The sequence below is a fragment of the Eschscholzia californica genome, unplaced genomic scaffold (assembly GCF_041429995.1).
Source record: "Eschscholzia californica isolate CP2 unplaced genomic scaffold, dmEscCali1.0.p SCAF_6, whole genome shotgun sequence".
In the NCBI taxonomy this organism is placed as follows: domain Eukaryota; kingdom Viridiplantae; phylum Streptophyta; class Magnoliopsida; order Ranunculales; family Papaveraceae; genus Eschscholzia; species Eschscholzia californica.
Window position 1 is genome coordinate 29,577,164 of NW_028238483.1, and position 70,363 is coordinate 29,647,526.

At 35.5% G+C, this 70,363-nt stretch overlaps 8 protein-coding genes across 13 annotated transcripts; 4 read left to right on the top strand and 4 right to left on the bottom strand.

Moving 5' to 3' along the window:
- The first annotated feature begins 561 nt into the window (after positions 1–561).
- Positions 562–2,019, top strand: LOC147533329 (small ribosomal subunit protein uS14z/uS14y/uS14x). The gene is made up of 3 exons (XM_086648487.1): positions 562–719; positions 1,510–1,609; positions 1,825–2,019. Exons 1-3 carry the CDS (start codon positions 658–660, stop codon positions 1,831–1,833), a joined length of 171 nt encoding a protein of 56 aa, XP_086504613.1. The 5' UTR covers positions 562–657; the 3' UTR covers positions 1,834–2,019.
- A 2,162-nt stretch (positions 2,020–4,181) lies between these two features.
- Positions 4,182–6,270, bottom strand: LOC147533330 (scarecrow-like protein 32). The gene is made up of 2 exons (XM_086650553.1): positions 6,108–6,270; positions 4,182–5,758 (listed from the first exon to the last, which is right to left on the bottom strand). The coding sequence occupies exon 2, from the start codon at positions 5,691–5,693 to the stop codon at positions 4,338–4,340; it is 1,356 nt and encodes a 451-aa protein (XP_086506679.1). The 5' UTR covers positions 5,694–5,758; positions 6,108–6,270; the 3' UTR covers positions 4,182–4,337.
- A 12,293-nt stretch (positions 6,271–18,563) lies between these two features.
- Positions 18,564–27,108, bottom strand: LOC147533331 (subtilisin-like protease SBT2.5). 6 transcript variants are annotated; one of them, XM_086646789.1, is made up of 13 exons: positions 26,757–27,108; positions 26,376–26,544; positions 26,137–26,268; positions 25,550–25,782; positions 25,233–25,377; positions 24,746–25,140; positions 24,113–24,208; positions 23,955–24,027; positions 23,106–23,391; positions 21,191–21,516; positions 20,027–20,294; positions 19,604–19,885; positions 18,564–19,164 (listed from the first exon to the last, which is right to left on the bottom strand). In XM_086646789.1, the coding sequence occupies exons 4-13, from the start codon at positions 25,729–25,731 to the stop codon at positions 18,761–18,763; spliced, it is 2,457 nt and encodes an 818-aa protein (XP_086502915.1). In that variant the 5' UTR covers positions 25,732–25,782; positions 26,137–26,268; positions 26,376–26,544; positions 26,757–27,108; the 3' UTR covers positions 18,564–18,760. The 6 variants fall into 6 exon arrangements, with proteins under 6 accessions (XP_086502915.1, XP_086502914.1, XP_086502918.1 ...); XM_086646788.1 differs by having other exon boundaries at positions 26,837–27,083; XM_086646792.1 differs by having other exon boundaries at positions 26,162–26,268; positions 26,837–27,075.
- Positions 27,109–40,565: 13,457 nt separating this feature from the next.
- On the top strand, positions 40,566–43,752 carry LOC147533332 (mitochondrial ribosomal protein L51/S25/CI-B8 family protein). Its single transcript, XM_086648545.1, has 4 exons — positions 40,566–40,750; positions 41,288–41,379; positions 42,602–42,708; positions 43,225–43,752. The coding sequence occupies exons 2-4, from the start codon at positions 41,300–41,302 to the stop codon at positions 43,398–43,400; spliced, it is 363 nt and encodes a 120-aa protein (XP_086504671.1). The 5' UTR covers positions 40,566–40,750; positions 41,288–41,299; the 3' UTR covers positions 43,401–43,752.
- Positions 43,753–47,249: 3,497 nt separating this feature from the next.
- On the top strand, positions 47,250–50,768 carry LOC147533333 (QWRF motif-containing protein 2-like). Its single transcript, XM_086648641.1, has 6 exons — positions 47,250–48,898; positions 49,381–49,500; positions 49,625–49,741; positions 49,824–49,913; positions 50,331–50,438; positions 50,519–50,768. The coding sequence occupies exons 1-6, from the start codon at positions 47,618–47,620 to the stop codon at positions 50,594–50,596; spliced, it is 1,794 nt and encodes a 597-aa protein (XP_086504767.1). The 5' UTR covers positions 47,250–47,617; the 3' UTR covers positions 50,597–50,768.
- A 2,273-nt stretch (positions 50,769–53,041) lies between these two features.
- On the top strand, positions 53,042–56,808 carry LOC147533334 (protein CORTICAL MICROTUBULE DISORDERING 2-like). Its single transcript, XM_086648642.1, has 4 exons — positions 53,042–54,468; positions 54,629–54,886; positions 54,971–55,062; positions 55,311–56,808. The coding sequence occupies exons 1-4, from the start codon at positions 53,683–53,685 to the stop codon at positions 56,095–56,097; spliced, it is 1,923 nt and encodes a 640-aa protein (XP_086504768.1). The 5' UTR covers positions 53,042–53,682; the 3' UTR covers positions 56,098–56,808.
- Positions 56,681–58,538, bottom strand: LOC147533335 (uncharacterized). Its single transcript, XM_086648643.1, has 5 exons — positions 57,815–58,538; positions 57,472–57,717; positions 57,302–57,367; positions 57,143–57,208; positions 56,681–57,034 (listed from the first exon to the last, which is right to left on the bottom strand). Exons 1-5 carry the CDS (start codon positions 58,469–58,471, stop codon positions 56,942–56,944), a joined length of 1,128 nt encoding a protein of 375 aa, XP_086504769.1. The 5' UTR covers positions 58,472–58,538; the 3' UTR covers positions 56,681–56,941.
- Positions 58,539–63,363: 4,825 nt separating this feature from the next.
- On the bottom strand, positions 63,364–69,432 carry LOC147533336 (uncharacterized). Its single transcript, XM_086648380.1, has 9 exons — positions 69,215–69,432; positions 68,568–68,648; positions 67,516–67,636; positions 67,349–67,443; positions 66,551–66,622; positions 65,269–65,559; positions 64,935–65,040; positions 64,611–64,797; positions 63,364–63,729 (listed from the first exon to the last, which is right to left on the bottom strand). The coding sequence occupies exons 1-9, from the start codon at positions 69,236–69,238 to the stop codon at positions 63,642–63,644; spliced, it is 1,065 nt and encodes a 354-aa protein (XP_086504506.1). The 5' UTR covers positions 69,239–69,432; the 3' UTR covers positions 63,364–63,641.
- Positions 69,433–70,363: the final 931 nt, after the last annotated feature.

Here is a 70,363-nt window from a genome sequence, read left to right on the forward strand (position 1 = left end):
AGTCTTTCTGGAAAACAAACTAATGAGCGTCCACATCAGAATGATCTTGTCAACACTTGCTTGCCGAAGTGGTTGAAAGTGTTAACATAAACTCCAAAATTTTGGAGGTCTCAGGTTCGATTCCCAAAGAGGGTGGAATTCATAGTTTATTGAACTTGAGTTATTAAATGTGCAAATAATGTAATAAATTTATCGGACTATAAACCTCTTTCATGTTGTTGGGCTTTAAGTCTCTTTCATTAACAGTTGAACTTAAACACTTATCGTGTTTATCACATCTTCATGATGTATCAATGTCTTGTAACGACTAACGTAGATAGCAGTCGATTTCTCAAAAAACACATCACAATGTTTTTTAATTTTAAGTGTGTATATTTGAGGGTCAACGTCAAATTATCCTTTAAATAAAATGATCAAAGCCAAACTTGAAACCTTAATGGTGGGCGCCTATAGAGCATCCCACTTCGTAATGAACGAACAAATTAGTGGCGCCGTTGACAAAAATAAAAGAGAGTAGACAAATGAACCAAAATTAGGGTTTCCATATGAGCTGGCTATAAAACCCTATTACCTCATTTTCTTCTTACTTCTGAATTTTTCTCTCTCTGCCGATTAGGGTTTTATTGCTTTCATCTTCTAGCAGTCGGCGAACAAATCATGGGGCACGCAAATGTCTGGAACTCTCACCCAAAGACCTACGGGCCTGGCTCCCGTACCTGGTATGATTTTTGTTTTCTAGATTTTCAATTTCATCTCATTTCTTTTCCGATTTTTCGATCTTGAAATTGTCTGATTTGATTCTGCAACTAGCTATTAGCGATTTTTTGTTATGTTAAATCTTGCTTCTTAGTATAGAAGTGATGATATAATTGAATGTTATTGTTGATAATTAGTTTAAAACAGAATTCGAACTTATAATCATGTAGCTTAGAAGCCTCATCGTATTAGATTGCTGTATATTTTCTTGACCTGATTGATCCATAAGGTTTTAAGTTAGAAGCAGAATGATGTTCATGTACATCTAAGTTGGTGTTTGTTTTTATCTGATTGTTTGAGTCAAAATCTATACCTAAGCTATTTAGGTCTGTTGGTGGCACAGTCAATTTTTTCAGATGATGGACTCCTAATTTGAACTTATTGACCATAACTCAGTCCCAGACAAACATGCAGATGAGTTAGATACATGAGTGGGACAAACACCAACAATCTGAAATTTGATTTGAGTGATCTTCGATATTGAGTCAGTTTTCAGATATAAAGTTGAATAAGAAAATGAACACCTCTAAAGTTATCGACATCTATATGGTGTTTTTAATCCGTAATCTTATATTAGCTCGTTAAGGCTAGATTGGTTACTTTAAGTAGGCGTTAATGTGGTACATGTGCTTGTGTTCTGGAATCTAAACCCTCTAATGTGTAGGCATTAGTACGGGTTAATTTGCTTTTATGTTCTCAATCCCCTCATAAGTTACTTAATCTAAATATGTAATTTTGGTTAATTTTCCACAGCCGTGTGTGCGGAAACCCACACGCCATCATCCGTAAGTACGGCCTAATGTGCTGCAGACAATGCTTCCGTAGCAACGCCAAGGAGATTGGTTTCATTAAGGTCAGTTATTGAATTGTCAAGACCCTTCCTTTTCTCAGTTTTTCTTCATTCATTTCACTATTTTCTTGTATAGATTTGCTATGCCTAATAACTTCAGAACGATTTATTATGTTTAAGTTTACTTTGCTCTGACATAGTTTGTCGTGAAAATTTTGGTTTGTTTATTGTTTATACACAAACAATCTCGGTCTAACAATTACTACTCTCCTTTTCAGTACCGTTAAATGGCGAAAGACGTGTGGCTGGTATTGTTTAGCCGGCGAAAATGTTTTGGGTTATAGTTGCTAAGTTTTTAATTTTTGTCACTTAGGTTTGAACTGAAACTGAGACAGTCCTAGTTGTTGCTTTGATATTAAATGTGACTGAAAGACAACAAGCTTGTGTTCAATGCAGTAGTTTGTTTTTAGTTATCCTCTTTCTATTATTTCTTGCTTCTTAACTATTTGTCTTTGGAAATCTGACCGTTTCTCTCACTTGTTGAGTGAGCGTAAAATCTCATGCTAATGTTTGTGGCGGCATTGATGAGTGAGCATAAAATCTAACACGCCATTATTTGTGTCATTTATATCGTGGTTGTTTGTTTATTTTGATCCTGCATCATGTGTATACATATATAGACACATCCCATATGTACCCACGGGCAGGGAACCTAGAATTGGAGCTCCCAAAGTTACCAGCCCAAGTTCAATGGAGCTTTCCATTAAAAGTTGGAGAGATTTTTGAAAGTAACTGGGAAAATGGTGTTACCATTGAATCATAATTGAAGAAACAAGACAAAGTTAAAGATAAAGAGAGGCGACTGCTTGTTCTTCTTTTCTCATATGGGGAATACAGAAGTTCTGTTTGGCTGATTTGTTCTTCTTTTCTCATATGGGGAATACAGAAGTTCTGTTTGGCTGATTGTATATAGTTTTTCTACGTTGGCGTGACCACACTAACTCTCCTATAGTTTTTCTACGTTGGCGTGACCACACTAACTCTCCGCTCCAATGATCTGTAGCATTTGTCCACCACCCTTTGGTGTAACGGTTGGATACCCCTCTTAAGACCATGAAGTCGTGGGATCATCAAGATTTATCCTATGTAATTTAGGCTATGAATAATGTAATAATTTGTCGGACATTAGGCCTCTTCGTTGTCGGGCTTTAGGCTTCTTTCATTCTCAGTTTAAATTAGGCGGTTATCGTGCTCATTGCATCTCCATGATGCATCAATGCCTTGTAACGACTAACGTAGACCGTAGTCGAATTCTCAAAAAAAAAAAAAAAATGATCGGTAGCATTTCCTAGTAAGATAAAGATATGTTTTCTGGGAGTTTCTAGCCACCACGGAAATCATAATTGGTCCCAAGTGGCGTGTTAAAATCTTCAGCAAGAAAGTTAAAATTGTCAACAAGAAAGTAGGGGCCTTCAACAAAAAAAAAAAAAAAAAAACAAGAAAGTTGGGGAAGTAACATTCCAACCTCATAATATTTGACTATGTGAGATGAATCTTTCAAAAGTTTATGATATCAAAAAAAAAAAAAAAAAAAGTTTATGATATGAACTTCTATGTATCCTTACCAGAAGTGCTGTTAGAACGGGATGACTTTAGGTGAGTTTGGTTTTCACGCCCATAAGAAAAAGAGAAAGGATAAGTGATGCAATGTTTGTTGCTATCTAGTTACCTATAGAGGAACAAAATCCACCACCTAACCCGTCTTTGGGTCCATAGTTTAGTGTCTACTAATCACAAACTACAAATTAAGGCGAAAATTTGGTTACTATATCATCAAGATTACTCCATCTCGGGCAACTAATTTTGTCAACATTTCGTTGCTGAAGTGGTCGGTAGTGTTTACATAAACTCTAAATTTCTGGAGGTCCCCGGTTCGATTCCTGGAGGTGAAATTCATGGGTATCGAACTTAGATTAGTAAAGATATATATATTAATAATAAGTTTGTCGGACTTTAGGCTCTATATTATTGGGCTTGGCTTTAGGTACATTTGATTATTGGTTTGACTTGGGTGGTTATCGTGTTTATCACATTTTGATGATGTATCAATGCCTTGTATTTTGTAATGACTAATCTAGATCCTGGTGGATTTCTCAAATATAAAAAAATAAATCAGTTTTCATACCCTTTGGTTACTCAAGGACAACTCACTTGCTAGTTCAGAGTGCTGGCATGAACTCATTAAGTGAAATACTATTTGACCCGAAATTGAATGTAGATCACATGCCGAATGCTGATGTAGTCGATTCTCATTGGTTGAGTAATGTGGAGAGACATTTGGCCAACCAATACGAGCCGGTCACATCAACCTTTCGTCTGTGGTCGACTTCCAATTCCGGACCCAATAGCATTTCTCACTCATTAAACTGTAACGCGTGAGAAATGCAATGGTGTTTTTTTTAGCTTGACCGTCGATTTATGTCTTGGATATTCAGGTCCTTTGGATTATCTTTTTAGATGTTCTCATCGAAAGGTGGAGATACAACCGCGTATGTTATTTCGATTTCTCTCATAAACCCTGTAACTTCTTGAAACTACCGTTGGACTTTTATACACTCGTATCTCTCTGATGCAGTTTTCTCAGTAAAAGAACTTGCCTTAGGTAAATACAAATCAAACATGAGTAATTAGAAATGTAAACTCTCATGAAGATTCAACAATATCTCATCCAAGTTTTGAGAACACTTGAAAAAAAAGCATCTGAAGAAGATGAAGAAGAAGAAAAAATAATCTAGTAAGCAGGTACCCAAGCAGTGGCAAAAACAACATTATGTCCTTTCCATGTTAGAACAAGATCTTCTTCATCTTCCTTCTTTAATCCCCACCCAGCTGCATGTTCATCAAGCATATTCCTAATCTCCATAACTGCATCTTCACTAAATGGAATTCCTCTAAAATTTGCATTTCTCATCCTTTCTACCCATTTGCTTTTGGGTTCTAATCTTTCAACCCTTTGAACATCTTCTTGTGCTATAACATTCTCAATCTTCCAACATATATCTGCTTCATACCATTCCATTTGCTCGCTTCCTCGTCGAATACATGTGTCTACTGCATCATAAGGTATCCATAAAAAATTAAACGCCGATCTCAATCTACTAACAAGGTCATTGGATGTAAAATCCGCATCTTCATCTACTAAAACAACTATATTAGGGTTTAAACTTCGAATCTCCTTAAGAAATGAACTACGAAGAGATGAAGAATCTAGTGATGAACAATGAGGACTAGTTGATGATCTTATATTTTGTTGAATTTCACTGTCTAGGGTTTCTTCTGGTGTGTAATGAAGCATCATATGACAATTTATAACTAGAGCTTCAACTTCATTTTGATGATGATCGGCCGATACTAATTGTTGTACCTTAAGATGTTCAACTAATGACGAAAACCCGTCTGCATAACTTGAAGGAATGAATCTAAATTCCATTCCTACATTTCGAGACCTTGCGAAATTCACTAACTTGGATCCTAACTCTTCATACGAAATATCAAGCATGGGTGGGATTTCGGTGGAGCTCCTAGTTACAGTAAGCTTGATGAAAGGAGGACCTTCGAGACGATTCGAAACTGCATCAATTAATGTAGGGATTTGCATGCAATGAGTTAAACTAAAGTCGACTATATGAACGACCGAATATCCTTCGATAGCTTCTAGTATAGCCGTATTTGCAGCTGAAAAACCAAACCTATGCCAAGGTGTGAGATCAATGAAGCTAGCTAGTTCAATAACTGAAAATCTATGAGTGTTTATGGTGAGATTGGGATAACTATTAGCCATGGCAGCTGTAAGCATCTTACAACTTCCAGTCATGGCGGCACGAGCAATAAGAGCACGAAGAAAACCACAAGTAAGTCGTTGATTCGAGTCACCGTCTGGTGGTGCTGTATTGTTTAAAACCCATAGAATTTGTTGAGCAGGAGTAGCATCATTGCTTTCAATTGCATTAGCACAATGAACAAGTAATTGTTCCATACAATTTGCATCTCTAAAGTTTCCAATTGATGACTTACTATTTGGTGGAGTAGTAGTAGGAAAACCAGGCCATGGTTGATGAGTTGTATGAAGTTGTTGGTTTTTATTCATGATAGATAAATTTGATGATGAACATGGGTTGATTGTATATTGGTGTAAAGGAAGTAGTGGGGTTTCTGTGAATTGCATCAGTGAGAGAAGGTTAGAAAGAGAAAAACAAATCTATAGATAGAGAGAATGAATAATATGAATGAATCAGAATAGATAACACAGAAGAGAGGATAGAGACTAGACTATAAATGAAGACATATCATTGGGAAGTGATCCAATATTATTAGGAATTTTTTTGGGTAGAAAGTAGAAATTTTGAGAAGTGAATCAAGAGTACAGTTAAGCTTTAAAGGGTGTAATTTTAGTTTATCCCATGAAAATGGACTGAACAATAGAAAGGTGAGAAATCCCTAAATTGCACATCCCAAAAAAAAACTAATAAGTTTTCATAGATGAAAAAGAAAGAAGGTATACCAAATAAAGGAATATGATCAGCTTTTTTTTTCTTAGTTGGCAGAGAGATGAGATAGATAGTGTTGGGTGCAATATATGGCCATACAGAAACAGACTATGTAGATACTTTTAATGGCTACAAAAGGTTGTTAATAATACTTCTTCTTCTCCTTCTCTTGGGTTCTTCTCAGATATCTGGGTGTCTCTCTGTATTAATGAGAGAGACTGATGAGAGACTGGTTATAGAGAGAGGATGGATTGATGGAGATTGAGTTTTAGGTTATTGGCTTAAGAGGCATGTGAGGTGGCCGGCCTTGGAGTTGTTTGTATATGGAAGTTGTGAATATTTTGTCATGTAATGGTGGTGGTGGTGGTGGTGGGGAGAATGGCAAAGGCCAAAGGGTGTGTTTGATTTGTCTCACTCACCAATTCACTCACGGGTCATATCATGAACAAATCATTTCTTCAGTTTTCTTCACAGTTTTTCTTTCAGGATTTTATTGTGGAGCCACCACGATTTTGTGTGGCATAATAAGCCTCCTTAGGCCACCAGTAGATATAGGGAAGTGGGAAATTTTTCGGCCGACCCCAACAGTAAAACAAGATGTAAGGTCGAGATTAACAACTTTTCTATAGAGAAAATGGAGGCTAGAGAGAAAGAGAGAGTTTACTCTTCACTATTGTTGATTTCGTTTCTTGCTGGAGTCGACATCGACTTTTTGGCTCCTTCGTCGTTTTAGCTGGGCCATAGTGGCGAAATTGGGATTTTCTACCGTTCTTTTTAAAGAATTCATTCATTTACTATATTTAACTCTTATATAAGGAGAAAATGTATCAACTCATTTGGTAGAGAAGGATTCGGGAATGTAGAGAGACAGGACTTGTGACTACCCAAGTTGTCCAATTATTTATCCCTCCCCGAATAACTCAATGATACAGGATTTTGTTCGAGACAAAAGTTCGACAAGCCCACTAGAAAGCTTCAACACTTACTAAGTTTAAGCTCATATGTATAGTTCAGTCTAAGAACGGTCACCCAAGCGATGTGAGACTACAGGATTAGCCTATGTAAAATCTTAAATTTCTGGCGGAAAATAATCAATAAATGAAAAGGAGATTATTTCGTAACCAAGTCTGATTAACTTAGGGATTAAATTTGTAAAAACGGTGCAGTTTTCAGGGCGAAATAAGACGAAAAGAGATAGGTGAAGCCGATGAGAGAAAAGTGATGATAAGGCCTTTCATGTTTTCAATTTTTTTAGGAATGAACTATTTTGGTCTTCTTTGGTATTTTTGAAAAAATTTAAATTTTTCAGACTTTAAATGCCAAACGAATCACCATATACTTATGAAGACCAAAACACTGAATTGGTCACAAGTTCGGACTAAAATGGAATTAACCGTTATATTTTGGGAGAGATTGTGGGGGCAAGTTTGGGGTTTTGGTTTAATATTGTTTAAAGACAAAATTTAACTAAAATGATTAATAAGTAGTAAAATATTGTACAAATGTTCTTCATTTGAGCTATTTTATATAATTTTTGAATCTACACCCTAAACACACATTTAGTCCACCCTAATATTAATATAGGATTTTAAGTCAAAATAATAATTATAATGGATATTTAGTCTAAATTACTTAAAGTATGTCTAGACGTCAAAGTTACAGTGTTTTTCTGTTTATTGATTCTTGTTTTGTTTCATAAATTACCTGTTAGTTATTGTTAAAGTTTCATACTTTATTTCATTTTTTTATATGTGTCATACATAATACATTATGTATCAACAATGTATCTTGCAAAACGGAAAAGGAATAAGAACTCATTTTCTGGGAAGATCGGACCTTAAACCCTTTTTGAACTTTATTTTAGACTTAAAACCCATGAACTGTATTTTATATCGGAAATTTCATAATTGGCATGGATAGAAAGTGATAAAATATGAATTAAATCAGAGAAAACCATCAAGGAAAGGATAAGCAAAACAGTTGTACAAATTTCTAGGTTAATTTGAGTTTTCCGTTTGTCCTTTTTAGTACTGAGCATTTCTTTGGCCTGATTTAGTAATACAATATCTGTTTTTCGTGAAAATATAAAGAACGAAAGTGGCTTTGAAGTTTGACCAATTTAAGTAACACTTTGTGCCCCAATGTGGACAAATAAAATCTTTTAATAAAAAAATTCATGTCCTAATGGAGTTATGAGTGACTCACCCTTCCTTTTTTCTTCAAAATAGTTATCTCCTTTTTTTTTGTTGAGAAAAATAGTTATCTCCTTGATAGAGTTAAAACACCATTTGTAGGAGACCCCTTCATGTCTCATACTGTGTTATTATTCTTTTTATTAACAAATATCATTGTAAAGGTCTCATCTTGGTGTATGAGAATTTTGAAGAACAAGTTTTATTCTTTCTCTCTTTTTTGGAGAAAAAATTGAGTTAACTTGTTAATCATTTTCTGGTGTAACAGTTCAACACCCATTTTGAATCAGAAAGTCCCATATTCAATTACGAGTAGGAGAAGAAATCATGATTCATTGAATTTGGATTATTAATATAAAAATCATGTTCAGCGTGTGCCTCGAACCCTTGACTTCTACGTAGAAGATTAGACCTCTTACCACTCCAACCAAGAGTTGTTGTTTTTTTTTCGTTATTAATTTATCGAAATATGAAAAATTTTGAGAATTTTTTTTTTGTTGAAAGATATACATACTATAGAAAAATCATAATTACATAGAGTATAGTTTGGGGTATTTTGGACCATGTCCTTACAAGATGAGACTTTAGTTGCACTTTTGGTTAGTTTATGAGTTTTCTCATTGTTTTTCCTATTACAATACTAGTGTAAATGAAATCTTAAGTTATTCTATTTTCTTCAGAGTTGCTTGAGTTATCGGATGAGAGTTAGACTCATTTACCTTGAAGATAGTGGATGATAGTTCGATTATTGCTTTCGACAATTATCTGACTTAAGTTTAGTAACTTTGCCCATTGGAGTCTTAATTTCTAAGATTGCCTTAGCTTCTCCTTCTGTACTATCTCTTGCTCTGGTGTTCGTCTTTTTTTTTTTCTTGATAATTTGAGAGTTGTGATCATGAATGACTAAACCAATTCCAACATCTTCCTTATAATTTTTTAAAGCAACATCTACGTTGATTTTGAAGAATTGAGTAGGAGGTGGCCTCTAATTTGTATTAGTGAGGCTTTTCTTAAGAGCCAGCTTCCTAAGACTTTTATTCATATTGTTTTGGAGCTTGGGAAAATTTCGTATCTAGGACACAATTTCTGACGGTTGAATGATAGTTTTTTGAAATTTCAATTTACTGCATCTGTGGTGTCTGTATTGTTATTTGAAGTTTGTCTGTATAATGAAGTTGTTGAAAAAAATCCCAATTTTTCGTGAGATCCCATTTCCTTTGATCTTTTTGTGTATTACAAATTGATAGTGAGAGAATGATTTGGACAATGTATTCATCAAAATTCTCCCTTAAGAATATTTTGGTTCCATTTTGAGAACTAAACAAACTGACTGAAGTCATATAGTGCATTTTAATTACAACATTAAATCTTGTATTGTACACTATGGTTCAAAAATAGATTTCCTTGTGGATGAAAACAGCCATACAAACCCTACATCCCCATAACTTTGAATACATCATCCTCACATTTTTTTCCCTCCTTATAATACATTATCCAATACCACTTCTGTAGTTGTGTATATCCAAGTATAAATTTGACAATTGATAGGAGGACCTCTCTCTCTCTTCTTCATCACTCTAAGATGAGGGGGTGAAGGAACTGTCTGGTCCTTAAAATAGACAACTCGGAGATCGTACCCCATGTAACATGTACCCACACATATTCACCCCATAATCGAGATACATCAATTCATCATCTTCCCGACCCAGCCACCCTTCCTCTTCTCCCACATGCTTTTTTTGTTAGCAACCATGGTACTAATATAAAGATCGGAGAAGATAAAATTTTCACATGACGCTAGCATGATATAACTGATTTTATTTTTTTAGGTCATTTTTGGATTATTTATTGTCAGGTCAAATAGTATTTCTCTTAGATAAAATTATAACATATTACAGACATAAAGATTAAATCTGATGAAGGAAGATTTCTTAAAATTTGAACTCTTTAAATAATTATGGAAACAACGAAAGGGCGTTCAAGTCATTTAAAATTATAAAACAACGCGGTCGTTTGTATAGGAGATAAGTCTGCTTGTCTTTTTTTTTGTTTGGAATTGTATAAAGATTACATCTAACCGAGAAGAATTTCTTATAGTTCGAACTTTTAAGTAAGAGGTAATTTCTAAAAAGGTCAAAATAATATTGAAAATGAGTAGAAAAGCACAAAACATTTGAAAATTATTATTCAGGTCAAAAAGTGTGCAAATACTAAAATACCCCTTTTTGTCTTTTTGTGTAACTAAATTCTTTTATTTTTCTTTAAACTTTAAATCGATATAACTTTTGTTTGAGATGTCGGATTTCAATAAAACTTATATATTTAGAAATGATTTTTCATTAGCTTTCTAACAAGATCCACTTTCAATACTTTTTTTCGAAAAAAAAACCCAGAAAAAAACGGCGTTTTTTTCCTTTACGTTTTTATGCAAACGTGTTTGCAACATTCTGTTATGCAAACGTGTTTGCAAAAATCTGTTATGCAAACGTGTTTGCAAAAATCTGTTATGCAAACGTGTTTGCAAAAATCTGTTATGCAAACGTGTTTGTAACAATCTGATCTGCAAACACATGTTTGCATAATGCAAACGTGTGTTTGCATAATGTAAGATGCAAACGTGTGTTCGCATAATATAAACTGCAAACGTATATTTGCATAATGTAAACTACAAACAGTATAAGCAAAATATGAATTGCAAACATGATATGCAAGCTTTGTAGAATATAATTTTGAGTTGCAAATCTTGCAAACTCGATTTGAAAATCGAGAATATAATCTTGAGTTTCTTAGATTGCAAAAAGTTTTTCGTTTGGACAAACGCTTGATTCGATCTTAGACGACCTTAGATTCTCGCAATTCAAACTTGAACAACAAGAGAAAAGACAGGCCCCCACTCCCCCCTAAAGTTGGATTGGATTTTGGGATCAAACAAGAAATTACCAATCCAAAGAAGGAGAGATTCATTTGAAGAAAATTGATAGTAATCAAAATCTGAGAAACACTTAAAACTACATCAAAGACCCCCCAAAATGAGTTTCATATGAGGAAAATAACTTGACAAAACAAACAACTCATACAAATACACACAATGAAAGAGAGACAACACATTCTCATTATGTCTAATACCCTTCTTCAATATCTTTTTACTTTCTCTTTCTTCATTAATCTTCAAGTTCTAACTCTTCACATATTTCAGCACTTCAAGCATTTCAATCCTCCATTGAACCCACTGCAATTCCTTCTTGGTTATGTCTTTCTTCTTGAAAAATTACTTTTGCTCCTTGCTCTCTTCCTCATAAAACTCATTTCATTTGTAGTGTAAAGTGAAGGTAGAAGAATTTAAAGGTATCAATATGTCACTCAATACTGCTTGTTCAAGTTGCAGGGCTATCCTTTTCTCAAGATCGAGTGGACAGAAAATCATTGTTTCAAGATGTATAGCTGCTTTTAGGAACATACAGGGGAAGCTAACTAGAATTGCATTCTTCTCTCTTGGTAAGAGACTGACAATCGATTCTAACATTTATTGCATTCCTTTCTCCTTCACCCCATTATGTAGCTTCTGGAAAGCAATTCGATCCAATAGTTATTGCAGCGAAAAATGGTCCAAGTTGAGCCCTAGAAACCTCTTCCTCACCATCTCTCAATTCTCCTCTTGCTAATGATACAAATAAAACTCATTCAAAATCGAACCCACTAACCAAAATGACTAAGAAACAAAGATAAAACCTAAAAAGATGATAACTTTAATTGAAATTTGAAAAAAAAAAACTAATCAGAGAATTGTATCCAGAACCTTTTAAGCTTGTTCTTCATTTGGAGGCTTTGTTTGAGTAGGTCCAGTACAAACCCTAGCTTGAGCTTCCAATAGAGTTTGATTTGCTTTGGGGAATCGGAATTACGATATAAAGTAGAAATTGTACGGTTACGAAGATTAGATTCAGGAAGCTCTAATTTATCAATCTTTGTTGACTCCATTGCTACTCTTGGTATCGAGCTTCGTTTCCATCGAATTGAAGATTAGTGTTTCTTAGTGGATATCAGAAGAGAGATTTGCTGGTTTCGGGAATTCGTAAAATTTATGAGTTTGCTGGTTTCATATGAAGGGAAAGGGAAAGAGATATTAGGGTTTGGATTCAAGAGTGTGTTCATGCCGATCCTTAATTGTCGGAATTCCAAGAATTTGACGAACTCGGTGAGACTTAGAATCTGAATAAGAATCAAAGAAGACAAAGAAGAAGAACAAGACTCAAATAAGAATGGGAGAATAAGAAGAATCGGTGAAGAAGAAGAAGAGATAAAACCCTAAAATTTATATGATTTTTTAGAGAGAGAATAGATTTTAATAAACAGGGGTATTTAAGGAATGAAATAATTTGAAAATGACCTGATTAGTAGTTTCTCATATTATTTTAAACTTGACCTATTAATACTCATAATATTTTAATAACTTGTAGTTAATAGGAAAAAATCTAGGTGTTTTTAGTTATTATGATAATATTTCAAACCCAAATAACCATTTTCCCTTTAAGTAATTATGGGAACAACTAAAGTGTGTTTAGGTCATTTAAAATCACGGGGGACAAAAGCGGCGTAGTTACAAGAATTACAAATTTCCATCTATTTCTCTCCTCATAATCAATCCTTTATGTCCCAACGAGATTTAAACTATTAACTCTTTTATTTCCCTTGTATTTACTCTCCTATTTGTCTACATTTGTTTAGCGCGTAACTGAAAAACATCCACCTCTCTCGCGAGGACGAGGTGGGAACCTAGTTACTTAAGAAAAAAAAAAAAAAGATTAGATACTAATTACCTTAATCATGGACTTAGTCACCATGCACCATGTGAAGTACACTTCCATGGATGCGTGGTCCCTCATCTAGTAGTGTTGCTTTGGTATAGGTCATATCAATTAGCAAATTTATGATGTTGTACCATCTTGTTAATCTTGATTGACATTTTGGTATAGACAATATGTTAACTGGATCTAATTGACAGTTAATCTCTGACTCTGAGTAATACTAATCAATCTTAACCATTAAACAAGGCCAGTAGGCCACAAGGGAATCTTGTTCTGATCTTTATCCTAGAATATCTTCTAAGCACACTCCCAAATCATCAATCAATTAGGTTTCTGAGTCAAACTCACAAAAAAGGCAAAAAAAAGTTATAGCATGTTGTTTCTTCCCATTGTTTCTTTTTAGCAAAACTTTCTTGTTAGTTTTGTCTCCTCAAATATTGTGCAAAACATAAAGAAATGAAGCTGCCTGGCTTTCTTAATTTATTATGTTTATATTCTTATACCAATTATGTAGGACATTGAATGATTTCTAGGGTTTTAGCTAGGAAACAAAAAGTGGAGCATATATGGGTATAAGAAGAATCATGGATGAAGCATATGAGGTGAACCAAATAAGTTAAAGAGTTCTTACTTGTAACCAATTATAGTACTTGATATATATATAGAGAGAGAGAGAGGGTAGTTTTGTGAGCATTTTGAGGAGTATTCCTTCTAAGCTTGACATACAAAGACTAGAAGACACAACTAACTACACATAATTTAATATTTTAGGGTAATCAATTCCAAGCATATATAACTAGTGATAGTGACTACATGGAATCTTTTGTTTCTCAAGATAATTCTCTTGCTCTCCTCATCTTAATTGTTTTCTTCCATACATATGTAATCATCTTAAGTTTATGTATATTGAAGTATATTCAAATGTGCTAATTTTGATATCCTACCTACTTAATCAACATATAATAACATTAATTAATTAAATTTTGGCAGTATACAATGAATAAGCACACCAATTTAGGGTTATCAACGATATTTTGTAAAATCCAAAAAGTAAAAGATACTATTGATCACGATAAGACATCGAGCTAGCTACCGGATTAAAGGACTTTTTCTTTTAAATTAGTTAATTTAATTTACTATTAATTTGTGCCATTTGGCTATTGAGCAACTGCGGATGAGCGCTCGTAGTACTGGCATTTACTACAGAAAAACATTGTTCGCGTAACAATGAAAGTGCCAAATTATATGGGCATCCTCCCTAGTCGACTGAATCAAAAGAGAATGAAGATTTTGAAAGTCATGAAATTTGACTGAAGACTCAATTTTCAAAAAATTCTTGTTAGAAAGAAAAATTATATTTTTTTTTTGTTAAAAACCAAAATTTTGTATTTTTTTGTTAAAATCCAAATATTTATATTTTGTTTGGTTAAAAACCAATATTTTTTGCAAAGATGTTGGAAGGCGTTGCAAAGTTGTTGGAAGGTGTTGCAAGACACTCCAAAACTGTTGTAAAGTTGTCACACAACGTTGTAAAGTTGTCGCAACGCGTTGCAAAGCTGTCGCAAGACGTTGCAAAGCTGTCGCAAATTAAAAAAGTACTCAGGGAGCTGAAGACTAAAAAATTGACTGATCTTTTTTAACCGAACTCCAAATTTTGTAGGGAGTTTTGACCAAATTTCCTACTATATATATATTCATAATCTAAGATCAATAAAACTACATTTTTGTCCACCACCCTTTGGTGTAGCGGTTGGACACCCCTTTTAAGCCCATGAGGTCGTGGGATCGGATCTCGGTGGAAGTAGTTTGCCATCAAGATTCGTCCCATGTAATTTAAGCAATCACTAATATAATAAATTTGTTGGGCTTTAGGCATCTTTTATGTTGTGGGGCTTTAGGCCTCTTTCATGTTGTCGGGTTTCACGTCTATTTCGTTATGGTATAAATTAGGCGGTTATCGCGCTCATCACATCTTCACGTTGTATCAATGCCTTGTAAAGACTAACGTCGAACGTAGTCGATTTCTCAAAAAAAAAACTACATTTTAAACTCGCCTTTTTACTTACCTTAGGACCAACGTCGGGTTCAACATGCCGACCTCCTTTATCAGGGTTTAGGTGACAGAATTCCATCAGGTGCACCTCCCTAATGGCTTCTAAGAGAGTCTTCTTACTTGTAACCTCGGTCAATCTGTTGATTTCCTGACTTGGTTAAGGTTGACCAATATTTGACCGAGCAAGCACAAATTCTCAATCTTTTAGAAGTCGAGACTTCATCATCACGACCACTCGGTTCCCGTGGAAACCGAGTACCTTGACCTTGCATTCACGGTGACCTATTGGTCTCCTTCTCTTTGCCCCTATTTTTTCTCCAGTGGCAAAATTGGTGTCTGCTCGTGTTTTGTTCGTTCTCCCTTCAATCAATTGACTTACATGAATTGGATGTTAACTATGTTTTCCTCTAGATGACTTAGAGGAAGAGGTTTATATGACAATTCTCGCTACAATATCGGTGATAACCGAGTTTGCGGTTAGAACACGTATATGATTTAGAAGAGGTTTCTCACCAATTATTTGCTAAGTTTTCATATGGCTTGAGGGCTGAAGGTTTTTTCTAGTCTTTGTCTAACTACTTTCTTTTCCGTTAATTCTGTGGTCCTACTTTTATTACATCCTTGTCTATATTGGCAATATCATCATTGCTTGGCTAGGAACATTGTTGATAGGTTATCATTAGTCTCCTACGCACCGTAGACCATGCGCCGGCCTAGAGGTAAGTGAAAATATGGGTCCAAAAGTCCTTTGATGGAAGTGGGAGACTAGGGAGGTCTGCAAGAAAAAACCTTGAAATCACTCAAAGTTTTTAAGATTGAGACAATCTTAGAAACTGTAAGTGCCTATAGGATTTTTAGAGTTTTTACAGAACTCAATTTGGATCTATAAGATGATGTGGTGGTGGTTAAGTAGAGATATTTCAAGAGAATACCCTAGAAATAGAGTGTCCTCGAGATATCTCTATTTGTCCAACTCATCATTTTTTAAATTTAGTTTAATAGAAATCAAGTCTTCTTATATTTTCAAACAACTAATCATGCCACATAAGTAAACAACAATTTTTTTTTTAAGTTTTGCATTGGAGATGTTGTAAGGTTTGGAGGGGTGGAGTTTCCCTTGCAGATGCTCGCCCAAGAGCTATGCAAATTTCTCACATAATCTCTGTATCCTCACACAAGAATCATCCTTCAACCTTTATCAAATCATGTCCAAATTTAGAAACATATATTGGTTTCAAAATCCCATGAATTTGCTTTGGTTTCCAAATCTCATGCAACCAAAGAATGGGGAGATGCTATACTCCTTAAATTTCTCACACAATCTCTTTTTATAGACAATATCACGTTTGATTATTGGGCAACTCATAGATTTAGACGCACATTACTTCTATAATATGGAAAAATGGTTCAGAGTTAAAAACAAAAAGGGTTACTTCCAATTTGCTCTCCAATTTGTAACAACTGAAAAATTTGACTCTCTATTTGTCTAGCGTTTCAGTTTTGCCCCAAAATCATGATTTTGTTAGTTAAACTAAACAGTCAAAAAAAATCCCTCATTACCCTTTGTTTTAAAAAAATTCGTTCTCAATCCTTTATCTTATTGTCAGAAAGATTCGTTGGAATATATCATTGGGCAAGGTCGGGTTGCCAATGCCATCGAACTCTAAATATTTTTCAGCTTCCTTTTTGTTCAACTCACCACGACACCACCACTACCCTTTAAATATCGTTGCAGAGGTCGCCGGAAAATATCATTGACAATGACGATGACGATGATGATGATGTGGTGGCGGTGGAGGTAGTGAGAGGGATAAGAAGAAGAGGGAGGCTAGAAAAAAAATTAAGGGTCCCCGCAATGGCAATCCGACTGTTGCAAGGAATGAAATTTCGGTTTCGGTGGAAACTTCGGTCGGTCCAAAAGTGGAAACGTTTCGTTGAAATGTTTCGGTCAGTGTGGAAATCATACAATTCTACAGAAATGATAGAAATATGATGCAATTATGTATAACAAGATTATCAAACCATAATGAAGCATAAAAATGATGTTTAACATTATCTATTAGTTTGAGGGAGTATTAACAATTACACGGTCACTTCCGGGGGTAAATTGAATAATTTTTTGGCTATAACACCCAAAAGATAACATTCTTACTGATAATAATTAACAAACTATGTTAGTTTGAGAAGGTATCGTCAATTACACAATTATATTAGAGGTGTTACTAAGATAAAATCAATTTAGGCAGTTAAGTCAAGGCGTAAATCGTTCAAATAGATTTAAAAACCATGGAAAATATAACATAAAAATCAAGAGAGATCTAAGAGAAATGAAGATGAAAAAGACGAAGAAATGGATATGTTTCTAGTATTAGTTTTTCCGATTTTTTTGCTAGATTTCTACTATATCGGTCGAAATTTCCATCATGTCGGTGGAAATTTCGATATTTCCAACAACTTCGGTGGAAATTTCGATCATGTCGGTGGAAACTATGCAGGAAATAGTTGTAAGTGTTATTTCGTGCACCTAATCTCATTTTAGGAAACGTTTCGCGAAATTTCGGTGAAATTTCGGGAAGTTTCATTCCTTGGACTGTTGTCGACGGTGTTTTCGGAGATCCTTTTAGGCGATAGAAAAGAGAAAAGACAGAAAGAGAATTTATGAAATAAAGGGTAAAAAGGAAATTAATATTTTAACGGTCAAATTTGACTAATGGGATCACGATCTCTAAGGGCAAACCACAACACTCATAAATAAAGGGGTCAAAATTTAATAAAACGAATATAGAGCTACATTGATATTAACCAAAGAAAATCTAATAAAACGAAGAAAAGATTTTCTCACCTAGTAGCATATAGCCCCAAGATTATGGTTCTCACCAATTACCGAACCCCGTGAAACCTCCTAAAATCCCTATATAAACCATACTAGACTTAACGGCTTAACCATCCTGATCCACAATAGCTGAATATAAGTGTTCTTCTAATGAAGTACCCAAAATCGAAGATGGATTATCAGAACAAGAAAGATTATCTCAAAATTATGATAGTTGTTGCTAACAACACCAGCAGCCATGGGAGGAGCAACAGGTTGCCTCAAGAGATGCAATGACGAATACGATGCTGAAGGGAAGAAGTCGAAATTTAGGTGCAGACTTGATTGTTTTAATAAATGTATTGCTCCTACTGAACCATTTTCTGTCTGTCATCGTATCTGTTACAAAAACTCATGCCTAAACTCAGGTACTAATTGAAAACACCAATTTCATTTTTATCAACTTGGAGCCTTACTCAAGAAGTTCGACTCGGAAACTTGAAATTTATGTGAACACACTCCAGTTTTCTCCTGGAGAGTTGCTCTGGTTTGCAGGTGACAAGTTGATGATATGTGATTGAGCTCATTACTAATAAGGAAACTTGAAATTTCTGTTCAAAAACTTTAAAACGGAACAAAACTTAGACATAAAGGGGAAACAAGATGTCTCCTTATAATAACTACAACTACATCATTCTTTCTACCTATATACTTGCGATATAAATACATCTATACCTTCATATCTCTCTTATTCTGCTCAATTACAAAGAATATCACATACATAATCTATAGAAAACGAGCATTTCTAGTTGTAACCCATTGCAACAACTGGAATCTGTACCTTGTGACCTCGGGTACCTTTCAGCAAAACCTGTCCGAAGCTGTAAGATCCTGTTACTGATTTAACGGTGAGAGTTACAGTAAATTTTCTTGATGCACCAGGAAGCAAAGTCATTACTACAGGATTGGCTTCAATGGCCATATCTGGTGACATTCTAGTTGTGATTGTGTAAGTTTCCTCTTCGGCTACATTAGTTACGGTTCGGGTAATTGTGTGAGTTCCTGTGAGATGGGAGAGAGCGATCGATGGCATGTTCAGATTAGCTGGATGGACATTGTTTGACTTGCAGGTTGAACTAGTGAAGTTTGCAATCTCGTGAGGATCAATCCCGGGTGTTGAACATAAGAATGTAACGTAGTCGTCGTAACCTGTAAAAGAGAACTGTAAAAAATCCAAATTGGTACAGGATTGAGGAACTATTGTGAAGTTTGAAGCTAAGTAGTTGGACCAGGGGCCAAAAGACCTCGCGTTAAATTTCTAAACGCTATTATACATATAAGCTTCTTATTCTTACTATTCTTCCCTGCACCTCTTTCTCTCTCTAAGAAACCTTAGCAAATAGAAAAAAAGGGAAAACGGGATGACTTCAAGTAGAGCTAACCAAACCTGGGTCTGGGTAGCGGTCAAGCTCGAGCTGGCAGCCGAGTTCGACTAATTACAGAATTACTTCCGACTCCAATAACTCGGGTTTCAAGAGAGGATTAACGCCACCACAGTGTGTGCTAGCCAACTAGGCACTTGAGCTGACAGTGTATTAAGTTGCATGTCTTGTCGTAAGATTATATAATTCTAAAGAGAAAGACAAACCTGCATCAAAGATGAGTCCAGGATCAAGAGCAGCTCTTGGATTGACATGGCCACTCCCGTAATCAAATGGTGTAGCGGGTACCAGAGTCTCTGTTTGTGATTCAGAAGACTGCTGAGCTTGAATAGGTTTGTCAGCTCGATCCATCTGCGATGCTGTCGTCATTAAGGCTGATTTAATGGCAGCTGGGCTCCACCTAGGGTGCTTCTGTTTTACAAGGGCAGCTATTCCTGCTACATGTGGTGCTGCCATGCTGGTTCCGGATATCATAGCAAATCCTTCTCCTATTCAAATCAAGAGTACATCCATTCTTAATTTAAGGACATCTAACAGCTTGGATTCATGCACTACGAATTTTTTAGCAAAAACAAATTCCCAAAATGACTAGTGATTGGACAGCACCAGTATGTAGTATAAGACCTTACCCATGTAATTAGGCTCATCCGTTCCATTTATAGACCATGCTGCCCAAATTAGATTACCAGGAGCTAGAATATCTGGTTTAAGAAGATCAGCATCTTGAAGGCTGAAATCTTTTATATTTGGTCCTCGGGAAGAGAATGATGCCACTTGGGGTGCTGATTTGTGGAGAACGGGCTTCAAACCTTCACCGATGCTACCTACTGCATTGAAGCTCTTCACTCGTCCAGTCCAATCTCTTGATGTAGATTTGTTGTAATAGTCTATAAGATCCTGCGAATAACAAAAACATTTTTTTGGTTAACGGAAAAATTGCTTGAACATCATAATCAAGATTAAGAGTAACAGCACAACTACGAAAAAGGAGAAGTTTTGGTTCTATCATGGACACGGGGAATGCTGGATACATGTGATAAGTTCAGTAAGTAAAAGCAAGGTAGAGTGATAATTGAAGCTTCCCGAAAGAGAATCCTATTTCCATTAAATATTGAACCCATTTCATGTTTAAAGATCATTTTTAATTATTTATAATCCGACATTATCCAGCAATACTTTGTGATATTCATGATAAACCATCGCCATCAAGGCATCAAATTACCGAAATGTAAACGGTGCAAGCAACATGAGAGAGAGCACTCCAAAAGAACATCTTTTGTAGAGAAATATCAGAATATCATGCCCCTAAGGACGAAAACATCCAACTTCTTACCGGTGTTGTGTTCCCATTCTCGTTAAGAGTACTGACGCAGCAAGAATTAGTGCACACATGCAAACATGTGATGACCAATGACCCCGCCCATAAATGGTATATCAAGCTCCCCCAACAAAAAACACTCCAATTCAATGGCTTGGAGACATTAAAACCATAAAATAGGTAACCCATGTGATCCCAATGGTTTCTCAATGAAGATAGTCAGATGTCAGCTAAATGGAGAGGTCATAATTTTAATGCTTACACCTACCAATTTAAGTTAGGCCTTCTACAAATTACATAACCCATTGCTATTCCACGTCATTATTTCCTATTACACTTAGAAATTTCTCTATACCAGTATCAGAAATGAAACTCATGTTAATGGGGATCACTAGTACGATAACAAAAAGAGTTCCAAGCACCTTTCGAAAGGATATTTAACTGTTATCCTTCATGGAGAAGCTGAAATATTTACCATTGACTTGCTGACGTCGGTGATGACAATTCCGGGAATCCCAACTGGGACAGGCTCAAATTTGGTTCCTGGAGAGATATTTTCAACAGCAAGGACAAAGCCAACAGCCCCAAGGGCCTTGGCGGTGTTCGAAACTTTCCTTACTGATGCACCACCAACAACAAAGTTGAATGAATACCCACAAAGAAGAATATTTCCCTTCACCAAATTCTTGTTAAAAACTTCTGGCTTTTGGCAATCTGAAGGGCTATATTTCATCACAGAAGGATCCAACAGCACGTCATTGGCAGAAACTAAGGTGAATGTTCGATTCAACTGTGTAGGAGCTGTCAGAAAGTAATGAAAACATCTACAGCTTCAGAAATTAAGGACAGGAAGTCAGTCCAACTATCAAGCTACAGACCTATTTTAGAATACCAAAAATTATGCAAGCTGAACAAAACTATGTAGAAAATCAACGATTCCATAGCTCTTCCATGGCTACTTGTTCTATCTCTCTATGTTACAACAAGATTAAGGCTCACACCACCTGGATCACAAGTCACAACACCTATCCAAATACCAAAACTTATTCAGGCTGCACAAAACCATGTAGAAAATCAACTATTCCATGGCTACTTGTTTTATCCTTTTATCTGCTTAACGACATGATTTAAGGCTCATAACACCGATCTTGGACTAAGTCCAGGATAGATACTTATGCCAGCAAGCCTGGGTGTATAATAATGCCCCCTCAACATAATCTATTATGGTGATTTGGAGATGTACACGTGAGGAAGCCTAAGAAGTAAGAACAAACTAAATAAGAGAGAAAAAAAATTAGCTACCAATAGGTTTTCTGTGTTCTTAATTAAATGAGTAAAAACTATAACAGAGGGCCCTTATATAGTGCTCGACTACTCCAGGTTCCCCATTACTAAAACCAGAATCCTAATAAAAAAAGGAAGTACTCAATATAAGACCCTAAATAACAGAGAAAATTAAAGTACTTATTATTGTTAGCTTACTGCTTTAACCAAGTTATCACTTAAGCTCAGGCAGCAACATGTAGGCCCACAAGTAGCCACGGGCCACGGCTACGTTGGCAGAATATGAACCCCAGTACTCGTGATACCAGTGACTTCAATGGAGTAGCTATTAACCACTAAATCAGCCAACTATTGCTCCCTGATGATACTTCTAATTTACGCGACGATAAAAACTTTAGCAATACAGAGAAACCAAATGGAGGGACCTAAAACAAACACGCTGACCACAACCACCACCACAGACCACCATCTTCATCTTCTGCATCAACCACCGCCATCTTCTCGATCCACCATCATCTTCAACTTCTCCCTCTTTTTTTTTTCTGGTTTTTGTTTTGTTTTATTTAATAAATAACTACTGTGCTAAAGGAGGTTGCCTTCGGCAGCCGGTTCTTCCCCTTCGTTACTTCTCGTCACAGACGAAGGTTTATTTCTCTTCGTTTGTAACGAACAGGAACCCATCTGAGGTTATATATAAAGTTATAAACATAAATAAATAAAAACAGAAAAAGAAAAGAGGATGAAGATGAAGATGGTAATTGATGGAGAAGATGGAGATGGTCGCGGTGAAGGGGAAGAGGGTAATGGTTAACAGTGAAGGAATGGTTTATGGAGAAATGAAGAAGGTGGTGGTTAATGGTGAAGGAGATGATGAAGAAGAAGAAAATGGTGGTGGTGGTAATATTGGGTTTAGGTCCCTCAATAAGATTTCCCCATATTATTTCAATTTTACCCTCCACATAAGACATTTTACATTCCATATATGGGTTGTCCTACTTTATTCATTTTTTTTTTTTTACTATTTGCTATTTCTGCAAACTAAATGATCAAGCTCGTGCACGTATAGAATTTCATCTCAAACACTACGTACTTCATATAAAACTTACGTGACAAACCAATCCCAGGTAAGGATTTTGAATTTCCAAGAAACAAATGATTGTGGTATCTGCGATCGTCAATTGCAGCTGCTACAGATGTAATCCATGGACTGTAAGATACCATGGTTTTCGGGGAAGGGCCCCCATTTCCTCCTGCCTGTACGACAAATATTCCTGCTTTCACGGCTGAAAGAAGTGTTGCGTCAAAAGGGTTCAAAAATGTCGTCCTTGTATTTGCGGGTGGAGTGTTTGGCCCAACAGAAAGATTCAGAATGTCTACACCATCATGAACAGCCTATTACATAATGTTTGGGGTTAAAATCAGTACAAGTAAATAAATTCATCAATAGAAATTATAGACCCCAACCATTATTCTAACAGAAATCATATATTTATCTGTTACAATTCTGATTTCCTGGCATGCAGTTTATAACCTGGCTATTGCTTTCAGACATGCTCAACACTCAGGCTAGCAAGCACTGAAACAGGAAATACTATCCAAGTAGAATACTTTATCCCAGGTCTCAGACTCAGATAGAATTAAAAGTGATAAGAACACATACTTAAATTTCTACGAATAATAAGTTTGCAGCTGATCAAAAGACGATAAATCGAAAAAAGTGAAGTCTTGAACATATCTCAAAAGTCAGTAAGAACTAAACAAAATCACTTGCTGTTAAACATTATACAATTTTAAGCCATTTTTTCTACAGTAAAAGCATCGGAACTTTATGACCGACAACATCAAAATTAGCAGAATGATGCATCTGATGTAAGGAAAACATCAAGTTTGAGGAAACATGCCCATGGTTACACAACAGAGAGGAGTTCAAATAATAAATTAGACTCCTTCCATACCTGCTCAATAGCAGCTACTACATCAGCTACGAATCCTCCAAAAAGCCTGTATAGTGCTTTGTATACAGCAATCCTGTACAAGCTTAACCTGTGTTATCGATGTACAAATAATAAAACCTAAGAGGATTGGAAGCTTTAAAAACACGTCACAAACTAACCTAGCACGAGGAGCCATCCCACTTGCTCTACCAAATTCAAACCCATGCATCCTTAACGGAATTCCATTATTTCCAGCTGCAATTGCTGCTGTATGGCTGGTAATCGACGTTAAACACCAGAATGAATAAAACAGCAAAGGCAACGTAACTAATACAGAGAGAAACTCTCAGGTAGTAAGGGATAGTGTTAGCTTCTTCTAAGCACACAGCTGGAGCTAATTTTCAAAGAATGAGTACCATTTAAAACATAAGTAACCCCGAAACGAGTACCATTGTAAACAGAAACTCTCAGGAAGTAAGGGATAGTGTTAGCTTCTTCTAAGCACAGAGCTGGAGCTAATTTTAAAAAAATGAGCACCATTGTAAACAGAAATAACCCCGAAATCAGAATAGGTCCATGCAGACAAATCTACTATAGCATTGGATAATTATCAATGTCCCTTGGCCAAAATCTAGGTGAATTATTCGGATGTCTGCAAATTGTTTCTAATTCCAGCTGCATTAGAATTTCCTTGTGAACATAAATGTTAAACAGCATGTAGATATAAATTTGAAAAAAGTAAAAAAAATAAACATTACACCAACTCCTCCTTGCCTCCTTGGAAAGGGAAATCTAGAAAAGTTGGAACCAACCTTCCGTGCCCATCACCATCTAGAGGAGATGCAAAATCAACTTTTGGGTTAAATGCTCCAGCTGCAATTGCAGCTGCTGCAAAATGTTGTGCACCAATGATCTTTCCATTACAGAAGTTCCTCTTAGTGTCTGGATCGATTTCACACTTTCCTCTATACAAAGGAAGAGGACCATATGGTGCAGTATGATGGGTTGCAAAGCTAGGATGATGTGGATATATTCCTGAATCGACAAAACCTATCACAATGTCTTCTCCCGCTCTGTCACGGCCACCACCAGTTGGCCATACTCCCATTGGCAGACCGAGAAATTGAGGAGTGTGTATAGTAAGTCTTTTCACCTTCCAATCTCTTTCCACAGATTTCACACCAGGGGCTCGTTTAAGGGCCTCTGCCTACCAACGAAATTGAATGAGCATTAGAAAATGAAGATGTACATTTCAAAGACAGAGCAGAAAACAAAATCTTATCACCCTAATCAGCTCACCTGCTCAGGAGAAGTGTGAACAGCAAATCCATTAATCAGATGCTTATAACTATAGAGCTTCTTGTAGCTACCACTTTCAAACATCAGGCCTAGAAGCATATCGTGTTTCTTCTCTAGATGATTAGAGTAAGCTTTTACCAACTCACTGCGAAAAGAGCACATAAAGAGAAGCATAATGAGAAAAAAGAGGAAAAACAGTTCTCCTTATTTTTTAAACTAGATGATAGAGTGACATATTAAAGAGTCATTTATGTCTTAGCCTAAATATGATAATCTCAATTGTCCCAAAAGGGAAAGTGAAATAGAACTTCAAATACCTGGTGAGATCAATCTTCTCATCAGAATCAGAAGCCGTAGCTTCAAAACCCTCGATACCACCTCTGTAACTCACAGTAGGTTCTCCTTCCATGGTCACGATGTATATCTCGGCATTTCCAAGAATCAAAAGACCCCAAAACACCAAAACTATACACAAAGGCTTCATTTCCATTACTTTCATGTATCAATGGAAATTACAGTGCAGAAAATATATCTTTCTTAGAGTCTTCCACTGTCAATTAACAAAAAATGAATTAATCTCACAATGAGAATTTGAGCATCATATTAGAGCTATTTAAGTTCAAATAAAGCAAAAGCTAGAAGCTTGAACAGTGTTACAGAGAGTAAATTGGACTGTTCTTACAAACAAAAAACTCACAAACAACAAAAGGAGATCTAAATAGGCCCAGTATAGAAATAAACTTGAAGAACTAATATAATACTAACTATCAAATATAATATCTAAATAAGTAACAAAACATAGATCTTGTTCATTTCCACCACCCATTCACCCAGGTAGAAGATCAAGAACCCAAAGAAAGAAAAATAATTGGGGTAAGGAAAAGATAATAGGATTAGGTCTCACCTGAAAAAGAAGTAGAAAGAATCACTGAGGAAAAAATATTCAATGGCTTGCCATTAAAAAAACCTCAAATTGAAGAAACAAATCAAAAACCCAAAGGGTTTACTCAAGGTTGAAAGAGATAAAATTCAGCTCCTGTCATCATCAAAGTATAATAAGTATGTCAGATCAAAACTAAATTTCTATTAGAAACTGAACTTGAAAATTAGAGTAAAGGTAAAGACAAGAGATTTTATTTTCACCATCTGGAAATGCTGCTTTTATAGAAGTTTCAGTAAGATCAGAACCACGAAAGGAATCACACTTTTTTTTTCTTGTGCATTCACATTGACGCCATTAAAGTAACTCAGATCATTAAGAACAGCTTCGATTTTTTTTAATATCTCGAATCCACGCAAGGTATAAAAGTAGCTGAAAGATTCACATTCATTCAATTACTTAAAGTAAATCAATATACCAAATAGAGATATAAAGATAAGATTACTACTTGAACTGAACAGAGAAATCTATCACATTAGGTTTCCTAGAGAGAGAAAGCTTGAGGCTTTTTCACTTATCTAGTAAATGAGATTTTAGGGAGAGAAGATTAAAATAGAAATTAGGGTTTTAAGATGAGAGTATACCGCTGAAAGAGATAGTAGTATTTAGTCGAAGTTGATGATTAATCTTGACAAACATACAATAAAAATAACGAAATTTTTACCTCATACAAATTTGTCACTGCTGAGTGGCACTCACTAACTCACTCTCTCTCTCTCTCGAATTTAATAAAATGGAAGAATCCAATACAAATTCTCTTTAATAGGATTGGTTCTTCTTTGCCCACATGTTTGGTACACGGGAATAGAATGTAATTCCCGGAAATCAAATTCCAATTTTTTTATCTTACACTTAGTTGTGTAAGTGATTGATAGTGTTGATATAAACTCAAGTTCGATAATCTATGATTTTTTGAACTTCAGTTATTTAAGGTATAAATAAGTAATTTGATAAACTTATTAGGATTACATAATACATACCACCGAATGCTAAGCACAACATGTTTAGTTCTCCACATTCTTTATCTCTCTATCTATTTGCCCTCTCTCTCAGTCTCTCTATTCGCTCTCTTTATTTGATCTCCCTTCTTCTCTACTTCTTACTAAGGTGTGTCTGTATGTGTGCCTTGTTGTCGACCATCTCGTTCATCGATAGCTCTAACTTGTCTGTTCATTTATAGACTCAACAAACACATATAGTGCATCAACTTCAAGATCATTTTAGCAAACATCAAAAGCATTTTCATAGCACATCATTCTGAGTTGATTGTCACGTAGCAACAAGTTGTAGTGAGTCCATTTTTGCTCGTATAAACCCAACACCAAAAAAGACCAATGTATTCCACGACTTATATCTTCGATTGTCGGATGATACATTGGGGCGCACATATAAAAGGCTCAGTGGACATTATACTAATGGCCGAGCTTTTGATAAAATTTTCTTCTCATTATAGTTTCACTGTAACAATTAATTATTGTTTGCAAGTCAAAATATCAAAATTGCTCTAAATAACTTATATAATACACACAGCGGCACTTGTTTTTATCAAAAAGAATAAATGTTATTGTTCGTTGAAAATTGATACTTGTCAACGGTAAACTGAGATACGTCAATGCAATATATATATATATATATATATATATATATATATATATATATATATATATTAACAGGAAAAAAATCTTATAAATAAACTGTAATCAACACTCTTCATGTAGCAAAACAAGAAATGTTTCATGCATTACTAAATTGGGTATTTACAAAACATTAACATTAGTCAAAATCATAAATGGTTCAACTATCTTTTATTAGTTTTGCACCGCGAAAGAGCTTGCCCACCTGCTTGCAAAAATATCATTTATCTGGTTAACTAATGGAAATATCTGGTTAACTAATGGAAAGAATATTTCCCAAATGTAATTCATTTCATTGGTTACTACAGAGTTCGCCTATTCCAGAAAAAACAAATTTTACTATGACGAAAATATAGTTTTAACAAACCTTAAATAAAAAAATTCCTTAATATATAGTTAGGTTAAGTTGAAATTAAGAGAAACCACTTGAGAACAAAATATTAGAAATGATATAAACTTTCCGACTACTTAAGAATGGGTTGAAACAGATTAAAGATGAGAGAGTAATAATTGTCTCGGAGAGAGGCTCGGTGAAATAGACATGTCTATGAAGATGCTGACTACCTGCACTTGGACAGAAAGACTCAATGGAGTTTTACTGTTCCCGGAGATTGGCTTTGGGCCTTTCCTGCGCAGCTTAGGTGGAGGGCGAAGAAGGCCTCCTTCCAGGAGGGTCCGAGCCATCAGTGGCACACCACTCTGAAAGAGCTAGAATTCTATCCTTGTGTCAGGACCTATATGCCAAGGGACAGTTCATGTAGACAGATTCTATGGGGCGTAGGGTTCCCAAAAGGTAACGAAGGCGTGCAATCGTTTCCTTGGGTCGGACGGAGATTGGTCCTCAAGTGCAAAGGCAGAAGGTAGCTTGAATACAAGACCAACCCGTCGAGCAGGGAAGAAAGTCGGCCTTGTGATCCGACGGTGCCGAGTGGAAGGGTCGTCGCTCAACGGATAAAAGTTACTCTACGGATAACAGGCTGATGATCTTGCCCAATAGTTCACATCGACGGGAAGGTTTGACACCTTGATGTCAGTTCTTCGCCACCTTGGGTTGTAGTATGTTCCAAGGGTGGGGTTGCTTTCCCATTAAAGCGATACGTGAGCTGGAGTCAGATGTTTACCTCTTTTATAACGATTGCCGAACTCTTGCTTTTTTTTGCTGAGTTTTTTCCTCCATTAGATTCTTTCTTTTCCAATGGCTGAGTCGAATTGGAGCAGCTTCCTTCACTTCCCCTCCCCCTTTTTTTTGTACTCTTTTCCGTCACCATAGTAGAAATCTCTTACACATTCAACAATTCTTCCGAAATATACTTAAATGTCACATCAGTTCATTCAAAAGTTTATGCAAAATCATTCTGAAGAGTATTTTGAAATTTAACTCTAACCAATATATATAAATGCCGATTTGGGGAAATATAAACATTTTCAGAAGTACAAAATTATAAAGGGAAATGATGAATTTTATCAAATTTTCTGAAGTGCAAAATTTTAAAGGGAATGCAGATTTTTTCAAGTTTTCCAGGGGCACAATTTCTTCTTCATTGTCTCCGACAACCAACTCCAACCACCACCTCCCGCCACCACCACCAGCATTTCTCTCATACCCCTCTCTCTATACCTTATCTTTTTCTCTTTCTCCTCTCTCTGCTGAATCTTTCTCTTTCTAAAACTCTACCTTTATCTCTTTCTTAATCTTTATTGTTCCGACGAATAAAAAGGTTCACTTCGCTGGAATTCCCTTTATCTGAATTGTTGTCTCAAACGAAGAGGAGGGGTTTCAAGCAGACCGACCACAAGGGTTTTGTGTTTGATCGATCACTAGAGCATTTGCAAGAATCTCGTGGTGGACCGACCATGAGACACTAAAAAAATACCTTATATGTACAAACGACAACTGCCCCTAATAGAAAAAATCGTCCCAAAAACTTTGCGACATTTAAATGTTTGTCACTACTAATAGCAACCGGAACAGTATTTGGGACGAGTTTAGTAAAGGTAAAAACTGTCCCAATAGATTATTTGGGACAGTTAAGGACCGTCAATGTAAGTCAAGCCTTTCCGTGCAGAGGCATTACCTTCCCTAAAATGAATGGCAGGAATTTTGTTCTTTACCACAGGGTCAATTTCGTTTAAAATATAATTGTCCCGAATGACTATTTGCGACTATGTTGACCATCACTAACAAATTTTATTCGTACACAATATATATTGAATTAATAGACTTCTTGCTACATAAAAAATCAAACACACATTCACTTCAACCGTCTACTAAGTGAAGTATTTAGAAAATGTATATAAAATACACATTCAATATTGTGTCATCTGCTCGAACCACGTTTATCCTTTCGCGGGAAATATGTCGCAATATTTTCTTTGGTACTACCAAGAATATTTTATTTGTCCCTAATTATTTTTGTTAAGGTTTACAAGCTTCCAAATTTTATGAATGACGATTAAAAATTGTCCCCAAAGTACATTTATCTATCACTATTGTGAATTTAGTAGGGATATATTAATAAATTATCCCTATTTTAAATGTATTAGGGACACAAGTAAAAATGTGTCCCTATTAGGCCGTTTTTTGTTAGTGAGATGTAAGTAACATCTTTTCTCTCCACCAAGTCCTACAGTCGCCCGAAATACGAATATGATCTCGTCAGTTAACTTTACCTTTCGATTTTCTCTTTGTTTCTTACCTTTTCTTTTTAGACAACTTTTCTTTGTAAAATAAGTATTAGAGAGAAAAAATGAGTATTAAAATGAGAATATGTGTTAGAATAACTAATCTTTTAGTATGAACAAGAAATTCTAATTAAAATTATGTTTTAAAATTATTTGAAGTGAATGTGAACGTTTGATTTTTTATGTAGCAAAAAATCTATCAATTCAATATATATTTTGTACGAATAAAATTTGTTAGTGATAGTTAAAGTTGTCGCAAATAGTCATTCTCCCCTTTGCCTACAATCAGACCAAGAGTGGGTAAAAAGTCATCTCTCTTTATTTCAAGTCAAGTGACCATTGTTCCAGAAAGAAAATTGAAAGGAAAAGAGGAGGTGATAGTTTTATCACACCCCTTTTGCACCAGTAAGGTTGAGACTTGAGAAGGATAAATAGAGAGTGAAAGGGAGAGAGCGAGTAGAGAAAGTAAAGAGAAATATGACTGTTCGACTTTTCCTACCAAGCTACTTATTTTTAGATGAGTTACAAATTAAAAAAAAATGATATCGAGAAAACTTTTTCTTACTTTAAAGGGTAAAAAAATAGAGAAAAAGCCAAAAGGTAAAATGAAATGATCGAATGCTTGTTCAAGGGACTTTTTTGGAATATGGTCATCTTTATAGGACCATTTTGATGAACTGGTCTTCTTTAGGATGCCAAATAGACATGCATCTAGTAATTAGTGTGATAGATTGTTTTATAGATTTTAAGAATTAGATTAAATTTTTATTCAAATGCATAAAAACAAAGTTTGTAAGAAAAAATTACATAATATTGAAAATCATTCCACACCAATCTAAAAGGTATTTGTGAACGTGTTTTCATCTAATTTGTTAACATCCACGTGTGATATCCACAACTAAATCTAAATACTAAAATTATCCCACCTCTGCCAATAATATATATATATATATATATATATATATATTCAATACTTCGTATATATTTTTGTCTAATTTTTGTCTAATATGACTGGGGGTTCTCTTAGAATTGAAACAAATTAAGATTTGCCAATAAATCATTGTATGTTGGATGGTTCTAAACTAATGTTAACTCTTTATGCCAGAAATAGTTTCGGTATCTTCAATATTTACAGTTGTGGAAGATATTTTTATTTTTTTATATAGAAAGGTGAAGGTGGAAATACATCCATTTGTTTATTCGTAAATAAGAGTATGAATAAAATCAGATTAGTCCAAATTAACTTCGAATGTCTATGGTATTTGACCAATTTTATATATGATGTGTCTATGTGTACTGGTGTAATCATGTTTTATTTTTTTGATGAGACATGATTATGTCATAACCATGTCTATCTAACCATACCTTCTTTTACAAAAAAAACTTTGAATATAACATGTAAAAAATTAAAACAACGAGCCCGTAATTATAAGGCCCAACTTCCACATGTCTATGGTATTTGACCAATTTTATATATGATGTGTCTATGTGTACTGGTGTAATCATGTTTTATTTTTTTGATGAGACATGATTATGTCATAACCATGTCTATCTAACCATACCTTCTTTTACAAAAAAACTTTGAATATAACATGTAAGAAATTAAAACAACGAGCCGGTAATTATAAGGCCCAAAATGGGGAAGTTAAAGAGAATCAGGCCCAATACTAAATAATAATGAGGAAAAAACCCAGTAGGTAAAAATACAATTTTACCCTCCAAAATGAAAATTTCCGCCCAAATCAGTGTTCTGAACATTTCTGAACAATTCTTGGTTTGCTCTCGACAATTTTGTAAATTTCTGAACAAATCTTAGTTTGTCTCAACAATTTGTAAATTTTTGAACAAATTCGTTTTTGCTTAGACATTGTTTTGCCAAAATATTTCGCATTTTTTTCTTTTGCATTTTACATAGACAAACAAACACAAACATTTTGGCTACAACATTTTTCGATTTGTCTTGTGAAAAAATAAATGGTTTTCGCATTTTCTGTTTTGCTTTCGACATAAATATAAAGACTAAAGCATTTTTTATTTGTCCTTTACAAAAATTAAAATGTTATGCATATTATCCTTTGTATTTAACAAATCCATTAACGAACAAATAATATTTTGACTAATACATTATATATGTTGTTAAGAACATAATTATATATGACGCCAACATTTTATAATAAGTCGGGACATTATTATAGATATTGTCTAACATTTTATAACAACACAATGATATATGTTGTCAACATATAAGGGTAAAAATGGAATTATGAAAAAAATATGTTGCCTTGTTAACAACATAATTACATATGTTGTGAACATTTTGAAAAATGTTAAAAAAATGAGTTTTTTTGACATTAATATTTTTGAGTGGGTTTTTTTCGTATTAGGGTCTAGATTTTTGGATTTTTCTCATTTTTTCTTAAAACAACACCCCTAGTCACATCATAATCTTGACACCTTTCCTCATCATTTCCTTTTGCTCTCCAAAAGTATAGCATTGATTATCATTTACTACTAAGAAAGTTGTAGAGGGAATGCATTTTTGTTGAATTGATTAATTGAACAGGGACTCATAAGAAGAAAATGCCAAATATATTTAGATCAACAGAAAAGAGATTGCTTCAAACCGGGTACTTTTTTACCCTAGCATGTGAATGGGTGACCCACCAACTTCTGTCCTCTTGCTTATACATATCATGTGACTCTACATTTGGATTTTAAATTGTTCCAAACATGCACATGGATATGCAGTGGACTGACTAGAGTCGTTATGTTTCCTTCCAAAATACTCATACGTCCTATATTAGCGGGGACGAGTTGACCCCGGGTCACTTAGATCATAACTACATAATCCAACCAAAAAGGCTTCAACACTTTGTTGCTAGTTCTAACATATTCTTTATACTAATACTGTAATCCTTATGATTATGTTTGTATATTAAATCACCGCGGCTAGGTCGAGGGGGCCATGGCCCCCTCAGGCCTAGTTGTAGTTTCTTCCATGTATATTAGAGTCTGAATTTTTCCATGTAATATTTTTTTTTTTTTTTGAAGCCACGGGAATCGATTTCCATTCATAAGTGATAAAATCACATTTTTACATGGTGAATTGTTATTTCTCTCTTCCAACTTCATGAGAGTTGCATACCTTTAAATGCAAAGTGCCTCGTGAATAAGAAAGAAATTGGACTAGACTCTGACGAATAAAGATAGAAAAAAGATGAAAGGATCCTAAAGATCACAAATGAAAAGACCCTAAAGGTCAACAAAACAACTGAAATTACAAATAAAGAAAAAACTATTCAAACATCCCCGTCGCATTCGCCGGAAAACTGTCACCATTGCCGGAAAACTGCCGTTAAAACCGGAAAAACCACCGTCGTCTCCGAAAAGCCGTCACCTCCACTAAACACCAACACCCAACACTATCACTAAACACCACCAGAGAAAGCCCTCTCGCCGCACCACCACTGCCATCGAACACATTGTTGTGATTCTTCTTTCTTTTTACTGTTTTGGTTGATGCTGAACTAATCTCTCATCTTTCAACATATGAAGCAAAGATGTTATCCCAACATAATCAAGTCCTAAAAACAAGATCTTTGCTTCTTTCTACCATAACCCAAGAGAAGCAAGAACCCATAAAACCATGCAATCAACAAGAAACATTCTTGAAATATCTCAAACTCCCCCAACCTTAGATTTCGACCGAAATTCTTCACAGTAATGCAGAATCAAAAAGATTACAAGTAGATCGGAGAAACCCAAATTCAGAAACTTGTTTAATTTAAAGATTTTAGAGAGGGAAGAGAATTAGAAACAGAGATCTCAAACTTGTTAAATACAAATTTAAAGAATACTAGTAGATCGGATGGATTAAGTACTGGGAAAGTGTTTGACTCCATAGATCTGTATCAACCTGCAAGATTAGGATGAAGATGACAGAAAACTGGAATTAGGTTTTAGATCGTCGGTTGATTTAGCCGAAAAAGGGGAAGAAACGAAAATGGAGAAAGAAACGAAATAGTAAAGCATAAAAGAGGAAGATCCGGCGAAGGGAGACCCTTCGCCGGAAAACTAGATCACGATCTCTCTTTCTCTCTCAAGGATGAAAAGTTATTGGGAAAGAGATTCCATGTAATATATTAGAACTAGACGATTACTCCATTTTTTAGAATATTTTTGACATGTTGGCAAGAAACTTCAATGTGGTGTAAAAGAATTGTGTTTGTCGATAAAATACTCACTTGAATTAGGGTACGGGTTTCGTTTGTAAAAGACGATCCTTCTAAGGTGAATGGAATGAGGTAGAAAATTACCGATTGGTTGTAAATGGAAGATCCATTGCACTGTGCACTAAGCTTTCGAAAGAGGTTGAAATTTCGTCATTATGACTACGAATGGTTCTCATACTTGTGGTGTTGGACTTACGAATGTTAAAAGTGTCGTCGTGTAAGTGCGTTGTTCAAAACATTTGTGATGGTTGATATTCAAAGTGATCCATCTATTAAACCAAACAACTAAGTGATTATATATAATACCTAAAAGGTGTAAACTAAAACTCCTAACACTCAAACCAACGGTTGTCGACACTACTGTTATATTTGCTAAGCCACATATTGGTAACCCTTAACCAATCAAAAAGTGTAAAGGTTGACTTGGACGACACTTGTTGAATTCCCACTGTAAGGTGCAAATGAACCTTTGATAGGGCTAACAGAGGGGTCATCTCGGTTTACACGAGTCTTCTATGCACCTAAAATGTTGTCACGACTTAAAAGCAAGCAGGAGGATGGATCAGAGTGAGCTCTACCACCTGAGCATGGAACGAGAGATCTATAAAACTGAAATCGACACCTTGAGCTCTGTTATGCCTGAGAGAGATGACAGTTGCATGAAATGCTAAATAACGTCGAATATTTGCCTTCCTTATCGAGAAGAAGCAATCATACGACTATGATTAGAAAGATTTCATTAATGGCCCTGTCATGCGACATTCATCAAGTCGGTTCCTAACGCTGCAAAATTATATCCGGTGAGTGGCCACTGTCATGCAAACATATATACACAACACATGTTTGTCCTGAAAAAGGATTTTATCCTTAGAGATTTCATTACTCTTAACTTGCACACTAAGTTGACTTGAGCGTCGGAGTACCTTTGCAAGTACCCCCCCCCCCCATACCGTCATCAATAGTAAACGAAAGCAGTTGGATCTAGGATACAAAGATTATTTTTCTAGAGATTTCCGGGTATTCACTTTTCGACATCATCATTTTGACATTAGATGAAGAGGTTGTCACTTCAGCAACCGTAGACGTTTGCTACCACGAATCTAGTAATCTTCAGAACATTCAAGCACTCGAATCCACCGTTGTCGTGTATGGAGATAAAAATTTGGTAAAGAAGTAACCCACCTTAGAAAAAAAGAAGGGACATTGACGCCTTGCCTAGGATGCGAGTAGTCATCGAATGCCTTGTTAGTTTAACTAGAGAATGCTTGATAATGGCAATAGCAGAGCCGGAAAGGAAAATTTCACCCCTTGAGATATTAGAGAATGGTGATTCACATAACCAAGGTTCACTACAAAAATGCGGGTTATTTGTGACAGACTTTTTTGACGGACATCAAGAGCGGTCACTCCCGACGGTTTGTGGAAAAGTCGTCGGAAATATAGCTTTTTCTGACGGATTATTTCTTTCCGTCGTAAGTAGTAGGTATTAACAATGAGTTCTTACTTACCATAATGTAAATACTCACGCTACTATTTGAAAAAATATGTTGTTCCGACGGCTCCCTCTTCCCTCGAAAAAGTTCCTCTTATGACGGCGAAAATGTTTTCTCCGTCGGAAGAGGAAATGATTTCCTAACTTTTTTCGCGAAAACTATTTTCCATAAGTTTATCCATTGAAAATAAGTGCCCTAAAATCAATTCCCCCAAACTTTCGGGCCGGTCGGACACTGACCGTTATGACCATCGGGTGTCCATGGACACTTTTTATTTCGGTCGAACGGGTCGGATAGCGGTCTTCCGAATCTTTTTCCCACCCCTAATAGAAAGTCTTTCTTTCTCAACCACTTTTTCCTATTAAATGTATGTGTGACATGTGTATCTATTAGAGTTCTTTAGAGTGTTGCATTGGAGAAGAACTTGAATTAGAGACACTCAAGTTACCCACATAGGAAAGAGAATCTCAATTGAGACTCAACACATAAGCCAAATAATTTTTTTTTTTAAGTTTTGCATTAGAGATGCTCTAATATTGTGAATGTTGACACATGTCTGGTAACAAGTTAGTGATTGTGCATCTCTGGGGACTCCTCTCTATCTCTAATTCCTATCTACCACTTCAATCTAGGTCACTAATTCTAACCCCCATCCAATCTTCATCTCTCTCTATTTTATTTTATTTTTGTTGAGAGCCACCTTTTCTTTTGTTGAGAGAATTTATGAAAGAGGTTGATACATTAATTTATTAACTACATGAATTTGAATCCATATTGAAATAATATGTCTCCAACTGAATTACTACATAACATGAAATTTGTTGATCTCTGTACTTTCATTTAAAACATTAGCATAAGCGGATTTTGCTACGATATAGGCTACCCTATTTGCTCCACGGTACTTTAATAGATCTCTATATTTTTATCTGAATGCCTATAGTTATGCTATAACAATATTTGTTATCATTTTTTGTAATCGGAACAAAAAAATATAACGTTTTAGTGAATACGTAGTTTTACTGTTTTTTGTTATTTTACCTTTTTTATTATCTTTTATGACTTTTCTTTTTGACTTCGTTACTATGTTTATTTCGTTAGTGTTCATTATCGTTATTGTTATAATGTTATTATATATTAAGGTTGTCATAATTTTTATTCCGTTATATTTTTAAAATACAATTAACTTAAGTACTGATTTTTTATGGTTCCCATCATTTTTTCTTCAGTTGAAGTTAGAACATCTCCAATGGGACACTCTTACAAACACTCTAAAAATCCTAGTTGTCAAGGGCTAATAGAGATTCTCTTTCCTAAATGTCAATATAGAGACGCTCTAATTGTTGTTGGTCTCCAATGGACATCTCTAAAGTGTCTATACTTAATACACATGTCCTTCTTCAATTCAATAGATAAAAAGTAGTTGAAAAGCAAGATTTTCTATTGGTTGAAAATTAAAAGTAACACTTAGAGCATCTCCAATGGTTGTTCTCCAAATGCCCCTCCAAATGAGCATCTTCTCCAAATTTGGGGCCCACTTTTGGAGGGGCTCTCCAATAGTTCCATCTCTATCCACTCTGGCCTCCAAAACATTTACTACATTATTTTAATCTAATATTTAAACAAAAACTCATTTACTACATATAAAGTAAATTAAAAAAGACATAATAATTATATTGAAAATCACTAATATATTAGGAAAAAAAAAAAGATTGCATGAAAAGAAAATTAAACTAAAAATAGATAAAAAAAATACATTGCACTACTTAAACTTAAACTTAAATTTCTTCATTAATATGGAGGTAAGAATTTATATGGAACATCTCCTCACAATGTGAATATCCCTGAGAATGAGACTCAACGTTTTCAACAATTTTTATCTCGACACAGGAAGATTAGAGATAATCAGGCTCATTATGCGTTACGATATGCTTTGATTGACCATTTGTGGGCAAGAAAAGGTGAGGCTTCACATAACTGATTAATCTTTAAATTGTTAAAGATGTTTGGAAGAATTATCGTAGTTTTCAGTTTAATTTGTCTTCGTTTCCGAGTTGTACTATGTATTTCTATTAATGAAAATTTAGTTATGTTAATTTTTATAAAACAAATTGAAGGAGTTGAAGGAGATGTCCTTCGACCAAGGTGACAATGCGAACAATTTGTCGGATAGGACAATTGATGTGGAAGATCATCAAGTCCGATTGATTTAGGGATCATAGAGTTGTAGCTAGAGACCAACTACGATGGTCGAATTACGAAGTAATTCGCGGCTAACTTCGATCGGATCCTACAACGGGTTACACATAAGAGTGACAAATTGATCTAGGATATGACTAGTGGGAGTGAGATATAATCATGGGAGTGTCCCATAAACATATCTCATAGGCCTAAAAAGGAATTAGGCGAAGATAGTACAAAAAGGCCAAAAACAGGGTTTTTGGGCCTTAGCCGATTCGGGCACTTCTAGGGCTCGGATTGGGCTGATTTTTGGAGGGACGTTTCCTTATGTTATGAACATTAAATCTGCCAATTTTGGCTGGGTTTGGACGTCATCTACTTAGGGAATTGAGAAAATACCAATAGTTGTTATTTTCGACTATTTCCCTAAATCTTATTCTAAAGGGTGTTTTAGGAAACCTAAAAGGAGGTGGATTCTTATTAGGGTTCTATATAAACACTCTTAGGGCAGAGAATAAGGTGTGGAATTTCTCTCTAAGCTTTCTTACTCTACCACATCAAGTAGAGAGGAGAAAGTGAGCTAATTCCCATTAACTATCAATCTAGTCAAAGAAGAAGGTGTTCTTCTTTTCCAACCACCATTGGTGTGCTAGCTATACAACAAGGTGGGAGATCAAATTGATTGCTCGTGTCCCAAGTAGAGGAGCTACACTTGAAGCTCTTGGTCTTCTTCAATCAATTCAACTAGTTAGAGGGAAAAGCGATTAAGGTAATCTACTATCTCCATTAGATTAATTACTAGTTTTGCATGTGATCCTGGGAATACTAGTGTAGACATTAGATGTCATATTTCCGCTATAAACACTAGTAGAAGGGTGTAAATCCCTACACAAATTACAATATATTTTATTTTTATTAATCAAAATATATGTTGAAATGAAACTTAATTAATACAAAAAAGAATTAAAGTAGAGACTTAAAATGAATAAGTAAGAACTTATACAATAAATTAGGACTAAAAAAATAATTTAAAGGACTTAAACTAAACACATAAAAGCAAAAGGACCAAATAAAAAGTCCCATCTCATATGGAGAAGTTGAATAGTGCCCCTTCATGTATGAAGAAGTACTATTCATGGTTCTTCAAATCTTTGGAGATTTGGAGAACCATTGGAGAAGGTTTGGAGCTCCATCCCTCCAAAAGTTGTACTTTTTGGAGGGATAGAGCTCCCATTGGAGATGCTCTTAGAGAGTCTCAAGTAGACACTCTCATTTTAGAGTTTCTCTCTCTAGACACTTTATAATAAATGTGTCCACCTCATATTAGAGTGTCTAATAAAGTGTTCCATTGGAGATGATTTTTTAACAAAAACTCCAAAAAATCTATGTGGCACTCTAAGTGTTAGAGATTGAGTGTCCCATTGGAGATGCTCTTATATTAAATGGGAGTTGCCAAAACACTAAGATTTTCAACCCTTTCAAATAGTAAACCTCTTTACAAACAAATCATATGTTTTCATCGATGTCGAGAATTTAAGTTAAATAAACTTAATTTATCCTAGATAAATCTAAACTACCATTTTTATTGGAGATATCTCATCTTAATCATTCTTGTAATACAAGGTTGGCCTAGGTTCAGGAGGTCTTAAAGTGAATTTCGAATTTATGGTAATACAAGCATTTTTAGACTTTGCTTCGGGCCACCACAAAGGCAAGGCCGACCCTGCTCTCTCTCTCTGCAACTCTTCATCTCTCCATCTCTCTTTCACCGAACCAAAAGAAAAATCCAAGGAAACCTAGCCGAACAATCAACTCTTTCACTCAAATAGTTAATTTTGCAAGCAATTGAACTTGAGTTATTAAGGTAAAATTAATATTGTTCGGTTTTAGGTAATAGTTTAGTTGGGCGGCTATATGCCCGTTCTTGAAAGAGTTTGAAATAGGCGGTTATCGTGCTTATTACATCTTTGATGTACCAATGTTATTGTAATGACTATCGTAGATCGTAGGCAATTTAAAAAAAACAATTTTGCCTTTCCGTGAATCTGTCTGATGGGTCACTAAGAGATGATTTGGTTTTGGGCCTTCCACCACCACCAGGGGAGGGCCACTAACAGACCAGACCGGACAGTGCCCGGTCTGGAATTTGTAATTTCATTACCAAGTGCAATTTCGTAATTTTCTTTTTTGACTTGTTTTTCGAGGTAGGGGTTTCTACGGGAGGTTTGAGGGGATTGGGGTATAGCCGACCAGAACAGTAGGAAGAGAGGGAAACGAACCAAAAGAAAAATCCAAGGAAACCTAGCCGAACAATCAACTCTTTCACTCTTATTCTTCAAGAATCAAAACTCAAGTAAAGGTAGTAATTTTCTGTAAATAAATCTTGTTTTCATTGATTTGAACCATAGTTTGATGTTCTTCAATGGATTTAATGTGTTTAGGGTTTTGGTTGTTCTTCAATGGGTATATTCTTCACATTATACATAGTTATTTGAGTTAATCTTATAGTTTGAAATGAAAATGTAGTGTAGAAACCCTAATATTGTTTGGATCATATTGATATTTGAATTTAACTCATGAAGTAGACATTTCTTGATCACTGTTTGACTCAAATTAGGTCAGATCTTTCTCTCAATTATCGTATTAGATGAGTTACAATGAGGCACTTGGAGACAATTTAATTGAATTGTTTTGTAGTCATCTGACATAAACGAAACATTAACCATTCAACAGCAGCTCTACTTCTACATTTTTTTTGAATGTATTTGTTATAACACTTCCCTATTGATCATTTACAAGTTTTCTTTCTTGATTTACGTTTCTCCAGATGTGCTTTTATAAACCTGTGTTTTATTTGCAAGAATTTAATTCTTCTTGCAATTTCTCATGGTATTAGGTGTACTGCGAGATGGCTTTGAGAGGAGTTTGGCAACTACAGAAGTTGATTGTGAGTTATTGCGATTGGGGTGGAAGCAGTCGTGGTATCAGGTTCGTTCTTAGATTTTATCACTATTTGTAGGAAATTCTTGATTTGGGTATCGAAGATCTGTGATGAATTTCGACTATTTGAGCATCAGAGTAGTTATTCCTCTTGACATTATTCAAACGTTTCAGTTCATAGATGTATTTGTTCTCATAACTTGAAACTTCAAATCTATTATCCTCTTTGACTTAAGTTTGAACACCTAGAGTGTATATATGTGGTTCAGTGGTTGTTCTCAAGAATCGAGGGCAATGTTCAATAAATTGGCCGCAGGCTTTTGATGATTTGGTCTCTTTTCTCTCAAAGCTTACCCATCTGAAAGCTTAAAAAAATTTGTCCGCAGCTCAGTTATGTGGTGTTTGTCTCACATGATATTAGGTCTAGATTGTAGAAGAAATTGGTATCGTAGTACTTGTTTCGTGTTAAAATTGAAGAAAAACATTAAAACCAATATATAGGAGGAGATCGTAGAAGCATTAGGTTTTAGTTTTGAGTGTTTGTGTTATTTTTGTCATGACTTGAGTTGGAACTGATGGAACGCTACAACCATCAGAATTATTGTTTGTTAGACACTTGAGACTTTATATTATTGTAGTAAGGTAAGAGGTTTTGTGTTATGTCTTCTTTCGATACAAATTTGTGGTGTCATCGAAATTGATGGAAGCGTTTTACACCTTGTTTTTTTAGAGCAAACAATCCTAAGACGGAAACCATTTTCTAAGCATTGATCGAGAGTCGAGAGTCAAGAATTTTCCTATATCTTTGAAATCAATGCAGTTTACCCAAGTGCATAGATGATAGATGTATTTGTTTTGATACTTCAACTTTGAACCTAAACTCTAAAGCAGAGGTATTTGTTTTGTTTTGAAAAATTTCTGAGTGTCTTTTATTGGGCAGTGTGTTGTGGGTTGTTTATTATCCTCTAGACCTGTGATAAAAACTGCTTTCACGTATGCATGTTTATTTTTTTACCCTCTAGGTCCAATGGTCGTCCACAAATTTTAAGCTGTGAATGACAACTCAATGAATTGGACATTGATTTTGTATGCTTATTTCTTATTCTAGTTGTAAAACAAAAGATTTAATAGTCACAAAATGAATTGCTCTAGAAGATGAAAACAATCTAATGCTTTGACTTTTCGAGTCTTTAATTCTGTTCCAACTTCAAAGTTTAAAATGCCTTTATCCTTGTTTCATTCTTATATTGTAATGACCTTAAAATGGCAGGTCATTCATGGAATCTGAATTGCCGAAATATAAATTGGGGAATCCACAACTAGAAGTAGTCACTGAACTCATCCGCGGTCAACATCCCCATTTGAAAGCATTCTACAGTAAGATTTTCTTTTGTTCCTTTTTCATATGATCTGTCCCTTTTACTTTTTGATGATAAAAAGTAAAGTGCAGATTTTGGTAGCGATTTAAAATCTGACTTAAGGTGTGAATTAACTAGAGCCTGAATGTTAGTTATTATCTTTTTTTTGAAACTAATGTTAGTTATTATCTAACTGGTTTGGGTGGCTGATTTGAGTTGATTTTGGGTACACATCTGAGACAGATGATTTAGATTTAGACATTGAGAAAAACAGACGCCACCTTGTTGGTGGTTGATGGTTTTTATCATTTTATCTGTCTCCAATAAACCAGCTTCCTATAATCTTATGGGAGTTGGTTTCACAGGGGTTGTTGGTACGGCCCCATGGCTGAAGCCCAATAGAGGATGGAATTTTAGTCTTGCTTTTTATTTTATTATTTTATATTTTAATCCCGTTGTTGAGAAGTGAAAATACCTCCTTTGAAGCTTCCATGAGCGAGTTTTCATACTTCTGTATTCTGTTTTGAATGTACAGAGAACAAGAACGAACGTGTAGTATGCGTGAAGAATTTCACAACGGAAGAAGTACTCCATCATGCAACTAGGCTGCGTAATGCAACAGGAAGGAGGGCTGTCAAGCTCAAGACTAGACATGTTACCAAAAACCCCAGTGTCCAAGGTACATGGACACCCGAGACACAATTTGCATAAATAGCTGAAGCTCAAACACATTCTCGTCCTCGCTTATTTTTCACAGTAAGAACTCAGTGAACACTTACCAGTGAATTAGCAACGTGTAAGGAAACTTGCCTTAGCATGCGAATTGAGTTATGTTTTTGCAAATAAGATAGGATTTAGGTGGTTTTTTTTTTTTTTTCCTAGTGAGGTCTGAAATCTTAGTGGATGTTCTCGAGTCAGATTTCAGAAAGTCTTTTGTAACTTGTGATGTTTGACTCTGTCATATGATTGGTTTTTGGTCCATTTGATGTATGCAATACTTCGTAGTATATTTCAGTGCGATTCCGCATGAACCCTTGAGTAAACAAGTTTTTTTGTTGAGAAATTGACTATGATCCACGTTAGTCGTTACATGGCATTGAGTACACGAGTTGACATTACCATGTGGCACAAAAATTACCGGTCGATCATGATAAACATGTCTTGGTACCATATAGTTTGCCAAAACTCTTGAGTTCTCTCCCTACTTTATTCAATCTGAAAATTAATCAAAGATTAGAAATCAAACTCAATGAATAAGAATCTAAACACTTGTTATTTTTTTTTTTAGAATCTAAACACTTGTTATGGTAAAAGATCCTTTTACCATTGTAAAATTTGTGACAAAATTCCGAAATCTCTCTGAAAATCTCTTAAAGATCCTTTTACCATTAAAAAGCGAAGGTTAAACCCTAAAAATCTCTCTCAAAGATCTTCTTATCGATAAAAAGCAAAGATTAAACCCCATAAATCTCTCCAGAAATCTGTCTGAAAGATCTTTTTATCATTATAAAAGAAAGATTAAAACCCCAAAAATCTCTCTGAAATTGTGACATTAAACCTTGGAAATCGTCTTCGAAACTAGGTACGGAAACTAGGAATCTACACAGAACCAAGAATGCAAAACCCTAGTTAGAGAGAGAGAGGGAAGCAGTGGTCTGGGACTGTCCCAGTCCGAACTCCGAAGCAATGCTTTGGGTCTCAGACTGCTCAATCCGAAGGGAGGAGTCGACAGTTGTCGAAAGTTAACTTCGGTCAAACACTCACAAGAAGCACCTATAATAATTTTGGGTGGCGCTTTTAGACGTTTCCTACAGCGAATACAACACAACTAAAGGTCATGCTTGTTGTTCCTATTCTGAACAACCGTGTAATCCGGATACAACTTATCAAGAGAGGGTATCTTTAGAAACTTCCCATGCCATAACTCCTCATCGTAAAGGGTGGGAACACAGGTTGGGCTCGGGTACCCATGGGTACCTAAGGTCTTGAGTCGGGCGTTCTAGATTTTCTAAAACATTAGAGTTCTTGGGCGTTAAAAAAAAGACACTTTCGCAAACGGGTAAAACATGTTTCGGGCTAGTTCATTAGCCCATCGTAGCCGGGAGGGTTGCGGGCTCTCTGGCTGTGATTCCCATCCCCTATCCCCGTGTTCTTCTTCAAAACTAGATATATTGATCTAACTGCTGAAGTTCTATAGTAGTAGTTTAATTATATTATGTACAAGACTAGCGAATAAGGAGAAAAGGACAAAATTGAAGAACCCAAGATTTCTGTAGTCTTCTTTCCCTTCCAATATTTTGTTGGTTCCTTCAAACGGCTCGTATTCCACCACCCAGACCAGACCTGACCAGACCCCCATTAATTCCCCTTCCTGCATTCGGGTCGATTACAGATGTAAAGAGAGAAAGTATAGATGTAGAGAGAGAGAGAGAGAGAGAGAGAGAGAGAGAGAGGAAGTAAGTATCCCACAAGCAAACACAAGATGGTCTTCAACTTATTTTGATTAAAAAAATAAGTATAGCAACATGGGTCTGTAGAAAATTTGCACGGATTTTGTGGTAGACTTTTGAATTTCTGTTGTGAGGAAGAGAAAGAGTGTTTTGGTTTGAATAAGTTTTTCAATGGTTGATTGTTGAATCAGGTTTCTTCTTTTATAAAAGAGAGTAATATATGGTGGTGGTGGGTAATGGGGGAAATCTTTTTATATGTATAATTTTTCTGAAACAATCAATTAACCTTCCTCCTCCTCCTGTTTGTTCTATTTCTTGATGATGGTTTCTGGGTCCAGCTTGATTTTGTTAATGGTGATTGGAACAACTCTCATGTTCATTGCCTTCACCAACACCAACACCCTCTGCTCCCCTAATGGTATTCACCTCTCTCTATTTATATCTAGTGGTTCTTTGGTTTCAAAAAATGTTGGTTGTTTTGTTGGGTTTGAACTTGTAAAAGGAATTTGGACAGAGAAACGGTCCGTTCAGTGGGAGACGACCACATCAACTTTCTGCAAATGGTCGTCCATTTTTCGGACCGTCATTTGTTAAATCTTGTTAAGTTTATGGCTTTCCTCCGCATGTTAAAACATAAATTCTTTTATTTTCAAATGAAAAATATTGAGAATTTCTAGTACGTTTCAGGAGTTAAACATTTACTTGTTAAATATAAAAAAAAAGGTTTATAACTTTAAATGTATCATCACGGGTTTAGGAGAACAGGCAGTTTAGTATAATTTCTTATCCAAGTATTTTTTTTTGACATTTATCATTTTAATTTCTTCTTTTTTGACATATATTGAAAAATGTGATGTTTAGTATTGGCAGATGATGAGTTCCTCAACCACAAGAACTGCAAAAAGGCTAACATACATAATCGAAAAATTATGGTGAGTTTTGCAGTCTTTATATATGTTTGATCTCTTTAAAATCTAGATTGTATTCTAACTGACAAAATCGGCCCAGGCTCAAATCAGCTCATTTTAGCTCCGCTTTTATACCCCAAAACTTGGGATTGCCCCGCTAACTGAGAACAAGTCTTGGAAAAAATTATATGCACCGCGAGTATTTCTTATACGTACCTTAGTGAGGCTAAACTTTCCTTTACTTCAAGTTATTGCGGTGTGAATTAAAAAAAATGGTACATATATTTCTTGCATTTTCTTCTTCACAGGAAATGAACTATAATCCAAGCAAAGAGAATAACAAGAATGACAAGGGGGATATGAACTTGGAAGATTACAGTGTCATCGATCCTGTTCCTAGTTCTAAAGCAGCTATAAGACCAGGACCAATCGAACATGGAACTCCTCTTATGCCGTTTATTCCAAAGCCAAGCTCCCCACCAATCCACCCGAACCAAGGTTCGTCTCCTTAGTTCAACCTGGCTTCAGTACCTACTCTTCGATAAATAAATAAAGAAATTACTTCACAAAAACGTTTGCGGCTTACTAGCTAGTATGTGTTACTTTTTTTTTGAAAAAATATAACATGTAATAAGTTTGTTTTGAAGTGTATTGATCCGCCTTAACTAGTTGATTTCTCTCTAAATTTCGACATATTTAACCTATTGTATACTCGTAAATACGCTTACAGATGTGAATGAAGAAACAGAAATGGCAGAAAATAAAACTATATATGGTGATAATTATGAGATTATGTATTAGTTTAATTGAAGTATAGTTGGCCAATAATTATGGTTTAGGGGGGGCTAAAATGGCACCTTTTGAGTTGTCACTAGTCTCACTGTTACATTGATTTATCACTGAACTCAACTACTTGAACTAAACTTTATGATGATGATGATTTTACTTTGGGATTGATTCTATAATAAAGAAAAGTATTGCTTCTTTTTTAATTTCTTAAAGGGTGGGCACCTAAGAAAGGGATATATCATATGATGTTTTTGTGCATGTAAAGTTGCCCTACAAAAAGAAAGTAACAGAAAGCTTCATAAGAAAAAACTGGAAATCATGTACTTCAGTTTGGTAGCTTGAGTTCAAAGTATGCCCTTGTTTGGTCCCCTGATTAGTCACTAGACCAATTTTTAGATAGGGGTCCAAAAATTACAACATTAGTATTGGAATAAAACTTATTGATGTCGTCGGCATAAATGAAGGACAGAGAGAGAGAGAGAGAGATTATTTTTAACTTTAGAAACGATCGAAATAAAAAATTCTACCATATCCGCCTAGGGTTGGCGGTGCCAATTACCTTGAGAATGAACTTAACGTCTCATCAAAGCTTACACAAACCCCAACGGTCCCCAACTCCTCTCGCTCTCCCTCTCTTCCCCACTTCAATAAAATCTCACATGACAAAAACACTCTAGCTACTTTCATTCTGCTTTACTAAACTCATTTTTCATGTACCCTCATTTAGCTTCAATTCTGAATTTATGAAAAGAACACTAAACACAAACAGAGAGCTCTGATCATGGTGTTTCTTCAAAGAGAATTTGGTAATACTGTTGCTTCAAAGAAACCCATCAAACCCAGTTTTGTCACTTCTAATTACTCCCCTTCTTCTTCTTCATCTTCTTCTTCTTCTCCGTCGCCTTCTTCTTCTTATTCTTTAAGAAGATGTCCATCTCCCCTTCTCTCAAGACCAACTTTTTCACTGAATTCCTCTCAAAAACGATCACAATCTGTCGAACGAAATCGTAAATTGGTGAATCCCAAACTTGGCAATGCTGTTAGTGAATTATCTGTTTCTTCTCCGACGAAGCTCTCAAGTAGAAGCTTTTCAGTTTCATTTCAAGGTGAATCTTTTACTCTTCCTGTTAATAAAACTAAACCAGTTCCTCCCCCATCAAATTCATCTACTTTGACAAGAAAGCCAACTCCTGAGAGGAGAAGACTTACACCATTAAAAGAAAGAAAGATTGACACCCACAGACACAATGGTGGTGGTGGAGGTCAGACAGTGAATTCTAACCACATTGATCAACATCAATGGCAGAGTAAAATTCGACATGTAATTCCTGTGAATAATAGTTCAGATTTTTCAATAAATGTGGAAGAGAAGAAAGTTTTTGAATCTGGGTTTGCTCCAAAATCATCAGAAAAGATGAAATCTTTTAATTCTAGTAGATTATTACTAAATCTAGATGATTTGGGAGTCGAACAATTTCAGATCACTACTACATTATTCAATACAGATTCATCTGATACTGAAAGTACTTCTTCTAGTTGTAATTCTTCAACTGTACAAAATACACCTCATGATACTAAATTATTACCTCCAAGTTACATTCAACAAAACCCCGAAAAAAATCGAACAAACTTTCAAGAACCAAGTTCAAGAACACCAATACCATTACCTAAGTTCATACCAGTGAAGAAGCCATTTATGGGTAGTCCTATATCATCTCCAAGATCTGTTACCAATACCAAAGCATTTTTATCACCTCTTAGAGGACCCGTTCGACCCATGTCACCAAATACGATTCAACGACCGTTTTCTCCTTCTAGGAGATCGGGAGATAGTCCATTAAAAATGAGAAATTCAGTTTCGGGGACTATTAGTGATAATGTAGTTATACCCTCACTTCTTGGTTTTTCTAATGATTTGGGATCATTTGGGAGAGGTAAAATGGGGAAGAGCAGGATATTAGATGCACACCAATTGAGGCTTTTGTATAATCGACATCTTCAATGGCGGTTTATAAATGCAAGGTCCGATGCTTTATTGTTGATTCAAAGATTAAGTGCAGAGGTATAGTTCCTCAACATTTTTGTAATTCTTGCTTCGTTACTAAATCGTTCAACTTCAAGCATGAAAGTTATTTATTTTTAACTACAAGTAAAACTACTTATAAGCTCATATATTACAAGCTAAATAGGGATCACATTGCCCAAGGGGTGACCGCCCTTATTCGAGAAGAAAAAAAAGACCCTCCGAAAACCCTACTTTTTAAGTCTAGCCGATATACACGTCGATTGTGCACCCATATGGCTGGCAATCTAGTAGATACTAGTGGCTAGATCTATGTTGGTTCTGTTTTGATATTCTTATTGGGTAGTAAGCGATATCGTTAACTTAAGCTAGTCTTGGGTGTAATAATTGACTAGCATTGAACAATATTTCTCGATAAATATGTTTTGTGCATACTTGTTTTTCTAGTTTTAATCGAAATTGTGATGAATTCGTGAAATGGGTAGGATTTTTGTTCATCTAAAAACTTATGTTTTGACCAGAGAAATATATATAATGCATGGGTAACTACCTCGGAGTTGCGTTGTTCTGTCACAGTTAAAAGGATAAAATTACAACAGTTGAGACACACTATGAAGATCAATTTCATACTTCAAGAACAGGTAAGCTTATTGTAATCTTCGTAATCATTATATTATATCATTTATATTTTCTTGATTGACATCATCTTTCGATTTTTCCATATGTTTTCTTTTGTTAATGAAACTAGTGTTTATCATGACACAGATGGCTTATTTGGAACAATGGGTTCATTTAGAAAAAGATAACTCCACTTCTTTATCTGGACTTGTCGAATCCTTGATAGCTAACACTCTTCGCCTTCCAATTGTCTGTCGAGCTAAGGTACATTCTTTTCGAAAGTCTAATTTCGGGCTACTAGTACTTTGCAAAATTTAGCAACCTCTCTTTGACTTTCATTCAACAGGCTGATGTGAAAAATTTGAAGGATGCTATTAGTTCAGCCGTTGGTGTTATGCAAGCAATGGCATCGTCGATATGCCCTTTGATGTCTAAGGTTAGTTATTTTAGCCCTTTTCATATTTATGTTGTATTTATACATAGGCTACTCTAGTAGACGGATTAACCCAGACTAACTAGGCTATACCTAAAAATATTGAAGGTTCTAGGCTTAGGGTTGCTTTCTAGGGAATATCCTATAATGGAAAATATGTAACTTGTTAGGCTACCACTAGATAGAACCATTAGTAGGCTGACCTTAGCTATAACCCGGAATAGGAAACAAGTATTTCCATTTTCTACACTTTAGTAAGACGATCATAAAATAAACTAAAACTAATTGTCAAGTTCGTATATTTTGTCACTTTAATCCGCTTTTGATTGTTCATTTATAGTGGTACATTTCGATATCTTATGTAGGGCATATCTATATCAGTTTTACCACAAAGGTCCAATAATGGTTTGTCATGAACAGGTTGAGGAAATGAATGCCTTGGTGAAGGAACTTGCAAATGTAACTGCACTTGAGAGGTCTTTGATCATTCAATGCCAAGACCTCCTGTCAATGTTAGCAGAAATGCAGGTACAAAGTTGTTTGCTTCTACAAAAACAATTTTGTATGTTTTTGGTGTGTTCTATTATTGATGAAATGCAGTACAACAGGTAAAAGATTGTAGCTTGAGAACACACATTTTACAGCTTGAACGATTGCCGATAAGAGATATGACTATGCAAGTGTAAGATTGTACTACGCCCACCGTCGACCCTAATCTAAGCAATGACACCTCTATGAGATTCTCAATACCGAAATGGTGTTGGTGATTATTTGGTTGAAAAGAATCTAATGTATCTATGTGTGTGTATGCATGATATCCATTGTTTTTTTCTTTTAGTTAAGGTTTCTCTTTTTCAATTTCTGGTGTGTTTGGATGGCGGAATCATGAATCCGCGGATTCATGAGTCCTTGGGATTCATGATTCCACGAATTCATGAATCCAAGTAATATTTTTTGGCTTGTTTGGCAACTAAGAATCCTATGATTTATTATTATTTGAGTATTTTTAAACGTCTTTAGAAAAAATATGATTTTTGAAAAAAATAATTATTTTGAAAAAAAATAATTATTTAGTAGAAGGAAATATTTTTTTTGTTGATTTTAAGTTTGAAATTTAGGTTCATTAATCCAAAATCCTAGTAAATCCTAGGGGGTAGGGTGGGATTTTGGTCCAATACAAATTTTGGAATTAGGAATCCTTAGGATTCAAGAGTCCCAAGATTCTTGGTAGCCAAACAGACCAAGGATTCATGATTCCTACCAAATTCCACTTTTGATAGGAATCCTGCTTAGGAATCCTGCAACCAAACACACCATTCATTTGTATGCTACTTAGAGTAGGGTTTTTTATTTCTAGTGTTTATAGCTTTTATTTTAGAAAATGATTTAAAAGATCGCGGCTTTGGGGAAACAAGTGAATTTTCTATCTGCACAATTTTGAGTGGAGTTCTTTTGTTTTTTTTTTATCTCCAACTCCCCACCACCATTTCTTCTTCACGATGGTACAAGGGTCGCCAGTAAACTGCCTCTAGTGGTGACCTTTAAAAAAACAATCAAATCTTTCTCTATCTTCTCTCATCCGACCACCACCACCACTCTCCCCTCTCTCCTCTTTCTCTATCTAAGATAAATCAGGAAGCTTCTTCCGCATCTCAGCAGTATTAGATTCTCTCGCATACCTAGACTCAACAATTCACCAACAGATGCACTAGCAAAATGGGCATGCAAAAATAATTGTACTAGAATTTTTTAAGTTGTTCATACTTTGCTTTCCCAATTTTTACGGTAATAGTACTCTTATTCATTAACGTTAGAGACTTTGCAATAGACATACAGAACACTACACTATTTCATACACTACTCCTAATATCTTATAGGAAATGACTTTTTGTGGAAAAAGCAAACAGTTTTATCAATCAATCGTTACCTAATATTAGTAAATAGTTTAAAGAGTGTAAGATGCTTGTAGTTTAGGGGAAGTTAAGCAAGTGATAATCTGTCAGAAAAAATATGTCGAAAATTGGCGAAAATCTGAAGTGGACAGTTAGATATCACCCAACCAATCAAAAGAGAGAAACAAAAGGCAAACCCAGACCAACCCCTTCACCTCGGATTTTGACACACTTTTTGCCCAAATCATATTTTTGCAAATAGTGAGGTGATCTTTTCCCTCGTAATAATGTTAAGTGAGAGGAATAATGAATTTCTAGAAATTTACAGAAACATGCCTGCAACCATATACAAATTGCAACAATAAATTGAGCAACGGTTCCTAATCGAAATCAACTATTTCTATTTTTGGTCAATTCTCGACGGTTGATTCTCATTTAGGTATGACATAAGTATTGACTTTTTAACCTTTTTCAATATTTTTAGGCCAGCGCTTTGGGGAAAGCTAAAAAGTTTCCGGGGTGTGAAGACTTGGTCAATTTTGTTTGACAATTTTATTTAGGGGGAAAGCAAAATACTTCTCCACCTCACCTCACTCTCTCTCCACCTCACCTCTATCTTCTCTGATTAGGTTGCCGGCCGGAAAATTTCTTTTTCACTCTCTCTCTCTAAAAACTCCGGCGAAGGGGTTTCCCTTCGCCGGAGTTCCGGTCTGTTCTTCAACAGACCAGATCTGGCCTGTTGAAGACCGGATCTGTTGAAGAACAGACTGGACTGGTCTGTTCTTCAACAGGCCAGATCGGTCTGTTGAAGAACAGACCGGGACTCCGGCGAAGGGAAACCCCTTCGTCGGAGTTTCTAGAGAGAGAGAGTGAAAATATATATATATATTTTTTTTAATGGTCGCCGGCCGGAAAATTTTCCGGCCGGCGACCAAATCGGAGAAGACAAAGAGGTGAGGTGGAGATAGATTGAGGTGAGGTGGAGACAGATTGAGGTGAGGTGGATTGTTTTTTTTTATTTCCCTTTAAAATTTATTTCCCCGGAAAATCTATAAAATTTTACATATTCCCTTTAAAATTTCACACCCCCGAAACTATTTAGCTTTCCCCAAAGCGCTGGCCTATTTTTATGTGCAAATTTTGGGTGGAATTTGGGTGGGTTAAGTCGAGGGGAAATTCCCCAACGGTCAGCATACCAATAACAGTTACTAAAACACATATTCATTTCCCGCCAATTTTGTACCTTCAGATTTCTCTCTCTAAAAATGACATTCTCTTTGCTCTTTGAATCGTACGTTTATCGCCATTTTCATCTGTTAAATCTCTTTAAAGAGGACTGAGAAAGAGGATGGAGAAAATTTTGGGTTCAAAATTCTGCAGTTAGGGTAAGATTATTCAATTACTAATTTTAGGGTTTTTTTTTCCTATTCAAACGGTAGTGGTGATGACTAACATAGAATCAATCAACTCCAATAAAAGAATTCTTTTAGAGGAATTACTTTGACCAATCTTGAAAATGTTCAAATGGGGTTTCTTGGTACATCATCATTTTACCCGATTTTTCAGGAATTTCATTAACTTAAAAAAGCGATTGGTTTAGGGTTTTAGATGAAATGAGAGGTTTTGATATGTTTACCAGGCTGGATAAGCTGGTTTGGATCAGAATTTGGACAATTCTAGGGTTTCTGAATAGCGAACAATTTGACTGGATAATACTTCATATAGGGTTCAGACATCAATCTTCTTTTTTTTTTCTTAATCCATCTGTGGGAATTGAATATAAGATTGGGGATCTTATAGTAATTGAAGATCTTTTAACCTAGATAATTCTGCATATAGGTTTGCTTGATTCTGTTAAATAATACAAAATTAGATCTTTAATGGCTTCATTACATTGTGGGGTTCTATTAAAACTCTTAGAAGAGAAAGATTTAGATGAACAAGTAACCGGTGAGAGTCGACCTGTATTATTGCAGGTAAGAAGTATAGTTCCTGTAATGGCAGAAGGAGGTGACTTTTGGCCAAATCAAGGGTTTTATTTGAAGGTAACTGATGCTTCTCATGCCATGTATGTTTCACTTCCTGATGAACATGATGAGATGATTCTAAATAACAAATTACAGCTTGGTCAATTCATTCATGTACAAAAGTTAGAATCTGCAACTCCGGTCCCAATTCTCCGAGGGGTAAAACCGGTTCCCGGTCGTCACCCTTGTGTTGGAACTCCGGAAGATTTGGTTCCGATGCCACTTGGGTTTCTTGGTCCTTCGTTATCCGATTCAGAGTCGAAAAGTACTGAAATGAATAATGATATGGGAATGAAGCCACCGGTTAGGTGGCGTTCATTGAATTCTCCTAGAAACCGTCCAAACGATTTAAGTGGTAGAAAAGCTTTACGATTTCGGTCAATTCCCACTTCACCGCTTTCTAGTAAACATGGTGTGGAGAAGAAACATGTGGACGTTTTAAAAAAGCTTTCGAAAATTAGCATTACGTGCATTGAGAAAGATAGTGACTCGGATAGTCCAAAATCGTCGTGTTCTTTTAGGCCTAAATCCATAAGAAGAAGCTGGGAAAGGAAAGCAGAGGGACTTGAGGAAAGAATGCGGTCTCGAGCTGTCAAGCATGATACTGGGAAACCACCTGCTCATTCTCGTAGAGCTTCAGTAAGTTCCATTAACGATTTTATTGTAATTGATTGAATCTTTCATACGTAAGAGAGAAATCTCATGTGTCCCATCCACTTGCCGAGTTAGAACTTCATTTCTTGAGCATTGTAGAGTTTGGTCAATCATCTATATTGTACTACTTTCTTCTAATTTGCAGGTTTCTCCATGTTCTTCTGGCCATAATGACAGCTCTGATGATAATAGTTCAAAATGTTCATTGCCCAGAAGAAGAATTACTTATCAATCTTCTAAAATAGTCCGAAGTTCTACCAGACAAAGGATTGCTGTCTCAACTGAAAGCCGTCAGCAGCGGCCTAAACCATCATCACCATCCAGTTCAGTTACTGAAAGAAATTTGACTGAAACTAGGATAACTTGGGATTCACTTCCACCAAGCTTGGTGAAGCTCGGCAAGGTAATATATTTTCAGGGAAGAGTTTAACACTTCTGCTTCTTGTGAAGTTAGGGTTGTCATGAATTTTCGTTGTTTGTATTGCAGGAGGCCTTGCAACATAAAGATGTGGCTATGTGTGCTTCTATCGAGGCTTTGCAAGAGGCATCCGCTGCTGAGAGACTGATTAACTGCTTGAGGTGGGTTTACCTATACGGAAACATCCAACTTCTGTCAACAATATCTCGGACATGATAGACCATTTGAACTCTTGAGAAACTTCTTCAAAAGTTGTCATTTTTTGTGTTTAAATTTCTAAATTACCCAACCATTCCATTAATGGATTGGTTAAACTAAGATTGATAATCGAGCTTTTTCGGTAAGCTTGATATTCTTTTTTTTCCTCCTAGTATGTATCACTAATGCAATTGTGTTCTTCGCTTCTCAGAATGTACTCGGAACTTCGGTTGAGCAAGGAAGACGATTCACAACCAATGGTTGATAGGTTTTTAGATTTCCATGATGAACTAGTCAATGCCAGTTCAATAGCAGAATCTTCAGCAAAGATAAGCCAGCAGAGAACTGATGGTGATCCGATTAGTCCATGTTCGACAAAGGAAGCCGTGAAACTTGTGTTGGAGAGAAAGAAACACGCGGCTTCATGGATCAAAGCAGCTGTGGCATCGGATCTATCTCTATGCTCTGTCCCAGTAAACTCTATGACTCATTCTGTTGAGACGACAAAAACAACTACAAAATCAAGTCCGAGAGGTCGTTCTAAAACAAAGGGTACATGCAACATTCGTAAAAAAGGTGAGACTCAAGTTGGGTTATCTTCTTCGGCAGACAACTCCACAAATTGGGTGAAGGGGAATTGTATGTGTGCAGCTGCTGACCTGGCGAACTCGTTAAATGGAGAATGCAATAAATGGTTCTTGAGTTACCTTGAGAAATTCTTAGATGGAATTATTAGTAATACAACTTCTACTGTATCTGACTACCAGATTGCTGGAGTAATGTGTCAAATGAAGAGAGTCAATGACTGGTTAGAGATAATCAGTAACAAAAAGGGTAATTTGCAAAAGGATGAATCAAAAGAGGGTGGCTCGAAGCCAGAGGACGAAGAAATAGAAGCATGCGGAAGGATCCGGAACAAAATATATGGAGTTCTTCTGAAACATGTCGAGCGTACAGCAATGGCATTGGAATGCATGAGCACAACATCTCAAGATTGAGACATCGAAATGAAGAACGAAAAGATTAGATTTGAATACTCGTCATTTATACTCTTGGTAGGATTAGTGTTGGTGAAAGGAGTGCCTCGAATATACATGTTGAAAAGGTGACCCTTCCCTTCTCTTCCCTTTTGGTTCTTGTTTTCAAACGCCTCGTTCACCAAATTAATTGTTGAATTGTATTGGGTTGTTTGTAGATTCTGTATATAATTCAATTTCACCGAGAACATTGTACTGCATAGATATGATTAATGTTTAGGCTTAAAAAAAAGATTTCTAGTGTTTTGAGATTAAGAAAATCGATTACTTAGATTTGATCTATGGGGAGGTGACAAGGGAGCTCGTACGGAGATTAGTCCTACCCGTCTTTATTTGGCGAAAATTCCTCTGCCCATTTCATTAACTAGATTGCATTCATATATTGTGTGTCGTGTGTGTGTTCATGTCAAATCCATATGAGTCCTACTTAAGATATTGCATACCAAAAGCGAAAATCACCCGGAATTAAACATATTTGATGTTTATAGTGTCATTTGATAAGATTCTCAATTCTGGTTGCCCATATCTCTGTTAAAAACAGTTATTTGAAAAGTTTCAAATGTTATTCAGTTCTTAGTGCATCTTTACATACTCCATGTACCAACAAGTAATGTCGCCCGATAAGAAGAATACATAAAGATGCGATAAATGAATCGAATTTGTTTACTCTAATGAGATTTTGCCAATGAATGCTTTTTCTGTTGTCCAACTACTATTGTCGATCAGTACATTTAATGGGTTCTTAAAAAAGAATTTCTAGAGATTTATTAAGCACAATTGCAGCACCAAACTCAGTGTACCAAAATCATATCGGTGATGAAAGCTTCCTGTCTAGTCCAATATCCATTCCGTTGTAAGCAATTGGTGCATACATCCAAAGATCATCAGAGCTTAAAAGCTGCAAGATTTCAGAAAGACAATCAGATTCAGTCAGGTAAGTAAAACTGAATCAGATCGATCTTTTCGTCTTTAAAGTTAACCTAGCTTAAGTTTATGTTTCTTTTACCTTGATCTGCAGCTGCAAAAACTTAACGTATTCAACCGCTTCTTCGAGCATTGTACTTATGTCTACCTATAAAACCATCAAGAATTAATCAGCTAAGAAGGTTTTTTAACCTCAAGATAGTGAACTGAAAACCAGTTAAAACACATTTAAATTGCTCACCTTCGTTCCATTCGGTACCAAATTCTGCAAGATTCTCAATCGTTCATTTATTCTTTCTCTTCTTTTCTGCAATATCATATAAAGAAGGGGTAAGTTCGTCGATCTCAAGTGCAACCCACAAAGACACTGAACTATGATTAGAAGCAAAAATATGTGTTAGTAGTAGTTACCCTTGCATAGAGGCTTTGAGGATCGGTTGCCGACCCTCTACTAGCTCTTGTTTTTCCGTTCAAATTGAGTGCTCCTGACTTTTTCGAGCTCTTTGTTGAATTTGAACATCCATTTATCTCTTGAGAAGCAGCAATAGATTCATCTTCTGAGCTGTAACTGCAAGAATTCTGTCGATTCATACCAGCATTGTTGGTAGTCTCTTCTTCATCGTTATCGACCTTCTGATTCTTCTTGTTCTTTCCCACCTGCAATTTTTATGGGTGAGAAACTTAAAACTTCAAGAACAACTTAACCAATCTTTAACTAAATGACATGAAAAAAACTTCTTCATGTGATACTTACATCTCCTGAAACTCGAGACTTCTTCTTTGATCTCTGTAATGAATTCGTGTTAATGGTGGTATTATCTTCTGTGGTGGAATCTGGTTCTGATATCTCACATTTTCGTTTCCGAACGAAATTCTCGTGTGGGTTTTCACAAGATTGATCTCCCAAACTACCACTACTAAATTCTTGTTTCAAGAAACTTCCTTCTTCTATTACATTATCAGAAAACGATTTCATCGATGAACAACTATTTTGTTGATTCACCACGCAGATATTCATCGACAATGAAGTGTCATCGTTGTTCATCAATGTTGGACCAGAATGGCTCATACTATAGCTGCCTACACGACCGGGAGTCGGAAGAAAAAGACTAGCACATCGACTAGTACTATAGTTAACCTCTTGAGGGTGGTAATAAAATAGATGATGGTTAGATGAGTTGAGAGTATCCGAACAATAAGCACTCTCGTCACCAACATTAGCGACCGCCATGTTCATCATGGTGGATACATGACTAGGCCAAGTCGAAGAAGATGGAGTACCCAAGGTAAGACAAGCATCTTGTTCGGTAGAATAGGTACCGAGCAATTGAGCCATAAAATCAGCTTCATCTGTTGAAACTCCATTAAATGAAGTCCATTCTCCGGCGGATAATGTTCCAACAGACTCCATTATCAACCAAAAGACTCTGTTATTTCTGTGAATTATTAAGGTCGATTCGGTTATTCGATTGAGGGTTGGGAATAAAGTAGGTGTAGAAAAATATTTATATACAAGAGCGAAGTGTGGGATAGAATTGATATTTTTAGTTATCTAATGAATAATTGAATTTCTTAATACGAGTTCTCAGAGTTGGGGTTGACAATGTGGACCATATACAACTAACTTTGAGAGTGACTTCCTGATATTGCTAATCACATATTTTATGGCCTAAAAAAAAAGAGGGTTGGCATTTTAAAAGATAAAACATGATTAGATCAATCATTGATGATGGATGGATTAGTACTACTTTAAGATTGAGGATGATGGTTGGTATAGAGAGAGAGAGAACTTGTGAAGTCTTCTTGAACAAATATAAAACAGAGGGAATTCAAGAATAGGGAATGTTTGATAGAGATTGATTAGGGAGTTTGTAGATGGGGGGGTATGATAACTAACAATAACAAAGAAGACAAAAAGTATTCTGGTTCAGATCTTTGTCTCCTCATACCCATCAAAAAACCTAACCAAGTCTTTCATTACTTAACAAAGACTCATAATAGAAGAGCTACTATTTCTCAATGACCACTAATTTAAAAGTCCAAACATTTGATGCTAATTAACCCATTTAGTTGGTGACTAGGTTCAAGAGTTGGATAGTTCTGCCTCGCCAATAGAAATGCTATTTGACCCGGAAACAGGGATCGACCAGGCTACCACAGACCGAAAACTAATGTAGCTGTCACTCATTAGTCGGAGCATGTGGGGAGAGAAGCACTCGGACCAATGGGTGTTGACCACATCAGCTTTTGGCCTATGGCCGGCTCATTTTCAGGTCAAATAGCATTTCTCTCCTCCATATCAAAGCATTTTCAAGGCACACAAATGGTAACCTACAGAATAGTTGTTACTTTCAAGTTGAATTTCCAATGAACAAAGCCTACTACAAGCTCAAAGGCCTAGTAAATTTAACTTTCTTTCTCCCCATCCCCCACCCAAATCTTGGGAGAATTTAGAAATGAAACACACAGCTGTATGATTCATTAATCAAAGAGTAATGAGATATCCTGTGATGAAATTAAAACCTTAAAAAAAACAGAACTATCGATTCGATTCACTGAAAAAACACTTCTGAATCATTCTCCTTAGATTGAGCCAAATTCTTACCTTAGATTATGGACAGTTTTTCATTTGATTTTACGCGTTAATCATAATTCGCCCTCATTAATATTTTAATAATCCTAATTAAATATCAATCTATTTGAGATACACAGAATATCAACTTAGAAATAAAACCCCTGGTGTCTAAGCTTTTATTAGTTCAAATTCTCCGTATACCGTTCCATTCAAAAAAGGGCCGTGGCTTTGGGGCATCCTAAATAGTCTCCACAACATAAAGACTTAGTTAATCGAAATTGCATTAGGGTTATGGACTTATGGGACATATTTATGGTCAAAAATTTTACTTGATTAAACTTTGCCCCTTAATCTTCATCTTCACCACCATTTCCGATCAGCACCTTCAACCTTCATCACCAATTTCAAACACCACCATTCCTCTCTCCCTATCTCCCACCTTATATCTCTCTCTCTCTAGAGAGAGAGGTCGGAGGCAAGGTTAAAGATGAAGACTAGGGACTAAATAGTAAAGTTTATTTTTGGGACTCGAAATAAGGTTATCCGTATGTCAAATCTAACTAACCAAAGTCTTCATATCCTGGAGAATACTTTGGTTGCCCGAAAACCACGGCCAAAAATTATGACCGAGCCTTAGTGACCGGATTCTTGTTATTTTTATTTTCCCGGGGCTATCAGTCCATTTTTGGTCCCAAATAAGTCATTCATCCACTCGTTAAGAGTGAAAGTTCTTACTCAACTATGGTTGCCTCCACGATCCATACGGTTTGCGTTTCTTTATCAATTATTGAGAGCTGTCACACGCTTTAGCTTCACAAAAATATTTAAAAAACGATGAGCCGTAATTTGGATCAAAATACGAAAAAACAAATGCCATATTTTTTATTCTTTGATCTGTTTTTATGCTTTGTTGATGTTGATATGTACATGTAGATAAAATAGATATTATTTCAAAAATAATCAAAAAGTTTGAACCAAGATTATTATTTTTTTCGTTAAATTTGATACGTAATCGAAAATAAACCTACTACAATAGTAAGTTCTAGTTCAATAATCCAAAATCGACCCGTTGACACACCTTATGTCAACGCCTGTATGTAAGAGCTTACTTTGTATCCAGATAAGTACATAAACAAGATAAATTTGTAAAAAAATAGATTGAATTTCAGATTAGAAATATCTACGAATCAAACTTTCAGTAAAGAATATTCTTTCTCAAATTATTTCAGGTGATAGATAGTCGTCTATAATGAAGACGAAGAAATATTTAGGAAGAACATGAACAATATTGAAAAAGTAACATTCGTATCATGCTCAAATATTTAATGGCTAAACTCTATAACTCATGAACTAGGGATTATGTTGGTTGGAAGGTTTTTTTTTTTGAGATTGGAAGGTTAGTCTATACTTTTTATTTTTCTTTCTCCTTTAAACAATGAAAAACACTATTGAAAAAGAACAACCAAAACCTCATACCAAAAATAATAATTTTTTTTGATACCATATATCATTCATAAGTGAATAAATCACTGATTACATGGATAATTCTTATTTCTCTCGGTTCAGCAACATGAGAGTTACATAAGTAAATTCTCAGAATTTCGAATGCAAAGTGCCTCATGAAGTGAGAGAAATTGGACTAGACACTGACGAAATAAGAAAGAAGAAAAATGAAAGGATCCTAAAGATCACGGATGAAAAGACCCTATAGGTCAACAAAATAACAGGAAAAAAACACCACCAATGTTACAACACTAGTACTAAAATGACCACCCTAGTCTTCACCGGAAAAACCGTCGTCTTCACTGGAAAAAACTTTTTTCATCATCGGAAAACCGTCTTCAACGCCGGAGAACCGTCGTCATCTCCGGATGACCACCACCACCACCAAAAATAATAATTGTAGAGGCATTTGGGAGTGGATTTGACCTATTCAAATTGGACTCAAGTTAAGAATTAACTATCAAATTGGGAGTACCACGCGCTTTCTCATGATGAACAAGAAGTACAAACTTAGTCCCATGCACGTCTAATGCTATAGGTCTATATCAAACGGTGCCCGCTCCTTCACATACTCTATTCTTTAATTCTATATATTGACCATACTAATGTTTAGTTTCTTTTTGCACTTTTTCTTTTGTAATTTTAGTTTAATATGAACACATTTTATTGTTTTTCACAGTTAGTTTTTTTAAAGGGGTAGCCGATGTGGTGACATACTGACATGACAATTTCTACCAATATTTCAGGCATTAGTTTTGGACTTCTGAAATGTCTACTAACATATGAAGCATTGGTCGTGGATATTCAAATATTTTTCAATGTCTGAGGTATCGGTATGGAATAGGTTAAATGTCCTCCAATGTGTAGGGTGTCGGTTTTGAGACATTTGAAATGTCTTCCAATGATCATCAATGGCTGATGCGTTGGTTTGAGCATTGAAATATCCACCAACGTTTGAAACGTTGGTATAGGGCATTTGAAATGTCTTCTGATGTTTGGAGCATTGGTTTTGGACACCCCAACTTGTAGACATTTTGGTTCATATACAACGTAATACATTTCACTGTTTTGCAAAGTGAATATGGAGAGATAATTTCTTCAAAAACATGGAAAACATTTGTGGATATACTAAAAATAATTGATGTTAATACTATTCTTAATAATAATAATAATAATAATAATAATAATAATAATAATAATAATAATAATAACAACAATAATAATAATAATAATAACTTTTTTCTGAAACTACTTTTATGCTTTTACATAAATAACTTTTTCTTTTTTCTCCATACTCTTTATCTCTCTTACGCTTTACTCTCACTTACTATCCAGAAATATCCATGCACGTCTGCAGATATTTTAGAACTATAAGTAAAAAGATTTTATTTATAGGGTAAAAATATAATAATATTATAATAATAAATGTCTACTAGTAAATTTTTTATACATGTTGAAAGTCGGTGGACATTTTTGAATACTACTAAAAGGTGTTGTTTCATAATAATAATACTAATAATACCAAAAGTTTATGTTACACATTTTGTGTGTGGAATCAATGTCTTGAATAATGTTCACAAGACTTTTTGTGTATAGACTTCATGTCTTGAAATATCCGCATAACATTTTATCTACAGACTCAATGTCTTGAAATATCTTGACAAATGTCTACCTATATTTTGTCCATAAATCCACCAATGTTTCTATCCACGACCACCCCTCCCTCTAGTAATAAAAGCAAAAAAGAAAAAACTTCAGAAATTTGTGTAATTGAATTTATCCCTAAACAAATAGTAATTTCTTACCAATTAGTAAAGGTAAGTTGTACTACAACTACTTATTTTTCGTATATAAAAAGACGCTTATATTGCGTATATAAAAGACAATCTTATAGCTACATAACACTTACATTTCGTATATAAAAGACTTATTTTCGTACGTAAAAGACAATTTCATAACTACGTACTTCAATAGTTGTTCATGATGGTTCGAGTTAGTCTCACAACAGTTGTGATAACGGGGCGGCCACTTTATAAGTGCTGAAGAATGTCACGCCCAGAGAGAGAGAGAGAGAGAGAGAGAGAGACCTAAGAGACTACTTGACAGCAAGGAAGGCCGAGACCGCATCATTCCTACAGAGGGCTCTTTATTATCATTCCATCACATAGTTTAAATTTTATTGTTCGCTTTATCAGCACTGTCTTCAAGTTGGATTGATCGAGTGGTTCAAACAATAAACTACTAGCTTCTGTCTATTGCTTACCAAGGATCTAAATACAAGTCAATTGTGCAAGTCTTTTTGCCAATATAAATTTTGTAATACAAAGGAAAATTAGAAAACCTATTTTATAAAGTTAAGAAAAGAAAAAAAGGCATCCTTTTTTAAATGAAAAAACAAAATGTAACAGAGAAAGCTCTCTATGACAACAGAAGGATATTGTACCAAAAACTGGTTCATTGAAGGTGAGGTGTACATTCCTCAAGCTTTTAGACCATAACAGCACTATTGTTCGTCGTTCTCAAGAGGGTTCTCACCAAGATTCCTTTGTGCTAGCCTGTAATACAAAATTCCCATTGTTGCCATACATGCCCTGAAGAAAATCATGCACAATTTAGTCATCAGAAAGAACCTAGAAAAAAGAAAATGACAAGCTGCATTTATATTAAGAGTGGGTGATAAGAAGTATCGTGAGTGATTCGTTCAGGAATAAAGATGATTTTGGAGCAAGGCATACGGAAGCCTGGGTTTCTGGACCTGGTTTCATGGATTTTAGTTTCCCATGGAAACTAAAACTTCAATGATTCCTTAGTCCTTACTAGCATATGGATGGACAAGAGCTTTAGATGACTACTGAGGGAGGTTCGTCGTGATTGTAGTTTCCTTGGGCAATGTTTTAAAATTCAGGTCCATTTGTGTGCCCCGAGGAGTGCCTCAAGGCGAGGTGGTATGTTTTCGCCTCGAGGCATACACATCTACAGAAAATATAAAACTTACAAGCAGTATAAATTTACGCAACATAAGAAGTAACAGCATTAATATTTCTTGTTTGTTAAACGCTATGTCTTTATATTACTCTAGTATCTAGCCAAGTGAAAAAGACTATTTATCATCTTATCTTTTTACATAAATGTTTCTTCTAAAAGAATTAGTACGCCTTTTACGCATCGGGGCATCCACCTTAAGGCGGCGCTTCGCATTTTGGAGCAAATGTCCTTGGGTTGGTTGTCTGCTCAAAGTTTCTAGATCTTCTTCAAGAGATTAAATTTCTAGGGAACAGTAACTCCATTAACTGAAATTCAATCTCAGGTTTAAGATTTCTAGGATTTCTGTCAAGGGATTCCTATCTTTAAGCTCTTTCTTTGTTGTTAAACAAGGATCTGCTAGACACGGCCATTCTATTTAATCTAAATACAACCAAGATATACAAGTGAAACAAATAGCAATAGACGTGGTGTGAAGAAGATAGTTTACATGATTGCCATGACGAGGAGGATTTTTCTTGGATCCATTCTTGAAGCTTTTTGATGTCTTGGACGACTTTCGGGAATATCCTCCAAGTTAGCTGCATCTTTACGTGAGGGAGCAGTCACTGGAAGAGTTGGTAAGGAACTAGACCAGAAAGGTAGTAAAGCTCTTAGAAACTTGTGACGAAGAGGACCTGCAAATTGAAAAAACTCATCATTGGCTTCTCTAAGTACGGAACATAATAAAGCAAATGTTCTTTAAATAACTAGAAAGTGACTTCTTAGTATCAAGAATTGCCGAAAATCTAACCAGTTTACAAGTACCACTCACCCCTTTTACTGTACTTCTTTCGATTCCCATCTTCATCATCTGCATAATAGGAAATTTCGGAGTTTTGCCTCTCGACATTGTAAGCTTTCCTGGTTGTAGCAACTGCCTGATTGTCATAATGACAAAGGGATTATATTAATTAACAGAAGAGGCATACTCCTCATGTAAACGAAACCAAGATAAATAGATGATTCATACATTTTTGCATATGAATATGAACTTCTATTCCAGTGTTCTAAGTATAAATATAAATAGATGCACACAAATGCAAACAGGAGAAATCTGACTGATGGTATCCACCATAAATAAAACATTAAATAAAAAATTGACCTACACCAGCAGGGCTTGAAGAGTTTAAAAGATTGGGCTCTTGGTCACTTCTGAATTGATTCCCCACCGCAGTAGGATCATCCATCTCCACAATATCTAGACCAGACAATTTTGAAAGACCCAATCCAGTTGAAGGTTGATCTTCTCTATAATCCAATGTATCTGAATTACTTTTATCTCTGCCTCCTGGAGCAGCTACTAACGGATCAGAAGCAAAAGCTGGTGGAGGAGCACGAGACACAGCTGTTGACAATGAACCTGGATTATTGCCAAACAAGTTTTTCTCCATACCCGCCTGCATAAAATCAAAGCAGAGTTATCGAATCTGTGATCTTCGTACAAACAACGAGAGAGTCTTTCACCATCTAAAGCATAAAACTCCGCCAACTTGTTTCCAAGAATTGCAGATATAATTACCAATATTGGATAGTAATCTTCATTTGAATTAAACGTTAAACAGATGCTAGATATGAATTGATCCAAAAACAGATCAAAATTAACTTTTGAGCTGGTGGTTAAAAAGTTTCTAATGTTCCATAGATGGCTCTTCAATGGAGAATGAGATAACCGGAGTGGTAGTGTACTAGTGTGTTTCTAATTTTTCATTAAGACGCCTCCACTAACAAGTCGAAACAAGACTTCTATACCTCTTCTTTCTCATATTTTTCTGTAATGACATTTATGTTTGATTGCCTCTTGGAGGGAAACTCCTCACTACTGTGATTTATTCCCAAAAAAAATCAGGCAATCCTAAACACAGGTGAGAATGTGAGATTTGTATCGTTGAATTTTCATTGGAGAAAACTTATAATAACTAAAGCCTTATTGTCCTCCTTTATGCATCAAGAATAACTGGTATCACCGTAGGCCATAGCTGCTAAAAACGATAAGACAAAACAAGACTGACAACTGCTTAATACATGCCTAATTATTGCCAACAACAATACTTGCATGAGGTAAAAAGAGGAACTAATTATGTGCCTGCAGCTATCTTAAACTAAGATTTGGTAGGATACGCTCATAACTAAAAAATGAGTTTTAAGTTCGGCAGATGCATGAAAGTTTAAACGCTGTAAACCATCTAGAGTTTTTCATTTGGCTATATATTCAATATAATTTTCAAAAAAAAATCTAGAGTTTTTCATTCTATTCAAACCCAAAATATAGAGCTGGATTTCTAGATATATTGTCACACAACTAGTCTGTAAAAACAAAGATTGTAAGATGACGTTGATTTTATTTAACCGAGAGCTCTTCATGGCTTTCAATAATAACATATAACACACCTGCATAATAGCTTCCTTGAGTTTTGAGTGAAGGCGGGATCCAGAATCTTTTATGCTTTTAGGCGGCCATATCTGCTCCAAAAGAGCACCATTAGGGAACGAAAAAGTAGAAATCTTTCCCCCTTAAACCCAAGGTCCCAAACAACCCACACAACATCACAAATTGGACAAGCAAACAATCTAAGATATCTATCTAAATATGATCACATTTTTTTTCTTCAATACATTGTTAAATTTCTTATATTTATCAAATTATCAAACTCCCAAAAGTCATGTTAAATGTGACATGTTGAGACAAGCCAAATTATCTATAACTGGTACGAGAAAAGGAACCAACAAATCTTTTACAACTGATAAAGAGTTGGTGTTCAAGAAAACCCCATTGTGCTACGTCTACTCCTGGTCCACAAACCAGTAAAATGAAACTAAAACATATATAATATTACATAGCATTAGTGCAAGATTCTAGATCTGGAGAATACTATTTTGTGAAACTGTGCTTACTTGACCAGCTAATGTGTCACATAAGCAAGGGAGTCTGAAGTGTTATGGTCATAGTAAAAAAAAACTCATTATTTTACAGTCTTTGACTTCAAAAGATAAGGATAATATCTGCCTTGAGAACTACTCATATTGTAATGGCTTTCAAAAATCTATGGGACTTTGTGTAAAGAGCATCAACTATTCACAAAAAGAGAAAGTTATAAAAAGGACTTATACTTAACTTTAACATTTTCAGTTCAAAATTCATCACTGCAGAAAAGAAAACAAAAGTAAAGATATGGAAACAGATCTTACTGAAGTTGAACATGTAGGACAAACATATCCGGCTGGTGCTGTATGTGGAGGAAAGCCTTTAAGGTGGGAGACCAAGCAATTTGTGTGCATGACATCTGAATGAAGTAGAATTGAATAAGCTGTATTGAAGAGTGGAAAAGTAACAATTATATGTTAGGCATACATACGCAAGCATCCCAATCGAGTGGTTTGTGAATCAGCTCCATCTTCAAGTACAGCCTGGCACTGGCGGCATGTTGGAGGCCAATCGTATTCCCCGTCAATCACCCATTCAGAGTATGTACGGACCTAAGAAATTGCAATTTGAGTACAACAATTAAGGCATTGAGATGAAAAGGTTATGGCAAGTGCTGTGATATTAGTACTGCAATGTCAATAACATATTTATACTCACAAGCATTTGAGCACCTTGTTAAACTGTACCAACCTTTAAATATCTATACTATAAAGAATATTATTGACAGCAATAATAGTGTGCGAGGATTATCATATTTAATGGGTTACAAGTATTTACCAACTTGGTAACAAATTCTATAACCTATGACCCATCCCTTTTCTACCAAATCTACACATAGAAATGTACTTCATTTATGTAGTTAGGGGAGACATTGAGACATCTGATAGATACACCGAAATGATATATTAAACTCTCAACTTTCTGTTTATAAAATTCACAATGTTAAAAAGGTCACAGTGATCCCATCTAAGTTATGATTCTTAAGTAGGAATGTAGGATAAACTTAAAACAATATTTCAAATTCACTTCTTTTTTTTGCCGATTTCATGGTTCACCTAACTTTAAGATTCTTAGATAGGACACAACCAAAATCATGTCTCAAGTTAATTTTCTTTTGTGTCCCCATCAGAATCAAAACTCAAACTCTACCCCAAAATTACCAAAATCGTGTACAATCTAGTAGCACAAAAAATTTCAACAAACAACCAGTGGTGGATTCATGTTGAGACTAGGAGGCTCTATAACTCTTTCGGTCTAAAAAAAAATCTGAGATGAATGGCTCAATCACACATTTGACCAAAATAAATATATTTTCTTCCTCAACTTGTATTTATTGTGGTTTTAATTTTGGGTTAAAAAAAATTGTTAGCCCCTCCTCACAATAAATTCTGAATCCGCCACTGCAAACAACAATTCTGATACAAAATGTACACAAAGCAACCATGAATGCTTGTTTAAGTATAAAAAAAGTTAGACAATTACCACACATATTTGATGCTCCTGAAAACAAATGCATTCCCCACAAACAGGAACCTTGTGAACAAAGCAGTAGAGCTTGGTTGCCTGAAGTCAAAAGCTCATATCAGTAATCAAAAGGAAAACAAAAATGAGTTATGTCATTTCAAACTACAAATTTACTAAAGGTTTAATCCAATTTATCAGATGTTTATATAGATGTAGATATACTGATTGAACCAAATTCATTCAATATGAAGATGAAAAAATTAAAGTCAAATAACAAAAAAAACAAATTAGATTCAGCTAGGTTAAACAATAAGCCAGAACAAGACACTAGATCTAGGTTAAACAAGTAATATTGCTTCTCTAAAAGCCTTCTCTAACTTTGAATTTGTTCCTTTTCAACTCAATGAAGTCCATTTCTAAAATTCTTTCATTAAATTCCAATTTCAATGTCGAATTAAGAGATTATCAATCAACTAATCATAAATTAATACGTAACTATTACTCTAAATTGAGTCAATTTGAGAAACAAAAGCATGAAATCACTGAGTAAATACAGAATCAAAAATAGATTAAAAGATTAGGTTAAAATGAAGTGAAAGTGAGATCAGAAAGAAGGAATTGAAACTATGAAAAAAAAAAACAGAAAGGGGGAAAAATTAGTACACCTTGCGACATTTGCAAACCACCATCGGATCGGGCAGGTTTATGTTAGAAGATCAGAAGAATTGAAATTGAGAAGATGAGTTAGTATTATATATAGATCAAGAAAGAAATCTATCTGAGAATCGAAGAGGGGGGATTCGAGATCTGTGAGAAATACCAAAAGAGTGATCTACCGGTGGTGGCATTGATGGGAGGACCTTTTGCTGATCTTGTTAGGTTCGGACCTTGTAGAGTTGTAATGGGCCGGTTTTATCATGGGAAGTTATTTATATAGGCACTCACATATGTTCACAAACCCCCAATCACACTTACCTTCTTCACTTGGGTCCATGTAAGTGGACCAAGACAATTGTTATACTCACACACTCAAAAGAAAAAAAAAGGAATCGATGGTCGCCTGTAGAAATTCCTATTAGCGGTCGTCGGTACACCTCTGTTTGGTTGAACGAGAGATAGTTTGAATCAAACCCGTCTTATTCGACAAATTGTGACGCTGAGTGAGATAGCGGTGGTGAGAGAGATGGTGACGAGAGAGATATGCAGGATAAAATAAAAAAGATGTTGGTGATTGTAATGGTTGTTTGGTTTAACAGAGTTGATAGTGGTGGTGGTAGTGGTGAAGTGTGAAGATGAAAGAGATGGAAAGAATAGGTTTGCAGCTCCCTTGCCATCAATTTCCTGACCGTTTTATTTGTCTCTAAATATGGTGTGTAGTGTCGTGTGTGAGCTTACAAAAGACTAAATATTGGTAGATGGGCGCTTGATCAATTCATTGTACATCTAAAAGTTATATTTTTGATATTTTATGGGGTATCTATCATTTGTTGATATGCCTTATACAATAAACAAAATAAGTGGAACCGGATGATTGTGAAGGTCATTTTATGACCTTGAGGCCCTAAAATGTATTGACCAGCGCTTTGGGGAAAGCAAAATAGTTTCCGGGGTGTGAAAACTTGGTCAAAAATTGGTCAATTTTGTTTGACAATTTTATTTAAGAGGAAAGCAAAATAGTTTCTCCACCTCAGCTCCCTCTCTCTCCACCTCACTTCTCTTTCTCCACCTCATCTTCTCTCTCCCCACCACTCTCTCTCTTCTCCGACAGGTCGCCGGCCGGAAAATTTTCTGGCCGGCGACCATTAAAAAGAAAA

Coding starts and splice junctions, on each gene's coding strand:
- LOC147533329 (XM_086648487.1), top strand. CDS start 658: ATGGGGCACGCAAATGTCTGGAACTCTCACCCAAAGACCTACGGGCCT. Junction 720..1,509: donor GGGCCTGGCTCCCGTACCTG/GTATGATTTTTG, acceptor AATTTTCCACAG/CCGTGTGTGCGGAAACCCAC.
- LOC147533330 (XM_086650553.1), bottom strand. CDS start 5,693: ATGAATAAAAACCAACAACTTCATACAACTCATCAACCATGGCCTGGT.
- LOC147533331 (XM_086646789.1), bottom strand. CDS start 25,731: ATGAAAGTAATGGAAATGAAGCCTTTGTGTATAGTTTTGGTGTTTTGG. Junction 20,295..21,190: donor CCGACGTCAGCAAGTCAATG/GTAAATATTTCA, acceptor TGTTATTCGCAG/GATCTTATAGACTATTACAA. Junction 19,165..19,603: donor TGGACTCATCTTTGATGCAG/GTTTGTCTTTCT, acceptor TCTCTTTTACAG/GTTACGACGACTACGTTACA.
- LOC147533332 (XM_086648545.1), top strand. CDS start 41,300: ATGGCTTTGAGAGGAGTTTGGCAACTACAGAAGTTGATTGTGAGTTAT. Junction 41,380..42,601: donor GGAAGCAGTCGTGGTATCAG/GTTCGTTCTTAG, acceptor TTAAAATGGCAG/GTCATTCATGGAATCTGAAT. Junction 42,709..43,224: donor CCATTTGAAAGCATTCTACA/GTAAGATTTTCT, acceptor TTGAATGTACAG/AGAACAAGAACGAACGTGTA.
- LOC147533333 (XM_086648641.1), top strand. CDS start 47,618: ATGGTGTTTCTTCAAAGAGAATTTGGTAATACTGTTGCTTCAAAGAAA. Junction 49,914..50,330: donor TATGCCCTTTGATGTCTAAG/GTTAGTTATTTT, acceptor TGTCATGAACAG/GTTGAGGAAATGAATGCCTT. Junction 50,439..50,518: donor CAATGTTAGCAGAAATGCAG/GTACAAAGTTGT, acceptor GCAGTACAACAG/GTAAAAGATTGTAGCTTGAG.
- LOC147533334 (XM_086648642.1), top strand. CDS start 53,683: ATGGCTTCATTACATTGTGGGGTTCTATTAAAACTCTTAGAAGAGAAA. Junction 54,887..54,970: donor GCTTGGTGAAGCTCGGCAAG/GTAATATATTTT, acceptor TTTGTATTGCAG/GAGGCCTTGCAACATAAAGA. Junction 55,063..55,310: donor AGACTGATTAACTGCTTGAG/GTGGGTTTACCT, acceptor TTCGCTTCTCAG/AATGTACTCGGAACTTCGGT.
- LOC147533335 (XM_086648643.1), bottom strand. CDS start 58,471: ATGGAGTCTGTTGGAACATTATCCGCCGGAGAATGGACTTCATTTAAT. Junction 57,718..57,814: donor AGTCTCGAGTTTCAGGAGAT/GTAAGTATCACA, acceptor TAAAAATTGCAG/GTGGGAAAGAACAAGAAGAA. Junction 57,209..57,301: donor TGGTACCGAATGGAACGAAG/GTGAGCAATTTA, acceptor ATGGTTTTATAG/GTAGACATAAGTACAATGCT.
- LOC147533336 (XM_086648380.1), bottom strand. CDS start 69,238: ATGGTGGTTTGCAAATGTCGCAAG. Junction 68,649..69,214: donor TGGTTTGCAAATGTCGCAAG/GTGTACTAATTT, acceptor TTTTGACTTCAG/GCAACCAAGCTCTACTGCTT. Junction 63,730..64,610: donor CTCCTCGTCATGGCAATCAT/GTAAACTATCTT, acceptor GATTTTCTTCAG/GGCATGTATGGCAACAATGG.